Source organism: Glycine max, chromosome 17 (assembly GCF_000004515.6).
Source record: "Glycine max cultivar Williams 82 chromosome 17, Glycine_max_v4.0, whole genome shotgun sequence".
Lineage (NCBI taxonomy): Eukaryota > Viridiplantae > Streptophyta > Magnoliopsida > Fabales > Fabaceae > Glycine > Glycine max.
In genome coordinates this window covers 17,974,057-18,046,145 of record NC_038253.2, presented here as the reverse complement: position 1 = coordinate 18,046,145, position 72,089 = coordinate 17,974,057, and the positions used below count along the sequence as shown (strand labels likewise).

At 34.3% G+C, this 72,089-nt stretch overlaps 1 protein-coding gene and 1 pseudogene across 23 annotated transcripts; one reads left to right on the top strand and one right to left on the bottom strand.

The window, feature by feature from the left end:
• Window positions 1-14,682: 14,682 nt before the first annotated feature.
• Window positions 14,683-50,230, bottom strand: LOC100813921 (triacylglycerol lipase OBL1-like; annotated as a pseudogene).
• A 1,864-nt stretch (window positions 50,231-52,094) lies between these two features.
• LOC100812851 (uncharacterized) lies at window positions 52,095-67,813 on the top strand. 23 transcript variants are annotated; one of them, XM_041011049.1, is made up of 11 exons: window positions 52,100-52,922; window positions 53,040-53,142; window positions 53,534-53,667; window positions 54,426-54,529; window positions 54,618-54,737; window positions 55,954-56,108; window positions 62,663-62,723; window positions 64,149-64,268; window positions 65,041-65,100; window positions 65,801-65,970; window positions 67,507-67,813. In XM_041011049.1, exons 5-11 carry the CDS (start codon window positions 54,686-54,688, stop codon window positions 67,666-67,668), a joined length of 780 nt encoding a protein of 259 aa, XP_040866983.1. In that variant the 5' UTR covers window positions 52,100-52,922; window positions 53,040-53,142; window positions 53,534-53,667; window positions 54,426-54,529; window positions 54,618-54,685; the 3' UTR covers window positions 67,669-67,813. The 23 variants fall into 23 exon arrangements, with proteins under 23 accessions (XP_006600981.1, XP_040866983.1, XP_040866990.1 ...); XM_014769772.3 differs by having other exon boundaries at window positions 52,103-52,262; window positions 52,864-52,922; window positions 53,040-53,667; XM_041011048.1 differs by having other exon boundaries at window positions 52,103-52,268; window positions 52,864-52,922; window positions 53,040-53,667.
• The last annotated feature ends 4,276 nt before the right edge of the window (window positions 67,814-72,089 follow it).

Sequence of the window (72,089 nt, the reverse complement as noted above, 5' to 3'; positions counted from 1 at the left end):
GTAGCTTCTGGCGATGCTTAGACATTCTTCAGCAACAGTATAGGCTTCTGTTCCTTCGGTCAAGATCCTCAGGTTCAATGGCCTCTCTAATTAATCACCAATTGCTACATAACCATCCAAGTAAGTGAAAAAAAACAAACATAAAAGTTTTAGTAATAAAATAAAAAACAAAACACCAAACACAAAATACGAAAAAAAATATTACCACTGCATGTCAAGGATGATGCACATCAACGTCTAGTTCATCAGGTGTCGCTGCCACCACTGGTTGTTGAGTCACATCTAGTTCAACAAATGTGTCATATTGCTGAATCGACGAAACTCTAGGAGGATCCTCTGGTTGTGCCGGAGTCATAAATGGATGTGAAATCATGTAGAACCACTCCATGTAATCTGGCGAACACTAGCTAGACACTACACAAATTTGCCCCACAGGTGCAACATAGTCACTGAACTGCATCCATCTATCATCCATTTCTTTAACGGAGGCCAAAGGTGCAATAGGATGTGGCGTAATGGTCTAGATGTACCCAAACCATCGTACAACCCTCTCCGGTCGGTGAATGACTGTCAAGGGGCCCCATCTGAGATGGACGAAAAACAAGGAGATAACCTCAAATTTTCTAAATGAACGGTGGTCATGATGGAATCCAACACACAACATCAAGGGTCAGTCTATCTAGACGCCTACCATACGTTGACACGGGTAATGCCTTGCCAGAGGTCCATCGACATGCATGTGGTCTCCGCTCGTCATAATCATCGGCATCTATGGTGGAACCAATAGACGAGAAATGCTCGTAGATCCAACACTACAGATATTTTGCAAACATATTCATTAAAATAAGCGACAACATATAATAGCCAATGCCAATGAAAAAATGTTTTATTAACATGTCAGCTAACCTGTAACAGACTGATATATCCTGCAAACAACCTCGTCCTGCTCTTTGACGCCTCATTTAAATTATCATGCTTATGCACAAGTGTAGTAGTGCCCCAAGCGTAAGTCCTACTCTGTGTCAAGTCACGTAGTGCATCCAAGAGCACTCTTGTTAGCAAAGAGTGTTCATCAAAGCAGATGCAACAAATACACTAGGGCTGCTACGATCCAGTGACATGCGATGATTTTCGTCTAATACACGTCTTGTAACCAGGATAGTTGAACATAAGAGCCATGACATTGAATCGTCTCAGCTCTTGCCTCTGCAGTGCTGACCTCAAGTAATTCCACCAACATATTAGACAGCGTCATCGACATGAAGCAGATTGAAGCTATGGAACGCCCCTATGATTGGCAAATGCAGCAACGACGCCACGTTATCCAAAGTGATAGTCACCTCTCCTACGGGCAAATAGAAATGACTAGTCTCCTTATGCTAGTGTTCCATGAAAGTAGCCACAAGTCCTCAATCGCTCGTATCTAGGGAACATGCGATCAAAGGACTTAGTTCACTGGCAACCACAAGGCCTTCAATCTATGGAGCAAACCTGCCAAACTTAGTCATCTTCCTTCCATAGGAAGATAGCTTAAGCTTAGGACGTTTCTGGAAACAATAATATCGATCATGTAGCAAAAAAATAATAAGTTCTAAGCCACGTGCTTTATGTTTTTTAAGATTTACATACATCTCCATTGCAAACTCTCAAAGCAACGTGATTTTCAAAATCTCTCAAAACTAATGTGTCATGGGGTCCGCCTGGAAAACCTTCAACATCAATAACACCTTCTTCAATAGGTGGTTGTTGCTGCTCTTCATTTAATTCCTCTGTGGCTATAGGACGATCCTCAACAACATGCGCCTCTTATCGTTGCCTACAGGCAGATGTGGTAGGCCTTCATCGCTGGGGGGCATCATTATCGTCGTCACTAGCCTATCTCTTCCTTAGGGCTTTTCCTATTGCTCGACCTAAAGCCCGTCTGAGACCTCTAGTTCTAACCATTATCTGCATAATATTTTTTAAAACTAACAAATTTAATATCTTTTAAATATTGGTTTCAATATTTTTTTAAACCAACAATTTTAATATATTTTAAATTTTGATCTCAACAATTTTTTAAAACTAACAATTTTAAAATATTTTAAATTTTGGTTTCAACAATTTCTTAAAACTAACAATTTTAAAATATTTTAAATTTTGGTTTCAATCATTTTTTAAAACTAACAAATTTAATATCTTTAAAATATTGGTTTCAATATTTTTTTAAACTAACAATTTTAATATATTTTAAATTTTGATTTCAACAATTTTTTAAAACTAACAATTTTAAATTATTTTAATTTTCGGTTTCAACAATTTTTAAAACTAACAATTTTAAAATATTTTAAATTTTGGTTTCAATCATTTTTTAAAACTAACAAATTTAATATCTTTTAAATATTGGTTTCAATATTTTTTATAAAACTAACAATTTTAATATATTTTAAATTTTGGTTTCAACAATTTTTTAAAACTAAAACTTTTAATATATTTTAAATTTTGGTTTCAACAATTTTTTAAAACTAACAATTTTAATATATTTTAAATTTTGGTTTTAACAATTTTTTAAAACTAACAATATTTAAATTATTTTAACTTTTGGTTTCAATATTTTTTTAAACTAAAAAATTTAATATCTTTTTAATATTGGCTTGAATATTTTTTTAAAACTAACAAATTTAATATATTTTATAATTTGGTTTCAATCATTTTTTAAAACTAACAAATTTAATATCACTTTTAAATATTTGTTTCAATATTTTTAAACACTAACAAATTTAAATTATTTTAAATTTTGGTTTCAATATTTTTTAAAACTAACAAATTTAATGTCTTTTAAATATTGGTTTTAATATTTTTTTACCAATCTAATTTCTAAACTAATTTTTTTGTATTGTTTTTATACCAGTATAAAATAATATCACCAAATTAATCCTTATAAAATTGCTAAAACTATTGCTAATATACAAAAAAAATTACATTATAAAACAAATTCAAAAATAAATCAGAAATATAAATATAGAATTTTAAAAAAATGTCATATGAATTACTGATCCGTATAATTCATACGTATTGCCAATCTGTATGAACCATACGAATCAGTAATCCATATGGGTCATATGGATTGCTAATTTGTATGCCCAAGAGTTAAAAAAAAATGTCATTTTAACGCAGGGTCACCGGAAAAGTGCAAAAATAGCTACCATCATCAACAACCAACAACCAAAACACAATGATTCAAACAAAACAATGCACAAACAAATAAAAAATGATAAAGAGAACAACTTACCTCGAAGGAGAATAGAAATGCCTCAAGCCAATGAACAAAGGAGAAGATGAGAAACTACAACGAAGAAGAAGAAGCTTGTTGTGCGAATGGACCAAGGAACGAAGAAGAAGCAAACAAGAAGAAGAACCATGGAAGAAGTAGCAGCAACCAAGGAAGAAGAAGCACCAACGAAGAAGAAGCAAGGAATAGTAACTCGTATGGACAAGTCACTTGCTTTTATTTATAGAGAAAAGGTAAAGGACATTTTAGCCCTTTCACCTTAGTTGCTGGGTGTCCCAACAAAAATGTTGGGTGCCCAAAGCAATACCCTTATGATTCTAAGCCAAAAAAGCTCTTGGGCCAGCCTAAGAAAAAGGAAACGTCTATAGGGAAAAATGAGGGATTTTGCTTCAGGCACCAATAATTTTTGGGCCAAGTGGCTAAGCTCAAATATCACCATTGCAATTCTAAGCCAAAAAAGCTCTTGGGCCAACCTAAGAAAAAGGAAACGTCTATATGGAAAAATGAGGGATTTTGCTCTGGGCACTAGCAGATTTGTTGGTACACCCAGCAAAATTTTTAAAAATGCCCATTATACCCATGTGTTATAAGTAGCGCTTTCCATCTTCATTTTTCGTCCGAGCTTGTTTTCATTTTTCCTTCACCATTATTCGTTCCGTGAGAGTTTTTCATTCGTTCTTGTGTCCTCTTTGGTCAAACTACATTGTTTACGGTGGTTTGTCGGCAAGTGATGGTTGTGGCTGGTTTGGTCATTAAAGGCGGAGGTAAGGTGGTCCATTTTTTGTGTAATACTTATGGATTGGTAATCTGTAAGTTAAATTAAATTTATGGATTCATAATTCATAAATTTAATTTAACTTACGAATTGAGAATTTGTATGATTTTTACAGATTAGTAATCCGTAAGAAGCATACGGATTGACAATCCGTATGCTTCTTACGGATTGATAATCCATAATTTTGTTTTTAATTTATATGTTATTTTTTAAAATTTATTTAATTGTTTAATTAGAAAAAATTAGAATTGATAATTATAAAACTTTTAACTAGATATAATCAAAATATTCATTTGGATTAGTAATCCATAAGAAGCATACAGATTGGCAATCCATCAATCCGTATGCTTCTTACAAATTACTAATCCGTATGAAACATGGATTCTCAATTCGTATGCTTCATACGGATTACCAATCCGTAATTTGGTTTTTAATTTATATGTTTTTTTTACATTTATTTAATTGTTTAATTAGAAAAAATTAGAATTGATAATTATAAAAGTTTTAAATAGATATAGTCAAAATATTCATTTGATAGTTATAGTTTGTATAGTAAGAAAGTGATATTTAGGGTTAAAAAATTATACAAAAATTTATTTCTTTTTCATTTTTTTTAATTTAATGTATTATATTAATAAATGTAGTAAAAAATGTGAAAATTATATGATAGAATAATTATGGTGCGGTCAGGGGTTTTTTGTTTATCATTAAAAATTTTAAATGTTTTGTTAAGATGGACGAAGATCAGTGGATGTATGATAGTGTTATGTCTATAGAAGGTTATATGAATGACCAAAATGAAGACGAAGGTGGTGTGAATGAAGAACATGTTGATTGTTCTGATGCGTTCAATACTTCTCAGATATTAATATGATTTATTGTTGTTAAAGTAATTAAATGAATGAGCGTTAAAGACTAAACTTGTATGGATTGCATTTCGTAGGTGTTTGCTACCCGTGATGATGTTCTACAATGGGCTCGATTCGTTGCTTATGAAATTGGTTTTGTGGCGATGATTATGGGGTCAAACACAAATAATGGTATTAGAGGAAGGATCTCATTTGTTTTAATTGGTTGTGAAAGGAGTGGTCAGTATAGGGCCAAGAAGAAGGATTTGGTAAGAACATGTACTGGCAGTAGAAAACGTGGGTGTCCCTTTAAGCTGCGTGCAAAACTAGTTGTGAGAGGCAAAGGATGGAAGGTGAATTTAATTTGTGGGAGTCACAACATGAATTGGTGAAGTCTTTAGTAGGACATCCATATGTTGGTCGACTGACTAAGGATGAGAAAATCATTGTTGCTGATATGACAAAGTCAATGGTGAAACCAAGAAATATTCTTCTAACGTTGAAGGAGCACAATGTCAATACTTATACAACAATCAAGCAAATATACAATGCAAGAAATACTTACTGTTCTTCCATAAGAGGTAGTAATACTGAAATGTAACAACTAATGAAGCTTCTTGAATGGGATCAATATATTCATTGGCATAGATTAAAGGATGAAGATGTTGTGCATGACATATTTTGGAGTCATCCTGATGCAGTCAAATTAACCAATGCCTGTAATTTGGTATTTTAGATAGACAGTACCTACAAAACAAATAGGTACAGGTTGTCGTTACTTGATATTGTTGGTGTGACACCAACATGGATTGTGAATGTATGTATACATGATGTCAAAGAAGAATCTAACAAGGCTGCTTCAAATGATAAGCATTTGCATCAAGAATAATTCAAGATTGCTTCAACAAATAAAGCCTTGTTTCAAGATTCACTAAAGACCAAGCCTTGCCTTAAAACAAAGTGCTTTCAAGACATGCAAGGCTCTGGTAATAGATTACCAAGAAGTGTAATCTGTTACCAGAAGACAGGGTTGAGAAATAGCTGTTGAAAAGGGTTATGAATTTGAATTTTCAACATGTAATCGATTACCATATGTTTGTAATCGATTACCAGCAACGGAACTTTGGAAATTCAAATTCAAAAGTCATAACCCTTCAAATTATAACTGTGTAATCGATTACACAAACATTGTAATCGATTACCAATGGAAAGTTTTCAGAAAAACTGCCAACAGTCACATCTTTTCATTGGATTTATGAATGGCCATCAAAGGCCTATAAATAGGTGACTTGGGCACAAATTTGAAGAGAGAGTTTTGCTTGGCAAAAATGTCTTATCCTCTCAAAAGACAATGAGAGAGATTCCAAAAGAACTTCATTGTCAAATGCTCTCTCAAAAGAAATCCTTGACCAAACACTTGCAAAATCTATAAGGATTCTTACATGATCTTCATTGTAATATTCTTCTCTTGAAGAGAGAATTCTTCTTCCATTCTTCTTATTCAATGAGATTGGTTAAGAGACTGTGAGTCTCTTGTTGTAAAGGATTCCTGAACACAAGGGATGGGTTGTCCCTGTGTGGTTCAGACTTTGTAATGGATTTTACAAAGATAGTGGAAATCTCAAGTGGGTTGCTTGAGTACTGGATGTAGGCACAAGGGTGTGGCTGAACCAGTATAAAACTATGTTTGCATTATCTCTTCCCTTATCTTATTTATTTTGTTGCAATCAATTTTTCCTTTCATGTTTAAAGAACTTTATTAAATTGATTGTTGTTGCTTCTTCTGCATTCTAAGCCTATCCCTCTTAAGTTATTGAGGCCACAAGGTCCAACAATAGAAAGATAAAAGATAAAATAATAAGAAAAAATTATCTATTTTTTATGAGACAACTTTTTATATATGAAAAATATGAAATCTTCAATTGTCTCATATAAGCAATCATTGTAAAACCAAGGGGGAGTAAACTATATGCAAATAGATATTTTCTTTGTTGTTGCTCCTAACCTACAGGTGGTTGTCATCATCAAAAAGGGGGAGAATGTAAATCATGAAGATTTTGATGATATCAAGAAGAATTTGCTTGAGAAAGGGGGAGATGTAAATCATGCAAGCTTTGATGGTGTCGAGAAGAAATCACATGTTTGTCATCATCAAAAAGGGGGAGAATGTGAATGTATGTATACATGATGTCAAAGAAGAATCTAACAAGGCTGCTTCAAATGATAAGCATTTGCTTCAAGAATAATTCAAGATTGCTTCAACAAACAAAGCCTTGTTTCAAGATTCACTAAAGACCAAGCCTTGCCTTAAAACAAAGTGCTTTCAAGACATGCAAGGCTCTGGTAATCGATTACCAGGAAGTGTAATCGATTACCAGAAGACAGGGTTGAGAAATAGCTGTTGAAAAGGGTTTTGAATTTGAATTTTCAACATGTAATCGATTAAATGTGAATGTATGTATACATGATTTTGATGATGTCAAAGAAGAATCTAACAAGGCTGCTTCAAATGATAAGCATTTGCTTCAAGAATAATTCAAGATTGCTTCAACAAACAAAGCCTTATTTCAAGATTCACTAAAGACCAAGCCTTGCCTTAAAACAAAGTGCTTTCAAGACATGCAAGGCTCTGGTAATCGATTACCAGGAAGTGTAATCGATTACCAGAAGACAGGGTTGAGAAATAGCTATTGAAAAGGGTTTTGAATTTGAATTTTGAACATGTAATCGATTACCATATGTTTGTAATCGATTACCAGCAACGGAACTTTGGAAATTCAAATTCAAAAGTCATAACCCTTCAAATTATAATTGTGTAATCGATTACACAAACATTGTAATCGATTACCAATGGAAAGTTTTCAGAAAAACTGCCAACAGTCACATCTTTTCATTGGATTTATGAATGGCCATCAAAGGCCTATAAATAGGTGACTTGGGCACAAATTTGAAGAGAGAGTTTTGCTTGGCAAAAATGTCTTATCCTCTCAAAAGACAATGAGAGAGATTCCAAAAGAACTTCATTGTCAAATGCTCTCTCAAAAGAAATCCTTGACCAATCACTTGCAAAATCTATAAGGATTCTTACATGATCTTCATTGTAATATTCTTCTCTTGAAGAGAGAATTCTTCTTCCATTCTTCTTATTCAATGAGATTGGTTAAGAGACTGTGAGTCTCTTGTTGTAAAGGATTCCTGAACACAAGGGATGGGTTGTCCCTGTGTGGTTCAGACTTTGTAATGGATTTTACAAAGATAGTGGAAATCTCAAGTGTGTTACTTGAGTACTGGACGTAGGCACAGGTTGTGGCCGAACCAGTATAAAACTGTGTTTGCATTCTCTCTTCCCTTATTTCATTTATGTTATTGCAATCAATTTTTCCTTTCATGTTTAAAGAACATTATTAAATTGATTGTTGTTGCTTCTTCTGCATTCTAAGCCTATCCCTCTTAAGTTATTGAGGCCACAAGGTCCAACATGGATGACCTTCTCTGTTACCTTTACCTATTTGGAGGGAGAATGTGAGAATAATGTTGTTTGGGCTCTAAAAAGGTTTCAAGGTCTTTTCCTCAGTCGTGATGCACTCCCTGCAATTATTGTTACCGACAGAGATCTAGCATTGATGAATGTAGTGAAAATTGTATTCCCTGAGGCTACGAATTTGTTGTGTCGATTTCACATTGATAAGAATGTGAAGGCAAAATGTAAAACCCTTGTTGGTCAAAAAAATTCCTGGGATTAGGTAATGGAAGCCTGGGGGAGTTTGGTGAATTGTCTTTCTAAGCAACAATTCGATGAGTGCCTTAAGAAGTTTGAAATTTCTTGCTCACCATGGCCAATGTTTGTTGACTATGTCAACCAAACATAGGTGATTCCTTGCAAGGAAAGATTTGTTAAAGCCTAGACGAATAAGGTAATGCACTTCCGAAACACAACAACTAACAAGTATGGAATTTTTAAATTATTGTAGTTGTCAAGTGTTACGATTTAATGGATTAAAATATAATGTGTTTCTTCTCTTGGTTGTGTATTTCATATGCAAGATTGAGTCTGTTCACTAGGCCTTAAAGAGACTACTACAAAATAGCCTTGGAGACCTATGTTTTGTTTGGGAAGCCTTGAACAATGATAACTACTAAATATGAGCTATTTTTTATACTAAAAATATAATGGAAATATCCTTAAAAATGATTATTTAGCAGTTATTCATGCTTAATTGTTAAGAATTGATATTTTTCCTATTCATGGCTTGCAGATATGAAAATGAGGGATTAAAATCATAAAAGATGAAGAAAATAGCAAAAATTTGAAAAAAAAAAGGCCTAGCAAAAGACGCGCTCAGCGCGCAGCACCTGCTCAACGTGAATACAGGCACCTTCCCTAAGCACGATGAGGCATGCTAAGCACGAAAACATGTACTAGCGCTAAGCGCGAATACAGGCAGCTGCACTCAGCGAGTAGTGCAAGCTTAGCGCGAGTATGTAGGCCCAAGTCCACTCCAGCAACTGTAAAAAAAAAAAAGAGTCGAGCCAAGGAGAAAAGACATACCGAGTTTCAGAGCACTCTAACACACACCTAAAGCTTGAGAACTCTTCCTTAGGGAATTCTTTCTTCTCTCCCATCATTTTCTATTCCCTTTTTCCATCCCTTCTCTTTCATCAGTTTCTAAACCCCTTTTCAAGTGTAAGGCCCCTTATAGCTATGAGAGGCTAAACCCTTAGTTAGGGCCTGATAGGCCTAAAAAGCCAAAAGATGTATTGTATACTTCATATCTATCAATGCAAACATGTGTTTTCTTTCCTATTATCATTTCTTACTTTTAATTTCATGTATCATTCATCATTGCATCATCTTTGGGGGTTAGGTGCTCGACAGAGGGTAATCCTTAATAAAAATACAAGGAAGGTTTTACATACATCGGTTTTAGGAATTAGTTGCTCGACAGAGGGTAATTTCTAATAGAACTAAAAGGAAGGGGTATCTTAATAAAATCATTGCTAGACATAGAATGATTGCATTATGCCCATGCATCAAAGCAAACATCTAGAATTAGAACTTCATGCATTTTATCTATTGAATCTTTGCAAAGACATTTGGGAGATAGATAGGTAAAATAGGTTTGTCATTGTGAGACATCAGGGACAAGTATTCTAATAGATGTGGGTAGGAAAAATTCACCTAATTGATAGAGAAAAATCTCAATTAATACATCTTAGGCAAATAAGGCATGCTAGGTCCTAACGTTCCCATCTCATTGAATTTCCTATTATTTCCTTTCGTTTTATATTAATATCTATTATTTAGTTATTGTTCTTTTAGACTCATATCTTATACCTCATCTTATATTTTCCTCTTATAAATCAGAAATTATCTAACACAAGTACAAAACAAAGTCCTTGTGGAAATTGACATTCAAACTTCCTAGTCTTTACTACTTGGACATTTGGTACACTTGCCAAACGGTTAACAAACAACACGATCATGTTGCAACACACTAAAACTAAGACATCTTTTGAGACAAGTACACATGTGGTGGGACATGTTTTTAAAGTTACCTTATACAAGAGACTAATTGGCATGGTATCAAGGTATGCTTTGAATCAGATTGCTGCTGAGTTTGAGCGTGTACATTATGTTGGCAAAAATCCTTCTCGTTGTGGATGTGTGATGAGAACTACTCATGGTCTTCCATGTGCATGTGAGCTATCCAAATATGTTGTTGGTACCATACCATTGTTGGTACCATACCACTTGAGACTATCCATATGTTTTGGCAGAGGCTAAGTTTTTTAGACCAAGGATTATCTGAGCCCCAAGTGAGCATAACCGAAGAGATGAAAACCATATCCAAGCAATTTGAAGAGCTTGATGTTTGTGGCAAAGTTACTTTGAAGAGTAAACTTCGGGAAATTGCTAACCCTAATCTAAACTCTATGTGTGCTCCTCCAGAAAATGTGAAAACAAAAGATGCTTAGAAGAGACTGATGACCAAGCAATAAAGATCAGTAAAGCATGATTCGTTCTACTGGGAGTATGTTAAAGCATTACATTTTGTGCAGAATAGTAATTCTTCAGTTAAACATAGTGTATCATCATCTGAGCAACCAATTCAAAAAAGGATCATGCCGATGTTGGATTAATTTCATGCATGCATTCATGATTCTATTGTAAACATTGTTGATGTCAAATCTGATGGTAACTGTGGATATCATGCAATTGCTGCCCTATTAGGTATGGGTGAAGATTCATGGTTATTGGTGCGCAACCATTTGCTTAAAGAACTTACAAAATGGTTTGATGAGTATATGAACTTGGTTGGTGGCATAGACCGATTTGAGGAATTAAAACGGTCCTTACTTGTTGATGGATTATCCATGGTATATAACTTTATTGTTACATTTTGTTCGATTAAATTTGCTTTAAATAAATTCAATTTGTTGACTGTTACATGCAGGTTATTATGGACAAGTGGATGAATATAACTGACATGAGACATGTCATTGTATCAAGGTATAATGTGATCCTTGTTTCTCTTGCACTCCGACAAAACATGACATTTTTCCCTTTAAGAAGTCAACCACCAACAGATTCTTCTGTGCATCGAGTCATGTGTATGACAATCATTTTGTTCAGGTAAATTCATGATCATCCTCTTTGTGTAATTATTGTAAAAAAAAATATGACCCATGGTATTTTTAATGTGTGTGTGCTTATGTAACAGGTATTTCTAAGAGACCGTTGTCTGTTACCGCCAGTAGCATTGTTAAGGTCTATACATTGTCATCATCAGGCAAAGTAGTAGCCCACACCATATATTAGTCGAATGCAGTAGTATACAAATTTGTCGAGGTTGAAAATAGAATTTGTTGATTTAGGTGAAGATTGAACATTTAGTTACTTGTGTGGTTGTCATGTAATACGATAATATACGTGTGTTTTTTTCAACGTTGATATAATTATGTATTTCACTAAATTTTCACATTTAGTTACTTAGTGTGTTTATGTCACATTTAATCCACTAATCAGGATATAGTGTTACCTGAATAATTAACTTGGTTTCACTAATTAGGGTCATTAAAGGATTAACATAATAATGTAAATTGGTCATTAATTTGAAATTCAAATAGAACTAAAACAAATAATATTAAATAATAAACATTGTTCAATCATATTGCATACATAAATCATATAAAATCAGGTAAATAAAAAAAAACTCTAACAAAAACTTAAAGTAATGACCAAAATAAAACTACAATTTTAGTCTTTATTTCTAACAAATAACTATTTCATTTTTCAACAAATTACTATTACAATAACTTACAAGTTTTTTTACTAATGAAAATATTTTGTTTTTATACTTCCATATAAATATTTAATACTAAATTTTCAAATATATACTAATAAACATTTGAAATTTATTATATCTAACAAATCTATAAAACATTTTTTAAAATATCAAATATAACAAAAATACTTAAGTTCTTCATTAAAAATTACAATCACTGTGTAATTAAAATAAAAAATATAAAAAATTGTAATTTACTAATACTTTTTAAAAATAATTAAATCACAATAATATATATACATTTGTTTTAAAATAAACAAATTACTTAAGCTCTTAATAAAAATCATCTTCAAAAAATAAATATAATTAATTAAATAAAATTACACAAAAAATTTACAACAATATTTATTTATTACAAAAAATATTAAACAAAAATATTAATTTATTTAAAATTTTAAAATAATTATAAAACAATTTTTTATCTCAAATTGAAAAAATAAATTAAAATAAATATACGGATCCCCAATCCCACACTGTGAATGCGCAAAAAACCCGACAAAGAAGAATAAGGGCACTTATGACGACGATGGACAACGACAAGACAATTACGGTGGCGGTCATTAGTGGCGCGACGACAGCACAAACGGCGAAGGCGACGGCTCGACGAAGAATGGACTTAAACAGAGGGAGAAGAGGAGTACTGTAGCGTGGAAAATGAAAAAGGAAAATGCTCTTAAAAAATAGGTGAAGGGCATTTTTGCCACTTCACCTAATTTGTTGGGTGTACTAGCAGTTGGGTCAGTGCCCAAAGCAAAACCCAAAAATGAGTCTCACCATGAAGGAACATTGGTTGGGCCTAGACATGTGTAAATAAGAGTGCTGTTAGGTGCACCCAACATTATTATTGGTGTACCCAGCACTAACCACGAAAAGACAAAAATACCCCTTACGGATCAAGTTGATCCGTAAGTTAATTTTTAAGATTTACGGATCAACTTGATCCGTAAGTCTTTTACGGATCAAGTTGATCCGTAAATTGATTTTTAAGACTTACGGATGAAGGGGAGAAATTAGCAGGGACAGTTTTGCCATTTTTAAAGAATGTTGGGTGCACCTAGCAACACTCTCTAAATAATGACGGTCTGGAAGAAACTAGAGTTAAAGATCCAGGTAAGAAGATAAGCACAGAAGGGGGACGACCCGGTAAAAACTCAACAAGCAGAGAAGCCTGGGTCGCAGGGGCTCGAAAGTGGCACTATAGACAGGGTCAAATGTTTGATAAACGTGAAAATACCCAAATCGGATACTATGTTAGATGCCAGAGGTATAGGCGAGGCACAGACAGCAACAGAGAGCGCAAAGAATGGAAGCGGTAAGCCCTCTGGAAAGGGCACGGTGAATAACTTGGACCCCAGCTATTTGAAGAAGAAAAGTAAGCTCCAGGTAGGTTGCATGTTAGGCAACTCTATATCTAGGAATCATACCAAGGAAGGTAGTGAATTGTTGGTGATTAAGTATAACACTCATAAGGAGGTGGAAAGGATATGGGAATCGTACCAACGAAGGTAGCGAATTCTATCCTAGCACCTTCCAATATTCTCCCAAGCCCTTCCTTCACTTTTTTTTTTCAACTACCGTAATGATGACCATTAGTTTTCCGATGAAATCCAAAATTTGATTGTTTAATTAATCACACTTAAATTTTTTCATTCTTGTTTAAGAGTGTCCTTCCTTCACTTCTGCCAATGCCATAGCCTTTTTCTGGCTCATTATTTGTGTGCATGCAAAATATATATGAAAACGAAATCGTAAAATCAAAACCTATAAATCAAGGATCTGACTTCTCTGTCTCTTTCTAAATTGTACCTGTACTGTCCATTCAAAACAACATTGCATAACACTTGTGTTAATATTTAACTGTGGACCCACTCCATGAAAATCATAAAAACTGTGTAGTTTTGAAAAGGCAATATAGGGATAGCTTGAAAGGAGAAAGCAGAAAAATCAAGTTCATAAATCAAACCAATCTAAAATATAGAAAACAACTTATATGAAACAAAAATCTTTTTTTTTTCAGTAATATTTATTTACAAAAATTTTTGTACTGTCCATTCAAAAAAATTTCAGTAATATTTAGTTTGATTCTAATTTAACAACAGGCAATTGAATCAATGTGTGTTTGATTTCAAATTTAAAATTTTTTCAAATTTCATGTCCGATAAAAGTTTACAATTGATTTTTTATCTAAAATTGATTCCGAGTTAGAACAACTTTAAATAATTTATATGATAGATAAAAAAATTTAAAACAAAATTTTACTTATAACTTACTTTTATAAAAAAAAACATCCAAAAATAAATTACATCACTTCAAAATTAGTTTTACAAAATTAGTTTTACTAGCATTTATCTAAACATGCACTCAATTAAACCGTGACGTATATAGTCTTTTTATTTCGATATCATATTCGACTTTTGAATCACTAATGCATCTTCATGCCCATCAGTCTGCCTTGAAGTGTTTTTCAATCTTTCCTAAAAGAGTGGAATTGAAGTAATCTTGGGGACCATGAGCAGGTACTCCGAGAATTATTAAGCCTATTGTCCTGAAAGCAAAGAGAAACCATCCTTCTCTGTAGTAAACTCCACTTTGGCGGACAATAATGAAGCTCCTTATTATTTCTAAAATTGCATTGTATGTCATGGTTATCACGCAACAGAGTGAGAAGTAGTTCTTATTCCATTGCTCTTCAAGAACCTGCATAAAATAAAATATAAAAAATAACTATAAATTAATATTAGGTTTTTATGCAATCAGTTTTTTATTCTGCTAAAAAACAAAGAAAAAACAAAACAAAAACCTTTTTATAATTCACAAAAATAGAATGTAACATCCCATTCATATAGTTGCAATCACAGCGCTGCACACAGCTTAACACCTGAGACTTTATTTAAGTTTTAACTATATATGGCTGTGTTTAGAGTTTGTATTGTTAACTTTAAAAAGGAAATCATGCTTTGCAATTAAGCATAAAATTATGAAGATAGTTCATGTATGTAGTATTATTCCAGTAAAATATTCATGATATCCTTCTTGTCTAATGGCTATATAGTTTTGATGAGTATCTAATGACTATATATAGATACACAATATAGTTTTTCTAAGGTAACTTTAGCTGAACACACAAGGATATAATTTATATTAAAAGTCAACGCTCATTTAGGAGCTGGGTCAAGCAAAGCATCATAGAATTCTTTTTGATATATCATCTTTAGACCCATGTTGTAAAAAAAATCATATGGACCCCTAAAACTAAGAAAATTTCAAAAAAAATCTTTAAACTTGTGAGTTGTTTGATCTACATTTTTAAACTTAATTTTTACTATCATTTTAAACCCTTAATATATGTTAGTTTTAAAGCTTAAGTCACACACATTGTGTACATCACAACTTTAGACTAACATATATGATTAAGGGGTGTGTTGGATTAAGATTTTAAAAAATTATTTTAGCATAAAAAAGTTTTATGAATTTTAAAGATTATGTAAGAATATTATGACTTATCAAATTTCTTTATAAAATTTTTATGATAATTTGTATTTTAATATATTTATATCATAAAAATGTAAAGGATTTGAAAAGATTTTTTAGATTTAAAAGGATTCTGTGAATTTTTAAAAATACATTCAAAATGAGGTTTGGATAAAAAAAAGTTAAAGCCAATGTAGTTTTTGTAATCTTTTAATAATTAAATTGATTCTAACTTTATATTCTCTTATACGAACCCTTCTTTCAATAACATTTTCTCATTCTAACTTTTGGAATTGAACAATATGGATTTAAAATTATATATTGGTTTTCTGATTTTTTTAAATACTTCAATTAATTCATGATAAATCCAATGACATGTTTAAATGGGTAGAAGGGAGTGATGAGGGTGAAAATTTTGTTGGAGGGTTAGTGAGTTATGTGAATGACGAAATTAAAGGTGACAATCACAAAAACATTGTGTCGAGTAGGTGATAAACATATTCAATATAAGAAAAACATGATTAGTCTTAGCACATAAGACAAACATTAATTTAGAAAACAAATGGAAATTAAAAGTGCATATGGGAGGAATGTATTTAATATATTTTTATTCCAAAAGAATACAATAAACATATATGACACACACATCTTGAAAAATATTAAAGAGAGAAGAGAGTATGTGTGATGAAATAAAAGAAAATCTGGTAATCAATAGAAAAAAAAGAGTCAAACAAGATCTCAAGGATTTGGGTGAGATTGTTTGATAGATGTTTTCTATTAAAAAGTTTGATGAAATTCATCAAAATCCTTCTTAAAAAACAATCCATCGAAATTTGTATATTTTTAATACGAAAATACTTTTTATGTTATAAAAAATCCTAATTGAATATCATCAAATTTTGTTGCCTTCACTAAAAAAATCTTAAAAGTCTTAATTAAATATCACAAAACTTATTTATATCATTTAAAAATCTTGATTGAATATCATAATATTTTTTTTATATAAAAAACATCTTTTAAAATCATTTTTGAAATCCTAATCCAATACACCCCTTAACATATTACAATTCTAAAGAATTATGTTTTTAATTTTCTTACTCTAAGGAACTAAGATGATATGCCAAACCCTTCTAGGAATTAAAAAGATAATTTACCCTATTCTCTTTTATAGGTTATTGGAAAACTACTTTCTTTTGTATCAAATGAAATATTACTACTAATCATGATGTTTGTCTTATTTTTGCAATTAACTGTGATTATATATCATTATATGGCTTACCTCGAGTTCATAGGGCATGTCCCAAAGAAAAGACATGTCCCAAAGTGCTTGAACATCATTTCCTTGTCATCATAGGGCAACCTCGGAACAAGTTCATTGCAATAAACAAACCTACAATACCTAACATGATGTTCCTTAAATTTTTGTCTCATATAATTTGCATATGCTCCATCCCCAACTCTTGGTTGCCTAAAGGTGTAGATTCCTTCCAACCTCTCCAACAACAATGTCTCATTGTGCAAACACAAGATTGTCCCAAAGAGAATTGCAAGTGCTCCTCCCAAACTATGTCCTGTCACTATAAACTTTGCTTTGTCATTTTCACTCAAACCTTTCCTTAGAATGTCCCTAATAACATAGTAGGCTAAGGGGGGAAGATTCTCATCTCGTTCAATTTCCTTTGGCCATCCAACATTCTTCTGAAGCCCTAAGGCTTTCATAAAGCCACCATGCATTCTTCCAACGCCAGGAATACCATACCATGATATGTCAAGATCAGTGCACCATGCATCAGCTTCAAAGGGTTCTGTTCCTCTGAAGGCTACAACATATGTATGGCGATCCTCATGCTTATCCAAGGCAATCAAGACTTGAGTTGTTGGCTTTCCTTGATACTCTGATTAGTGAAGTCAAATATCAGTGTATAAGAACATAATCTTTATTATTAAATTAAGGTTAAGTTATATATTGTCTTGATCCCTCGTTTTACTTAATAATTCAATTTGATCCCTTAAATTTTAAAATTGTGTCAACCATGTCCTTTTTGTCTAATTAATAGTGACATCGTTAAAGAAAACGTAAAATATTAAAGTGACATGTGTCTAATTTGCTAAGGTTAATTTTTTAAGAGATGGAAAAGGTAAAATGGAGACGAGTTTGAAAATTAAGATAACAAGTTATATCTTTTTATTAATAAAGAAATTAAATTGAACCAAATAAATATAAAAAAGGAACTAAAAAGTAATTTAACCTTAAATTATTTACCAGACTTATTGAATAAAAAATAAGACCACCAGATAATTTCAAAAGTCAACATCAATTGCAATTGTTTAATAATAAATAGTATAACAAAAAAGCATGCTAGTGCGTTTTTTTTTATAAAAAAAGTGCCAATGTTTTTTTTAACCTAATGGTAATTTTGTTAATCTTTAAAAGCATTTAATTTGCAAGTCTAGAATTCATTAGGATTGGGCTAGTAGTGGGAGATTGTAGCAATATACATGAATTTATATGTTTGAACTTCAATGCGATCATTTTTAATAAATAAAAAATTGCAAGTTTAGAAAATATCTAGGGCATATGTTTTTCGGTTCTAACCATTGAAAACTTCACAAATTCCATCTGTAAAATTCACATAAAAAACAAATATAATTAGAGGTACATCAAAATGAACTTGAAGATAAAAGGATCAAAACACAACAATTTTATTTTTACTATTATATTAAAGTAAATGATTTTTTGTAGTTGAGTTATGCAATTAAAGTAAAGGAATTTTTTATCCAAAAAATATTTATTATATCAGAAATTTTGAACTTTAATTAATAAATATTTAAAAAATCATTTCACTTTTACTTATTTAAAATTAAAATTGGGACTGATATTAACAGAATCATCATTACCATACCTTCCAGTAATTTTCCACTGTAGTTTTAAGGTAAGCCTCGTTATTGTAGGATGCTTTGGAAGCCATCATAGAAAGTGCTGGATAGTACTTGGAATCTTCACGCCGAACGACGTCGTCCATGTTTACTCGCACATCCAAACTTCCAATAAAGGACAAATATTTATCTGATTTAGGATCCGCCTTTACCAATTTGCCTATTTATATAAATACATTGGATAAAAAATAAAATACATAAGAAGTGAATCCCCTTCAAATGAATAATCATACATTTCATATGTGTGTTATATGACATAATAATATTATCACACTTCGAATCCAATATATATATATATATATATATATATATATATATATATATATATATATATATATATATATATATAAATCGTGAATATTAGGGTTCTCTCATAAATTTAACCTTCGTTTTCTGCTTCGCCTTCAGTAGTTAAATTTATTTTCTGACATCCACATAAAATCTTAAATTACAAAAGAAATATTGACTAGAATATAAGTGAATACGGAAAAAAAGTATAAAACGAATATTTATGTTTATCAAAATAAAAGGCTAATTTTTATTTTATTTCTCACACATGTATCCATGTTGAAGGCATGGTTAGACACACTAATAATATTAATTGTGGTATAAATGAAAATAGAAGGAATGGGAGAGATAAGAGAGGAAAGAGGAGAAAGAAGACCCCTTCACTTATATTTCTTTCCAATTTGGGGTGAAAAGGCTGAGAGAATAACTTTTTAAGTTAAAGACAAAAGTACCCTTAATAATACTTTTTTTTGAAAGATTTTTACATGTATCCTTAATAATACTGTAAATGCATATTTTACTTAAGGATATTTAAGTCTGACAAATATTTCTTTTCTTTTTTCTAATTTACTATCCAATAGAAAACGGAAGAAGATATCTTGTCAATTTTTTTATGCCAAATAATTAAAAGTTTATCTCATTTTCTATCATTTTTTTCTCTGTCTTTCTTTCCATCTACTTTCTTCTCTTTCATTTTTCTTTCTTAACTAAACATTTTCCTTTCTTTTAGTCAATATATAAATCCTAATTTATCAATGAAAGATTAATCTCTTCTATTAGCCTTAAACTTATTGATAAATTTATGAGTCTATTAATTTTTTTGTTACAAATTATTATAACCAATGGTCACTACTAAAAAATATGGTTTTTACGACACACTAACCACATCGGTCCTCCTAAACCGATGTTGTATAATAAGTGGTGACAATTTCATAATAACAATGTTAAAAAACAAAGACGGTGATGTACAAATCCATCTTTGAATTGCGGAAACATTACTTTGACGACGTTGATTTGGAGAACACCATCGTGGTTGGCACGACATTATAGTAACGTGACTCGAACAACACTCTCGTGACCTCAGAAGACTGAGTTGTGCGCCCTAGCTGAAGACTCAAACAAGAGTCAATTGACCCCTTTGTCACTCAGTTGACATCGTCACTCAGCTCTCCCTTCCTCAGTCATCGTCACTCCTTCGTCATCTTCTATCAGCTCACCCCGACTTACGGTGGTCATCGTGACTCAGGTCACCCCTTTTGCGGCGGTGCACCCCTAGCCTCTTCTGACTCAGGTCACCCCTTCCCATGTTTGGCCAAACTGAACCCTTGTTTTGTTGTAAGCTTTCTTTTTTGTCCCACTTTGACATTTGTAGCTATTTTTCCTTTTCATTCTTTTATTGAAAACAGACAAACAAGCAAGCAAACTACTTTTTGTGATTTTAAAGAAATTATTAAAATTTGATTTTCATGAAGCTGATTTTTTTTATTCGAACTGTTTTGGAGTCAAATTCGGGTGTGTTTTCCGCTCAACCCTCCGACAATTTTGCATTCTTTGTTCTTTTTAGGCAAGCAGGACAAATGAAGTGATGCAGAGGCAATGTATGGAACTGCTTTTATGATGAAGATAGACCTTGACAAGCAAATAGTATCTCGGTATTACACTCCCCTGTGTATTTGGAATAATCTAGATTCTTCTAATTGTTTTTTATTTTCGAAACTATCTTAGACTCTTGGTCATAGTGGCATTGGTGCATGCTATCTCCTTGAATGATGTATGGGCTTGTATTTAGTAGTATTTCTGTACAATGCTGAACCTGTGTGAAATTGTAGGAAGAACACTTTATCTTTTTTATCAAAGTATTTAGTAGTATTTTCTACCCATGATGAACCTCTTGGTCATATTTTTTTTTTTTTATCAAAGTATGAACATTATAGTTAAGTGTTTAGTAGTATTTAGTAGTATTTCTGAACCTAGTTACAGTTGTGTGATAAAAATTTGAGGAACAAGCAATTGATATATACATAAACGATAAGTATAAGTGTATAGGACAATTTCACACAGGGATATGTGCTAAAATGTGGAATTTGACATAATTATAAGTAAATAAAAAATATGAAAACATCTATATGGTTTGGTAGGCGGAACTTACTCTTGGTAGAGATCTTCTGGTGTTGTGGCGTTCATTTAAATTCTTCTAACTTCTTTAGTAATTGAAAAAATATATATAATTATTATCAGGATTTTTATCAAAGTATGGACAAGAATTCACCAAAAACAATAAAAAAAATACATCATTAAAAACTGTTATTTCTAGGAGAATAATGTTTATTTGGTTCTTAATTGTTGTAATTTGATTTAACTTGTTTGAGCTTTGAAGAGGAACATTGAGCTGTAAAAGTAATGTGTTGTGTATGGTATTTAAATTTAATTCATATTTAATATTTTTCAAAGATAAGAGCTAAGGTAAAATTGTTCCCAAATTATGAAGATCTTTATGAAAATTCTCAAGGAGAGGTTCAGCATTGTGCATTAGTGAAGGTAGAAATCGAAATTAGACTATTGAATGAATATAATTTGCAACCGAAGTTGTGTCCTATTCTAAAGTGAAAACGGGAGCATTCTATTTCTAGTTTTTCATTCTATTATTTAAAGCATGTTTTAAATTTATTTTTGTTTATTTATAGCAAACATTTTCAGTTCATTATGCATGCTACCCACCAAGTTTGAGGAGGTTATGAAAGTTTTGGTTCCCATCCATTTGCAGATGATACGAAATTGTCTGATTTTTCTGCAGTTTCAAATGTTAGGCAGGACCTAACCGAGTGGCAGGAAAAACATGCCAGTCTTGTTCTTTCTACAGTCAAGGTAGCATCTTTTTTTAATGTGTTTTTGTGAATCAGAAAGAATGTTATCAAAGCTATGCAGGGAATGGGTACTTTTATCAGTGTCAATTAATGCACCGCATGGTTTCTCAATGCTTTCATTAAATTTAAGAGAGGCACCTGCTATTCATTGTTTTACTAACATGTAAATAGTGATGCCTAAGAAGTACAATTTTATTTTTATTCAAGAATTTAGTCTTAGACTCTTAAACATGTTTTTTCTTTTCCTTTCTTTTTTACTTTTCAGTATTCATATTAACATGAAAACGTTGCATGTCTTGGATATGATTGCATCTGGTTTTATCTAGGTATTCTTGTCGTAGTGATTTATTTTCTGCAGAGAAATTAGAAAGGTTGAGTATGATTAAGTTACAGGCAGTGTTTGATGCTGATCTGAGGATTAGAATTGGGCTGGGAAAAGGATTTGTGCCTTTGGTTGTTTGTTATTGAGGGCCAAGGCCTAGACATTGATTAGTGGTAAAGGTCCAGATAGATATTGGACAAGTAATGTTTTGTATCTAAATCATTCCGATTAATTGTGAAAAATGTTCTCTTTGTTTGCTTACCTACAAGTAGTCATAGACGACAGATGAAAAATTTATGTATCCTTAACCATTGGAATGGGAAGTGTCTAATATTTGTCAACTTGTTCAGAAAATTACTCAACCAGGATACTTCATAAATTGAACTCATGTTTGGGGTAAAATAGTATCATGGAGTAATGGCTGAGTCTGAAACATATGAATACAAAAGTTGTAGACGGAGTATAAGATTAAGATACTGTGAAAGGATTTGTGTCTTCATTAGTGTTGACCTTTGTGTTCTGGGAGGTTTTGTCTGTGTATGCGAGAAAGAAAGAGGGAGGGGGGGGGGGATAGAAGTTAGAAGAATGGTGTAAGAGTTAACAACTCTGAATTGCAGCAAGGTGAGTTATGTCTGTCTCTTTTCAAGCTCCTGTAATTGCCACCTTGTCAGATCCACCCGTGAAGATTGGTGACATGCTTCCATGGTAGAATTGAGTGTTCACACTAGCTGTCACTCACAAGCAACCCCACCAATCCATTCAATCCCTTTGCCTCAACCAAGATGTCCTAACTATTAATGATTAATAGCCTTATAGGATATAAGCTGCTAGCTACGAAGATAAAAATAATGGGTTTGGTATATATATAGTGGTGTAAATCTTAAACACCTACAAACTAGTGTACATAAATAAGTCATCATGTGTCTATATATCTACATGTATATGTAAAATAAGTTCAATGCAATTAATTTCCATAGTGGTTCGTGAACCTTCATAAGCCACTCCTGTAGTTCGTCACACTTTCAATCTGTTTCTGCCAATCTTGTTCCTTCTTAGCTGCTATTTTGCTTTGTTTATGTCTTGTTCAGCAACATGCAATGGATTCTGTACCAATTTACCCTTTGCAGCTGTGGGGAGTTGTTTATGACAAAATCAAGGAATATGTACCCTTAAATTATAGTGCAGATACCTTTAAAAGAAAATCACTATGCATTTTTTGCCTTGTTTTTTTTTCCACACAAGTTTAATTAAACTTCATGCACTGCCAATGTCTTTCAATCAATGAGAATGTATTTTTTGTTTCCAGGTACTACCTTGTGAGAAAAACGTTGGAAGTACTAAATTGTCCCACCTACTGAGGAGTTCATTCTACACTGCTGTGTTTGGTTTGTCATTACTCTAATCCTAATCGTACTTGTTGTTATTTACTGTCATTTTTTAGGTATGTATTTGTTTGACTCACAACAATGACAATTACATGCTTATTTATATATGATGTGATGTATTATGTAATCAATTATGATCATTGCGCGTGAACCTTAGTTTCCTGTTTGAGATTTGAGATTCTATACAACGATTAGTACGAAAAGTTTGCATTAATCGATGTATTGAATCTTGAATTGTTCGTTTGGACAATTTGGGAAGACTAATTTTTTATAGTAGATTATTACGTATAGGTTAATTTTATTTTCTTAAAATTGTCAACATTTCAGTATAGTTCATTCCCATTGGTTCTCCGAGTGCATACTTGAATGTGGTGGATAATGATATGTCACCGCTTTTATCTCGTGTACTTGGGGACTTAGGCAAAATGTTGCCAAAATTTTGACAAATTTAGAAAAGACAAATAACTTGTAGTATTCAATTTACTATAAAAAAATTCTTCCTAAATGGGTTAGGGCCACACCTTTAATAAAAAAAAAGTGAGGTTTACATGCATGGTAGATAACTACATAAAGTCATGCAGCAAACGAAACACATGGATCGAAGTTGGATGAGAGCATCACGCATTAGTGATGAGTATGGGAATGGGGTGGAACAGTTCCTCCAATTTACTGAAATGCATGCCCCTAGCTTGCACGGGAAATATTTCTGTCCTTGTGCCAAATGTGCAAATGGTAGACACTAGTCGCTAAATGAAATAAGGTCACATCTAATATGTCACGGGATCATTCCAACTTACAAAAATGGATATGGCATGGTGAATTGTCAGACAATCCATCAGTCTCTCACACTGAGTCAGTCGAGGCAGGCAATGGTTGTCGTATAGAAGACATGATTCGTGACCTAGGCTAGGATGGTTTGCAACAAGCGCATGCACCTTTGTATAAGAAAATAAAGAATGACTCAAAGATTCCTTTGTATTCTGGGTGCACAACTTTCACAAGGTTATTTGTGGTGTTAGCTTTGGTCAGTTTGAAGGCACGATTTCACTACTACAATTTTTAGATTTAACATCGCACGGTTAACATCGGTTATTCACAAAACCAATGTTAACAAAAGCGCGGTGGCATTTTTTAAAATAAGTAGACATAGTTAACATCAGTTTCGGAAAAACCGATGTTAACTACTCGATATTAACATCGGTTATTTAAATAACCGATGTTACTATGGAGTAGTTAACATCGGTTTTGGAAAAACCGATGTTGGTATCTCGTTGTTAACATCGGTTTGGGAAAAACCGATGTTATCGAGTTGATGTTAACATCGGTTTTAAGAAAACCGATGTTACCTAGTTGATGTTAACATCGATTATTTTTAAAAAACCGATGTTGTTATCATTATATATTAAAAATCTGAAATTGCACAACCCGCGCGCTCGAACCCTATCTTTCTTCTTCTTTCTCCTTCTGCCTGAGTTCGTCTTTGTCGCAAACTGGCCTGCGCTTCCGTGACTGCAACCACATTGTGGAGTTCGTGTTTGTGGAGTTCGTCTCTGCCACTTATCGATTGAGGTACGTCCTTTCGTTTTAACATTAGGCGTTCCTCGTTTTAACATTTGCTCACTTTCGCAGGTCGAAGAAATCTAGGAAAGGAAAGAGTCCCAGAAAGGGTGGGAATCGATTTTGGAAGTGCATTGTGGTTCGCCTTAAGACTCCTAGGGCGTTCTTCTTCTTTCACCTTCTGCCTAAGTTCGTCTTTGTCGCAAACTGGGCTGCGCTTCCGTGACTGCAACCACATTGTGGAGTTCGTCTTTGTGGAGTTCGTGTCTGCCACTTATCGATTAAGGTATGTCCTTTCGTTTTAACATTAGGCGTTCCTCGTTTTAACATTTTCTCACTTTCGCAGCTCGAAGAAAACTAGGAAAGGAAAGAGTCCCGGAAAGGGTGGGAAGCGATTTTGGAAGTCCATTGTGGTTGGCTTTAAGACTCCCAGGGAAGCCATCGAAGGTATGTCTCTGTTGTCATGTTTTGAAAGCAATTGCTTAACTTTGTATATATGATGTCTACTTTGCTGCTCAGGTGATTTGTTCGTCTTCTTTAGTCGTTGTCAAGGTTCGTTGTTGCTTGTGTTCTGTGTGCTGCTAAGTGATTAGTGCTGATTAGGAATATCTCCGCTAGTGACGACAATTGACAATCAGTGAGTATATGCATTTGTATTTGTGCTTCTTATCAAGATGAGAATATGGTTGTTGCTAATAATTAAAATATGTTGTGTTGTAGTTCCTTTGGGTATTTGCATTTTGAAGTAATGGATTTGAGTCATTTGATGTTGCGTGATGTATTCTTAAAGTCCAATAAGCTGGTTTAAAATAAAGTCCAATATTGGCCTAGAACCTAAGCCAAGTTATGTCTAAATATGAAAAAAAATTATAATGCTTGAAATGGAGTATGGGTGTGAGATGCTAAAGTATATTGATTGCTTGCTCTTGTACTATTTGCGTTGTTGGGATATAGTGCTAGATTTGTTATGGGAAATTCTTTGATAAACCTAAAACTCTATATGTCATCTTAAAACCTAAAACTTAATGGTGTGATTCTGCTGTGAGGATATGATAAACAGCCTGGGGTACCTTTCTGCTAGTGATTCCTGTTGATTAATCCACTTGTCTTTCTAGAATCTAATTTTCTCTCCATCTCCCACCTTCCACCTCATGTTGTTTTGAATAACCATTCCCTGTTGTGATTGATTAAAAGCGTGTTTTAGATCCCTCCATGAAACAGATTGCTTTGCTGAGTTTCCTGTTTCTTCAAGGTTCCTCCATCCACCATATTTCGATTTCAGAACTCTGGTCCATAGCTCACCATTTTCTTGCATTAATTGCCACTTCCATTTTCCAAGTAGTGTTAGGTTGAATGTTTCCATATCCTTGATGCCCAAGCCACCCTTTTCTTTTGGTAAGTATACTGATTTCCATTTAATACATGCAATCCTTTTGTGAATTGCCTTCCTTCATAAAAAACTTCGCTGCAGCTTTAAAAATTGCCTTCTGAATTTCTTCGTCCGTGAAAGGTGCCACAAGCTCGTTATTCTGCTGTTGATTAACAGTTTGAAACCTGATTCCATCAATCTTGGGCCGCTGACCAATTGGTTCTTGGAACCTATGGAAGAAAAAGGATTTCACCTCTTCCTTCACCTTTTGTGGGTCGTCAATCCATGAACCATCAATGAATACCCCCTGATAGAATTTCTATTTCGGCTAGCATTTATCAATAGGTGGAAAAAGCGTGTGTTACAATCGCCTTCTTTTAACCATCTTCATCTGGATTTCTGCCTAAGTAAGGATTCATGGGCTTGGGCAGCAACCCAAAGAGATTCCTGTAACTGCTTCCTCTCCAATTTTTCTTGCTCCGTTAACTGTCTATGCATTGAGTTCTCCTCCAGTTTATTTAAATCTGATTCCAGCTTTGTGACCTTTTTGAATGTATCTCCAAACTGCTCTTGGTTCCATGTCTTTAGCCTTATCTTTAACCCTGACTAATATTGCTTGCCCATTGGTTTAGATGAGTTGAGAAATGTTTCTCAAAATGTCTAAGCCAAGTCCAGGTCAAGAAAATAGCTTCATCAAACAATCTGTTAGCATCAAATTCTGCATTTGAAAACAGAATTATGTTTCTGAATTTCCAAATGGCCCAAGTTACTGCCATCCACCAGTATCTCCATCTCTTAATCCTTAAACCTTCTGCTTGGATGAAAATATGCTGTAGAAAATTTTGTTTAGGCCCAAGAGGAAAGGCACTTTGTAAATTCAACCAAGACATCGATTCCCACCAAATTGGTTGGATGAAGACGCAATGGAAGAACAAATGAGATGACTCCTCTTCAGCTTCTCTGAAAAAAGGACAGCGTAGATCCTGCAGTTGCACTTGTCTCCTATGCAGATGCATCCTTGTTGGTAGTCTGTCCTTTATTAGCCACCAAGCAAAAACTGTTATTTTGCTAGGAATTTTAATCTTCCATAATTCCTTACACTATTCCTCTTGCTGACCACCTGTAGAAGCTTCCAAAACCAGATTGTAGGCGCTGCGTGTGGAATAATTCCTTGTTTGATCACCTAACCATTCCCATTCATCTGATCCTTGCTGCTGAATGTGTATACCTTCGATATCCTTTAGGAAATTGATTGCTGACTCGATTTCATTTTCAAATAGCGGTCTTCTCCACAGAAGCTGCCACTCCCAACCTGATTGTAGGTGCTGCCCCATCTGTCTAATGGTTTGGTTTTGCTGTGTAGATATTTGGTACAGTCTAGGATACCTCTCTACTAAAGGTTGTTGTTGATGATTCCATTTATCTTCCCAAAGCCTGACCTTATCTCCTCTTACAATTTTCCATCTCATTTTGCTGTGAACTATGTCTCCAAGTTGTGCAGAATTAACAGTTTGTTTTAAATCTTTCCACCACATAGATTGATGCCCTACCCTTCCTACTTCATATAGGCTCCTCCATCCCTCATATTTTGACTCCAACACTTTGGACCAAATTTCTCCCTTCTCTTGCATCAAATTCCATTCCCATTTGCCTAGTAAGGCAAGATTAAAGGTATCAATATCTTTAATCCCCAACCCACCTTTTTCCTTTGGCATACATACTTGATCCCATTTAATCCATGCAATTCTATTCTGCTCTAGTCCTCCACCCCACAAAAATCTACATTGTATCCTTTTGAGCCTTTCCACCACTGTTTTTGGAAATCTGAAAAAAGACAAGAAATAAATTGGAATTGATGTTAGTGCACCCTTAATTAATGTCACTCTCCCTCCCCATGAGATGTATCTTTGTTTCCATTTTGCCAATTTCCTCTCATATTTGTGGATAATGTTGTTTCACATTTGTGTTCGCCTTAGATTAGTCCCTATAGGTATGCCAAGATATGTAAAAGGAATAGATAACAGGGTGCAGTTTAAATACTTAGCAACATCACTCCTCCACTGATCTGAAACCCCGAAAGCTCCAAAGCAACTCTTAGCGTAATTAATCTTTAGGCCTGAGATTAACTCAAAAGCCCTCAAAGTAGCCTTTAATGCTCTCACATTTTCCATAGTTGCTTCTCCAAAAAATATAGTGTCATCTGCGTATTGTAAAATACTTATGTCAACCTTTTTTGATCCCACTGGATAGCCTTTGTACATGTTTTCAGCTATTGCCTTTCTTAGCAGTCCAGATAAAGCTTCCACGACCATATTAAACAGGAAGGGTGTTAGCGGATCCCCTTGTCTAATTCCTTTTTGAGGTATGAACTCATTTGAATATGATGCCATCAATTTTAGGTCTCTGAAAATCTGCTTCTTGAAATCTGTTGGAGAAGAAGGTTCTGATTTCTTCCTTCACCTTATTAGGTTCATCTGTCCATACACCTTCAATGAGAAGTTTTTTGATGCAATTTCTATTTCTATTTGCATTTACCCTGATATAGAAAAATGTAGTGTTGCAGTCTCCTTCCTTTAACCATCTTGATCTAGATTTCTGCCTTAGCAATGCTTCATGGGCCTGGGCAGCCACCCACAAATCTTCCTGCAGCTTCTTTCTTCTTGAAATTTCCAAATCAGTCATCTGTCTATGCAATGTGTCCTCCTCTAATTTATTAAGCTCCACTTCCAATTGCTGGACTTTTTTAAAGCTATCCCCATATTCTTCCTTGTTCCATATCTTTAATTTGCATTTCAGCCTTTTGATTTTTTCTTTTAATACATATGGTCCCCATCTTGAAACTTGGACAAAATTCCAGCATTGATTGACTACTTCTCTGAAAGACTTATCTGTTAGCCAGCAATTTAATATCCTAAAAGGTTTAGGACCCCAATCCATATTGTTAGCTTTAAGTAGAATAGGACAATGATCTGAAAAATTTCTTGATAAGGTAAACTGCACACTTTCTGGCCAAGTGTCCCTCCATTCAGGGGATATTAATGCCCTGTCTAATCTGCTTTTAGATTCACCATTTGGCCTAAACCAAGTGTATTGTCTGCCCACAGTAGGAACCTCCAATAACTCCATATCTTCGATCCATTCATTGAATTCCTACGTACTATTGTCTCCCAGTAGCCTGTCAGTTTTTCCAATTCTTTCATTTGGGTTCCTTATGCAATTAAAGTCCCCAAGCACACACCATAATCTTACTTGGGATGCTTGTTTCAGCTGTCTAACTGAATTCCACAATATTCTCTTGTTATGTATATCACAAGGAGAATATATTGTCACAATGCATATTTTCAGGGCCTCTCTGGTGCATACTCCTTCCAAGAAAATGAATCCATTTTCAATGACCTTATTTTGTAGCTTGAAAGCTTATTCAGTCCACATGCATAAAATGCCACCAGCTGAATTGTTTGCAGGTTGCATCTCCCACATAACTTCATCACTACCCCATATAGCCTGACATAATGTCTTATCAATGTTGTCTTTCTTAGTCTCCTACAGACATATCATTTGAATATTTTCTTTGTTGATTAATCTCCTTATGGCAGCCCATTTTACTCCATTCCCCAGACCTCTAACATTATATGAGGCTATATTCATGGGTCCATAACATTAGCTCCCAACCTCTCAGCTTCCAATCTGTCTCTGGTTTCCATACTGCTTAATTTTTGTAGAATTTCCCTGTGTTGGACATCTTTTTTTCCCGTGGTCACCCCCAATTGCTGGATCATTTTCCATATTTTAAAAGCTTCCTGGGTCTGAATAGAATCTTCATTTGCCTCTTGTTCTAAGTCTGTGTTGATATCTCTTGTTTCACTTCTAGAATTATTTCTGCTGCTGCTCTGTTGTATGGTATTTGGTTGCATATGGCTTCCTTCCAAACTTCCATGCCTTTGATGTCTCCTATGGGACCAACTTCCACGGGAGTATACCTGCCAATTACATCCCATTGCATTTTTATTATTGGAGGGGGAATGGCCCAAGTAACTTGGAGGTTCATTAAGTAATTCTGCAGGATGACCCAATGTCAAGCACCTTCTCCCTTGGATCAATCATCCAATGAGACATAAACCTAAAAAAAAATATAAAAACAACAATCACGTGATGTCATTAAGCTATTTTAATAACAATAAATGAAAAAGAAAACAAATCTACAATGACTGAGTGACGGAAATGGAAAAAAAATAAAATTGCAAGGAATAAACACGGCATAAATTTGATCCCTCTGGTTTTAGCTTGAAGAAGAAAAAAAAAGGAAGAGGAAGAATGACCTTGAAGTTGAAGAAATGCGGTTGATGAATGGAGAAAGGGTGAACCCGCTTTCTTGGGAGGAAAGAATGCGGGTGTTTGGTTTGGAGGGAAGAATGATTTGGAAACCCTAGATTGAATTTGTTTTTTTTTTAACCTCTCTTTTTATTATTGATTTCTTTTTTACCCTAGAATGATTTGGAGGGAAGAATGAGGGAAAATATGTTACAGAATGCGGGCCAGATTGTTTTGTTCAAATTCAAGTTTTTTTGTTTACAGATTTGGGTTTTATTGGCCAGAATTTGTTCATTGTTGCAGTGAAATTTTCTTTTTCTGTTGGTTTAAGTTGATTATGGATGTTGTATTTTAATTTAAATGTAGATAATAGGCTTTAAAAGGCTTTAAATACACTGTGGCCAATTTATGTATTGGTTTTTTTAGGGTTATCATTTACTACTGCCAATTGGTGTTGCTATGGAAGCTCTTTGATTATAGCAACTCTAGGTACGTATGCACGGTCTACTATCTTTATATGTATTATGATAGACTACTATTTTGACATTTGTCCTAGCATTTATATACACATATACTGCTGTATTTGTTTGGTAGATAAATTGTTGTATTTGTTTGACTAACTTATCTAAGATCAAATGACTATCTGTCAATAGTCCTCCCCTAAAGCTATCTTTGAAATCCAGCTTGTGCTGTTGACACACACACACACACACACAGCCTCACACAGCCACACACACACACACACACACACCCACATACACACACACACACACACACAAACACACAGACACAGACATCCACCCACCCACACACACCAACATAGACACACACAACCACACACACACACACACACAGCGACACACAGCCACACACACACACACACACATAGCCACACACACACACCCACACCCACATACACACATACACACACACACACAACCACACACACAAAAACACACACACAACCACACCCACATATACACACACACAGACACACACAGACAGCCACACACACACACACACACAACCAATTACTTCTCATATACCTGAAGGGACAGAACTGATGGCGTCCAACTCCCCTGAACCTGAGAGGGCCTTCTGGATACTTCTCACACTCCTCCATGCGGTTGAAACAGTTTGCAAGATAGACTCCTTGTTGTGCAGCTACCTATAATGATTCAAAGTTGAAAGGACCAAAGCATACGTAACATAACCCTAGTTTATAAGTAGGAAAAGTTTCAACTTATAAGTAAGAGCACTGGATAAAGAAGTAAAAGGGAAATGTATTTTATTCGAATGCACAAAAATGCATTTTCCTATAATTTTCAATAAATTTCCATCTTTCAATTTCTTAACCAGTACCCTTAAGTGGTATATGTTATACATGTACCTGAGCTGTTGCAGGAAGATTTTTCATCTGAGAGTCTACTTTGGAAAGGGCTTCTTTAAAGTATTCAATCTCCACTATAATATTGCTTTCTTGAGATTTCTTTAGCAAGCTGGCCATGTCTTTCATTTGGTTCTTCTTTAAATAAATCCACTTGTGGATACCTCTCAATAATGTCACCAACAACTTCTTTTAATTCTTTAAGATCTAATTTTCCAGAATTGTTCTTGTCAGCCTTGCTAAATATCACGGCTATATCTTCCTGTTAAAACCATGACACGCAAAGAGAAAAAAGTTACATTAGAACTTAAAGAAATAGCAGATCAGTGCATCACCATGATGTGTTGTTAAAATGTCAACGATTCCTAGCAAAAGCAACATTTGATGTCAATGGTTAATCAATAGTCAACAATTGTTAGGAAATAGCCTGATACTCATTATGTTCATATCTATCAAATGTAGAAATTTTTACTTACACTTACATAATGTGGTAGCTACTAGTTGATAATAGTCTGATACTATTTTCCTTCCTCTGCCTTCATCTTCAACTCCACGATCTTTTGTCTCATTTTCTTTCCTTTCTCTCCCGCCATCAAGTCATTCACCAGCTTCTCCACCTCTTCTCTCTTCACATTGGAATCAATTTCAATCCCAATTTCCCATTCATTGCAGATATATCTGTAGTTTGTTGGCTGATCTACAAACAATGGCCAACACAGCATTGGTACTCCAGCACAAACACTTTCAGTGGTTGTGTTCCATCCACAATGAGTGAAGAATCCACCAAGAATGGTTCAGCACTTGCTCCTGTGGACACCAACTTCCTATTAGGCTTCTATCTTTAGTTTCATTCACAAACTCAGATGACAAAATCACTGAACCTCCAATGACAAGGTCAGGCCTAATGATCCACAAAAAGGGTTTCTTGCTGTCGGCCAAACCCCAACCAAGAACTAACATGCTTTCCATCAGCAACCTTCTAAAATCTAGAGCCCATCAAAACCTTTCCTTTGACAGAATTATTAACCTTATGAAGATCTAGTGAGCCCACAAGATTATCTAACATAGAACTACATTCCTCAATTGTAGGGTTCCTAGAACTAACATGCTTTCCATCAGCTTCCCTCACTCCAAATTTAACGGTGCTATGTATGTCATGCAAGGACTCAACTTCCTGCTTCTTCTTTTTCTTCTTCTTATGCATTTCACCCCCATCCACATTTTCTTCTTCTTGTTGTTGACTAAAATTTTCACCATTAGCATTCCCACTGCCACTTTGTTGCCTTTTGAACTGATCAAATTTCACATGCCGAAGGCTCAACTCCTTGTTAATATCAACACTTTGAACAGAATTTCCCACTACCTTCCCACTGTCATTGCCATTCTCTGTTCTGTGCGTTTTGTGCTTGTTATGAGAGTCACATGATCCAAGCTCCTTGTGGAGGTGGTTGAGCTCGTTGAAAGATGCAGAAGCTCGGTGGAGATATGCATTGATGACATCATAAGTACCATTGTCAGCAGAGACAAACTTTGTGAGAATTTGAGCTGCTTTCGAAACTGATATGTCTTTTACCGGAACACAATGTCCAGAGATTGTCTTCATCTTCCTGCCCTTAATTTGGCTCTCGCACATATATTATCTATTTTCGCTGAGCAAAAAAAAAATAGTCTAAATTATGCAGTGCACAGTATATATTTTCCCTGGTTCAGACGTGAAAGCTCAGAGCTAAATGCATTGCAAATGCCTAGCAACTTTGAACTTATGTTGAAGTACACATCAATCCATTTGTCCTCCCAATCACTCAGAGGAAGCTCAAGGGCAGTCATAAGGTGAGGATTTCATACCCACAGACCCTCATGATACACACTCACACACATATACCCAACTACAATAATAAAGCATAAGCACCCTTGAAACCCAGCATTTGAAATTAGTTACATAAACAACTGCTGATGTCTATATTTGTCTGTAATTGAATTTTACCTTTTGCATGTTGTTGTATGTGATCAGTGTAATTTGCTATATAAACAATTGTTGTTCATGGTGAGTGAACCTTAGATTCCCGTTTGAGACTGAATGCAATGACTCTTGCAGACAGTTTGCATTAGTCATTGTATTGAGTCTTAAATTGTCCGTTTGGACAGTTTGGGGAGACTGGTATTTTTATGTTAGATTCATTCGTGAAGGTTATTATTATTTTCATTAATTTGATTAAATTTTGGTTCAATGAATTTCAAGTTGTTCTCTGAGTGCATACTTGATTATTGGGAAATTCATTTCACCGATGTCATGTCGTGTACTTGGAGACCAATGCGAAATGCTGCCGAAATTTAGTCAAATTTTTGTAAATAATGGCAACCCTGACATTTGAAGCTAACATAAAAGACAATTTTCCTAAATGGGATAGGGCCATACCTATAAATAAAAAAGTGAGATTTCCAAGCATGGAATTGCTTAGATGGATCGAAGTTGGATGAATGAAAGTCGCATGAGCCCAGAATATAAGGATGGCGTTGAACAGTTCTTGCAATTTGCTTCAGAAAGAGGTCGACCGAATGAAGAAGGAAAATATTTTTGTCCTTGCATCAACTGTTTGAATGGAAGACGACAATTACTCGATGACATACGGGACCATCTATTGTGTGATGGGATTAAGAAGAATTACACGACGTGGATATGGCATCGTGAAGTCACAGACATGCAGAGTGGGTCCCAATCTGAACCGTTTGATGTAGAAATGGGAGATCGGTTAGAGGACATGATTCGTGACCTTGGACAAGAGTATTTCTAGCAAGCACACACCCCTGTGTATGAAGGATTGCAGAGTGATTCTAAGAAGCCTTTGTATGCAGGGTGCAAGAATTCCTTAACCCTGTTGTCTGCTGTGTTAAGTCTGGTTAATGTTAAGGCCAGGTATGGGTGGAGTGACAAAAGTTTCACCTCACTGCTTGAGGTAGTGCACAATCTGCTTCCAGAGGACAACACATTACCTAAAAGTTACTATAAGGCGAAAAAGATATTGTGTCCGATGGGTATGGAGTATTAGAAGATTCACGCTTGCCCCAATGATTGCATACTGTACAGGCATGAATTCCAAGAAATGTCCAAATGCCCTATCTATGGGACTTCACGGTACAAAGTGAAGGATGAAGAAAAAAGTAGTTCTGATGAAAACTCCAACAAGGGCCCCACAGCGAAGGTTTTGTGGTATCTTCCAATCATTCCAAGGTTTAAGCGTCTTTTTTCTAATGAGGATGACGCAAAAGACCTTACATGGCATGCAAATGGAAGGATTTCTGATGGAATGGTCCGTCATCCGACTGATTGCTCCCAGGGGAAGAAGATTGATGGTTTGTATCTAGATTTCGGGAATGAGCCAAGAAATCTTAGACTTGGACTAGCCAGTGATGGAATGAATCCATATGGCACCTTAAGCACTCAACACAGTTCATGGCCAGTTTTGCTAGTAATTTACAATTTGCCTCCTTGGTTGTGCATGAAGCAAAAATACATGATGTTGTCTATGATGATATCGGGCCCAAGACAGCCAGGAAATGACATTGATGTTTATCTAAGTCCGTTGGTTGAAGATCTGAGAAAGTTGTGGGACGAGGGGGTTGTAGTGTTTGATGTGTTTCGCAAGGAGACCTTTGAAATGCGTGCAATGCTTTTTTGTACCATTAATGACTTTCCAGCATATGGGAATCTCAGCGGTTACAGTGTTAAGGGTCATCATGCATGCCCCATCTGTGAAGAAAACACAAGTTACATACAACTTAAACATGGGAGAAAAACAGTCTACAGTAGGCATCGTCGCTTTCTAACACCCAATCATCCTTACAGACGACTGAAAAAAGCTTTTAATGGAAGTCAAGAGCATGATATTGCGCTGATACCGTTGACTGGTGAGCAGGTATATCAACAGGTTCAACACCTGAATACTGTATTTGGGAAGACCCAAAAGAAGGATAAAAGTCAGAGTTGCAAATGGAAGAAGAGGTCCATTTTTTTTTGTCTTCCGTACTGGTGTGATCTTGACGTTAGACATTGTATTGATGTTATGCATGTGGAGAAAAATGTTTGTGACAGTGTGATTGGGACGCTCCTTAACATTCAAGGCAAGACGAAGGATGACTTGAATACCCGTCAAGATCTAGCTAATATGGGTATATGATCACAGTTGCATCCAAGGTTTGATGGGAAGAAAATTTACTTGCCCCCAGCCTGCCATACTTTGTCCAAGAAGGAGAAGATAAGTTTTTGTCAGTGTCTTCGTCGGGTGAAGGTTCCATAAGGATACTCTTCAAATATTAAGAGCCTTGTGCAGTTGAAGAAGCTTAAGCTTGTAGGGTTAAAGTCTCACGATTGTCACGTGCTCATGCAATAATTGTTAGCCGTGGCTATACGAGACATCTTGCCAAACAAAGTCAGGTTAGCGATAACTCGCCTGTGCTTTTTCTTCCATGCTATATGTAGCAAAGTCATTGATCCAGTCAAGTTTGATGAGTTGGAAAATAAGGCCGCAATTATATTGTGCCAGTTGGAGATGTATTTTCCCCCTGCTTTCTTTGACATCATGATTCACTTGATTGTGCATCTGGTCAGAGAAATCAAATGTTGTGGTCCTGTTTATCTACGGTGGATGTACCCGGTTGAGCGATACATGAAGATCTTAAAAGGGTATACAAAGAATCTATATCGTCCAAAAGCATCTATTGTTGAGAGGTACATTGCAGAAGAAGCCATTGAATTTTGTTCAGAATACTTAGAGAAGGCTAAACCTGTTGGGCTTCCTGAGTCTCGGCATGATGACAGAGTGGGTGGTAAGGGTTCAAGAGGACTGCATGTGATCACTCCAAGTGTAGAAGATTTGTTACAAGCTCACTTGTATGTCTTGAACAACAGTAATGAAGTTTTGCCATACATAGTTACGCATGAAGCTTTAGTCAAACAGAATAATCCGAAAATGTCAAAGAATTGGGTGTTGAAAAAGCATAACAAGACTTTCTGTGATTGGTTTAAAGATACAATCTTTGCAGATGAGAATGCTTCAGAAACATTAAGAAATCTAGCAGATGGGCCTAAAAGAAATGTTATAACCTGGCAAGGATACGACATAAACAGGTATTCATTTTACACAAAAGCACAAGATGACAAAAGTACAATGTAGAACAGCGGGGTCACCCTAAGCGCTGAATCTCAACCCTTTTCAAGTGTCAATGACACCAATCCCTATGTAGCTTACATCCCTTACTTTGGGTTCATTGATGAAATTTGGGAGCTTAACCATGTGAAATTTACGGTATGTGTTTTCAAATGTAAATGGGTTGACAGCAACACCGGTGTGCGCACCAATGATATAGGATTTACGTTGGTAGACCTAAAGAAACTTGGTTACCACAATGACCCTTTCATCATGGCAGAACAAGCTAGACAAGTATTTTACATGCAAGAACCTTGTGACGAAAGGTGGTGCGTGGTTCTGCAGGGCAAAACAGTTGGTGTTAATGTAGAAGATGATGATTCATACATGGACACCTATGTTAGTCCTTTGACTGCTCAGATCACTCCTAACGTTGTCGAAGAAGAAGAAGCTGACGACGTTCATACTAATCGAAATGATCATGATGAAGGAGAATTGATTAACATCGTCTAATGTAATTTTCTGCAGATAGAGGTCACCAAAGCATGTAAGTGACAGCTACATTTTTCTCTGATTGAGGCATCGGTATTTTCTTTTAGATGGTATCCTTAGGACTCCATACAGCTCATGTTTGTCACCAGTTTCATCATCCACCACCTTTTTCTTCTCTGTCTTCTCATGTTTATTGTTGTTAAACCCATATTTATGCTTTCTTCCCTTCATGTCTTGTTTTATCACAACTTTAGCCGAATTTCCTATCTTCAGCACAGTTGAATCTCCTGTCTTTTTCTCCAATGACACACTTTGATGGCCTGTATCTCTTTTCTTCGTATGTTCTAGTGCTTCAGCTTCAGAATGCATAAAGCAATCTGAATTTTCCAGTGATCACCAAAGGCTTCTGCATCAGTATTGACACTCTCCACCCTCTTTGGTTTATGCTTTTGTGCTGCATTCTGTGCTTCCTCCTTATAAATCTCAGATTTATTAGAGGTTGCACTAGAACGATCAGCACCAATCTGTGCTTCTTCCTCGTCTACCAGCTCAATATCTTTCCTTTCAACTTCTGTTTTATAAATTACAATGTAGTTTACAAAAGCAAAGGTGAAACGAAAGATATTGAGCTGGTAGAGGAGGAATATGCACGGATTAGTGCTGATTCTTCTAGTAAGACCTCCACTAAATCTGAGAATTATAAGGAGGAAGCACGGAATGCAACACAGAAGCATAACCAAAGAGGGTGGAGAGTGTCAATACTGATGCAGAAGCCTTTGGTGATCACTAGAAAATTCAGATTGCTCTATGCATTCTGAAGCTGAACCACTAGAACATACAAAGAAAAGAGATACAGGCCATCAAAGTGTGTATTTGGAGAATAAGACAGGAGATTCAACTGTGCTAAAGATAGGAAATTCGGCTAAAGTTGTGATAAAACAAGACATGAAGGGAAGAAGGCATAAATATGGGTTTAACAGAAACAAACGTGAGAAGGCAGAGAAGAAAAGGGTGGTGGATGATGAAACTGGCGACAAACATGAGCTGTATGGGTTCTCCACCTGCCTCCACTACTACTCCTCCTCCTCCTCCTCCTCATTCTCCTCCTCCTCCTCCTCCTCCTTCTTCGGACGCATCGGCTTCGCCGTCTACCGTGAAGCGGACACGCAAAGCCTCACGTCTACGATCATTGTCCACTAGACCACCTGGTGCTGAGAGACCAGTGGTGCATGTTGATCCTGCTATCGGGAAGGCCGACGGTCCCCACAGGAAGAAATTATGAACATATTTGGGGATTGTGGTGCGTGATAAGGTGGACGTCACCTACGAGAATTGGAAGGAGGTCCCTACTGCTCAGAAGGACCTAATTTGGGAGGATATTCATGTATTTTTCTTTTCTTATTTGATTTTGTTTAATTAATAGCCAAAAAATACATTATTGTAACAAATAAACTTTATTTGATGTTGTCAGGCGGCATTTGATATCCTAGAGGCTTCTGACAGTAGGACGAAAAGGAAGTTACTGTAGACCGTGGGGGAGAGATGGAGGCAGTTTAAATCAGACCTCACGAGGAAATGGGCCCTTACAGCCGATCAGGACGGTGTCGAGGACACTGTCTGTGAGAAATACGGCATCAGCAAGGAAAAGTGGGCCCAGTTTTGCCAGACTTGCAGAGACCCTTCTTGGGAGGTATGTTCCTTGCCATTTAAGTTGTTTTTGAAAAAACATGATGTTGTTATACTTCATTCTACCAATTTCAAACATTATTGTTTAATTTTTTCAGGATGTGCGCAAGAAGGCACAGGCCATCCAGAAGCAGAATACTACCCCCCCACGTTTTGTCTCGTGGGGGTTATGATTATTTGGAGTAGAAGCTCTTTGCTGAGAAGACGAAGAAGAAGTTGGAGGAAGCTGCACAATCAGGAAGCGTTGATGGCGTCATTGACCCTCCATCCCCGGTAAAATGCCACGTGAAGTGGAAGATGGCCCGCACGAAGAAAACAGGGGAGACGACGACTGAGGCTGCAAAGGAAATCGCTAAGAAGATTGTAAGTCATTTTCAACTAACCATTACAATTATATTTCAATATTTTTTGAATGCCATGTACCACTGTGTGTTTTCTGTGCAGGATTCCTTTGAGGAGCAGGCCACACAGGGATCCTTCATCCCCCATGAACGTCAGGATGTTCTGGCCGCTGCTATTGGACGTCCAGAGCACCCTAGACGTGTCCGTGCTGCTGGAGCCGGTGTCACCATCAAGAAATACTTTGGATCGGCTCCACGGACGTCCCGCAGCGCTTCCTCCCTGCCTCCTGACGAATTGCAGCAGCTAACCCAGCAAATCAGGGACCAGCTAGAGGAGTCCATCACAGAGAAAGTGACGAGGCAGGTCATGGCATCCTTCAGCCACATGCAGTCCCAGCTTCAGTCGCAGATGCAATCTTAGGGACTTGCAGTGCCTCCTGAGCCTCTGGTTGGTCCCTCTGGTCCTCGAGTGAGCACAAAGGGGAGTTGTGTTGATCCCTCAGGAAACGATCCTAAGACGGGTGACTCTGACAGGTGTGGCTTGTACATAGAAGCAGATCTTGCCCGCCTGGTTGCCATGGAAGAGTTTATGAGGGATCAACTGTTGTTCATAACACTCCTTTGTTGTCTGGCCAAGTAAAGGTGAGTGTGGAGGAGGTTACAAATGCAGATGCTCCAGTTCCTGTACCCACTGATGAGGTTTCCTTAGTGGGACAGACACTTTACACCTTCCTTGCTTGGCCGAAATATCTGGTCAAGTCTTTATCACAGCAGGTACTTATTGTCCTTACTATATGTTTCTTCTTTTTAAATTAATTCATTAAGCGTGCCTCAAATTAGGCTATTTAACTTTGTTTCAAGAACAGGTAGTTGTGTCTCCGGCAAAACCACCTTCGAAGCCCGATCCGGAGGTCGATGATCCGCTTTATCTGATGACATTGACCATCCCAGAGCTTTTCTTGAGGCCTTATTAGGTTAGATGGGATGCCACCGTGTTCAGGGTCTTTAATCCAAATTTCCCCCTCTACATAAAGCACGAAGACCTCTCCGAAATCGCACACGGTGGTCAATGTCTCAGCATATCAGTGTTACAATTGTGGATTTTGTAAGTCATTTTATATTACTTTTAATTACCTAAGTTATTGCTTTCAATTCATAAATATTTAACTTTGACTTAACATAAACAGACATCTCACTGAAATATGTATGCGAGTGGGGAATTCTGATATCTATGGATTCCTCGAGCCACAGTCCATTCAGAGGTCTGGGCAATCGCAGTTTGAGTCTGAAAGTTACATAAAGAGTTGGATGCATAGTTCACAACGCGATGTCTATCTTGGAGCCTACCTGAATGGGTAAGTCACAAAATAAATAAATTTAATTAATGTTTACTAATGTACTAACCCATTTTAGGTTCCACTGCAGCGGACACTGGCAGATGGTGGTCATCCTTCCTGCCCAAGGAACACCTAGTTGTCTAGTTTTGTTCATAGCATAACAGACCAGACAACTACCTTAAGGGGATTATTAAAAGGTTAGTGTTCTTTTCAATACATTTGCATTGTAATACCTCGACGTACAACACCAGTTTTTAATTGTTACTCATCTAGAACAGTGCTTTAAAAGGTCTTGATGATGCTCCACAGCCTAAATCAAAGGCTTCTGCTAGGTGGATTGTCGTCAAGGTACATCATTTACATAAAACTTCCACTTATATATATTTCTTTGTGTCTGTACACTAGTTGTTTAATTAATATCCAAATTTCATTATGTATTTAGTGTAATAGACAAAAAGGAAGCACTGAGTGTGGCTACTATGTGATGCACTGGATGTCCACCATCATTTTAGGAACTTTTAGGAATAATTGGGAAGCAGTAAGTTTATTTCAAACAAAATCGATTTATTTATAATTTGTATTACATTATTAACTTATTATGATTTATTTCATCATGCAGTATTTTAACAATCCTAGACCATTGGAGCCAGAGAGATTAAAGGCATTGCGGATCCAGTGGGCACAGTTTTATCTCCGAGTTAGAGATCAGGCTTAGGATTTAGGGATATTATCTTTAGCTTTAGTTTACTTTGGTTTAACATTTTTGACATTTTCTATGTAATATGAACATTGAATTCATTTGATGATCGTTCTTTATGATAAATCAATTATTTGATGTTTATTATCATTAAAACTGCTTGAAAGCATAATAAAATGTTTATTTGCTGTGAATTGGGCTTGAAATTGCATTTGACATGTACAATTTTGGGTTTACTGTAAAAATAGAAAGTATATATAAAAAAAATACTTGAAAACAACATCGGTTATTAACAAAAACCGATGTTAATAAGATAAACAACATCGGTTTTTTACAAAAACCGATGTCGACATGAACCTTAACATCGGTTCTAATAGAAAACCGATGTTAACGTTTGTATATTAACATCGGTTATTTGTGTATAACCGATGTCAGCGTTTGTATTTTAACATCGGTCAGCTATAGATAACCGATGTCAACGCCTGTATACTAACATCGGTTATTTATAAATAACCGATGTGAACATTTGTATATTAACATCGGTTATCTACACATAACCGATGTTATACACAAAGAACTACACCGGATAAGTGTATGCATCATCAACGTTGACATCGGTTTTCTAGAAAAACTAATGTTAGTGGAATATATTAACATCGGTTATCGTAAGAAACCGATGTTAATATATTACATTAACATCGGTTTTTCTAGGAAACCGATGTTAATATAACATATTAACATCGGTTTTACAGCAAAATCGATGTCAACGTTCATCATGCGTACACTTTTTTTGGTGTTGTTCATTATGTTTAACATCGAGTATTTAGAGAACCGATGATGTCATATATATGTTAACATCGATTTTACAAAACCGATGTTAACATTGATACATTCAACATCGGCACTTTCAACATCAGTTTTAGAACCGATGTAGAATAATCTAAATAACCGATGTTGAAAGTGTATTTTCTAATAGTGTTTGGATGGAGTGACAAGAGGTTTACTGAATTGCTTCTGCTATTGAAGAAATTGCTTCCTGAAAATAACACATTGCCCAAGAGTCAATACGAGGCCAAGAAGATCTTGTGTCTAGTGGGAATGAAGTACCAAAAAACCCATGCATGTCCAAATGATTGCATATTGAATAGAAATGAGTTTGTAGAAATGCGCACATGCCCAACATGTGGTTTATCCCGCTACAAGGTCAACAACCATGAAACAAGTGATGTTGTAACTGTAGAGAATAGTCTTCCAGCAAAGGTTTGTTGGTATCTTCTAATAATACCACATTTCAAGCGATTTTTTTATAATGGACATGATGCAAAATAGTTTATGTGGCATGCTGAAGGTCGAAAAACTGATAGATTGCTACAACATCCCGCTAATAGCCCGCAATGGAAGGCATTCGATTCTTTGTATCCTGATTTTGGGAATGAGCCAGGAAATCTAAGGCTTGCTCTTGTCTCGGATGGAATGAATCCATTTGGTAACTTAACCAACAATCACAGTTCATGGCCTATTTTGCTAATGATTTACAACATTCCTCCTTGGTTGTGCATGAAGCAAAAGTACATAATGGTTTGCATGATGATAGCGGGACCAAGACAACTAGGTAATCATATTGACGTCTATCTAACTCCATTGATTGAAGACCTCAGAACACTGTGGGATCCAAGCCATATGGGTGAGAGAGAAAATTAATTAGGAAGTTGATGTGTCATGTTTTTGTTACATAGGGAGGAGGCTACATGTATATAGGGAGGAGGCTTATTAGTAAGGGGAGGCAGTTTTAGAGAAAGAAAATTTTAAGAGATCTCTTAGAGGAGCCGTAGGTTCTGGTTGTTATCTTCTTGTTTTTACAATCTCTTTGTTCATTTTACAATATTAATATATATTTGTTTTCCTTTTAGTTTTCAGTGTTCTATCAATTATTTTCATATGTTTATCTATTGACTTACATTTAATTTGATTATCTGCATGTTGGACTTGAAACAAGAATTGCACAATTGCAGAGTGAGAATAATTCCTTACTTCAAAAAGAGGTGAACATGCTAATATGTTTTTTACCCTTTTAAAAGATGTAGGAGCATTGAGTTTGAGAAATGATTTATCAAGATATTTAATATTTTCAAATACATCATGTGATATGCAGGCTACATTGGTGGAAAGAACCAATTAGTTGCTGAATGAAAAGGCAGTTTTGAGCCTGAAAGGGGTAAAACTTGCTTCATTTTATTATGTACTACATTCTCTCTTTGTATTTAACCTTAGTTGTCCCCCCCTCCCCTCCCTCTCATGTTTTGATTTTTTTTATTGGTAACTAAATCTTAATATACATTGTTCCGCAGAAGAGTTTAGAACAAAAAATATATCTTCTGGAAAGCGATTTGAGTTCTTTAGTCAAGGAGGTAATAACTTGTCCAAGTACTATGTTCTCTCATATGTTATTGTATTGTGTTTTCTTAATAAATGACATTAAATTTCATATAGTATATTAGTTATTCTTAGCGCCTAATTTTGACTCCAAAAAATAAAAAAAATGTAGAGTATAATATATATATATATATATATATATATATATAGAAAAATAGTTAAAAATAAAGTTCTTGCCCATCTTTTAAAATAAAAATCCCCAAGTTCCAACAAATTTGTTTTTGGTGTCCAAAACTCCCCTATAGTGTCTAGGTTTAAGGTACCTTTCTGTTTGATGGTGATTAGGGATTTCATTGGAAAATAAAAAAGATTGATTGATTGATTGGATGAAATAAATGTGGTTTTTAAATGAGGTCAAGGGGAGTTTGGTAGCAATATCAATGAGCCTCTCCTCTACCGCCATAAATCTTTATGGATTTAGAATAGAAATTGTTTCCCCTCTAACCTTTACATAAGGGCATATTAGTTCTGTGAGGTAAGTAAAATTTTTCTCATTTTTGCTTATTTACCAGTTCATGCCTTCTGATAAGATAAAATGTAAACATCTCAAGCTATATATTAGACATTTACATCACAAACTTCATTTGTAATGTACGAAAGACCTAGAGAAAACTATGAAATCATCTAGTTTTAGTGAATCATACCTCCATTGTCTTCAACATGGCATAGATTAAGGTCTTCATTTAGTTTCTTCTTTTCATCAATATATTTATTATCAGGTATATGTACACCAGAGAGAGATATCTTGGGAAAGTGGGAGGAGGGACAGTGAAATATGTTGTCTAATTTGACTTTCTGTCCTTCCACTATGTTTGCAACATTTTCAGGAAAAACTGTTAAAATATGTTTTTTTTTCTTGCTAAAGATTGGATATTGTTTCCTGACTAGGTGAATTTCATTTTCCAAACCATGCATATGAATGAACATCACCTGCCCCGGCTTTGAATATCATGGGCAAACTTTGTGGTCAAGGCCACACTGCCAGGTGCTTCAGTGGGGATTATTGCCACACTTTTAGGGGTGCCAACAACTTGTTAGAGATTAATAAAAGTTGTTTCTTTAAGTTCAATTACTTTTGTAGATTTAGGTAAGAGAAGTCAACTGTAGCTTCTGTTGTATGGGGCCTTGCTGCTTATGATGAGAAATGCTTCCATGTTCTTATGGTCAATTACTACAGCGATTAGTATAATTCATGTATTCTTTGATAAAGGCTTCCAAGTACACAAAGTCAAAAAGATCGAACATATGATTTATTTAAATGAATGTCATGTCAATTTTCTATAATTTAGCAGTTTTTATGGACACCTTAAATGTAGATATTAAGATGTGGACATTTATGGTAGTCTGGTTTGTAATGGATTTGTTTGAGATGTTGTATTATTCCTTTGAATTTTATAATGGAAGAAGTAATGATGAATGATCCCATTTAATCGAAACCTTTTGGCAAAATCGTAAGTTTATAGCAAGTGATAATATTAGTGAGTGTGTTGCAGGTGATCTCCCAATTGTCATATCATGTGCTAGCCTTGCCCTTGCAGATGCGGGAATAATGATGTATGATCTTGTTGCCTCAGTTTCTGTGGTATGAATCTTGCTCACATTTGCACTCTAATGTCACTAAATATGTACTTGCTTTGTAGGATGCATAATTTGTTTCTACCATTTTAAGTTTATTATGAAATTTTGATTTACTATAAAATCATCTAATTTCCTTTTCTCTAAAGATTTCTGACCTGGTACCCACATCACACATTTCATGCACTATTATTAAATTATATTTTCATATATGTGTGTTTTGTCTTCTTTAACCTAGAAATATGTTTTTAAACAAATTTTTATTTTTCCAACTACTTTTCAGTGGATACCAAATTCTTTGGCATAATTGCATGAGTTTGTGTGCTATTTTTATTGGATGATCTTCTGGGCTTGTTAATGCCAGGTTCCTCTTCATAAAACTCATTATGATAAAATGAGATCATCATGATGAAGACTAATGACCTTTTACCTATTATGACTATCCCATAAATTGTTCCTTCATGATGTGATTGCTGCTGAGAATCTCATTATTATTTTCTAATGATTGTAGTCATGTTTTAATAATAACCTTGTCATTGATCCTGTTTTGGAGGAGGAAAATGGCCAAGATGGAAGCTTAATGATTACTTGCATGGCTTCTCGCTATGAAATCACCCAACTCACCGTTACCGGGGAATGCTCCACCCCAAAGATTATCGAGGTTTACCTATTTTAAATTTTTTTAATCTTTTATTTATTAAATGCCGATTTTGAAGTTGTGAAATTATGTCTAGATCTATGAAAGCCAAATACTCAAATTGGCAAAGTATAGTGTCAAATGCATGTCTAACAACGATATGCATATAATATGCCAATTTAGTTAATTTTGAATTTTTTTTACCAACTTTTGGGATACATACTCAAGTACGGTCTGAGATATGATGGCACTTTGATATTTTCAATTGAAATGATTGTGTTGTAGTGTTAAACCAAAGTTTATGTTACCATTTTTCCCATAGCACTGTCACAGTAAGGAGTATTAGGACAAATTTGATGAAACCTCCAGCAATATAACTATAACATACTCAATATTTACCTCCATTGCCCTCCAATAATAGGGTAGAAATGATTGCATAAGGTACATGTCTATAGTGCTTTGTCCTGATACAATTTTAAAATTTTTATTAATTATTCCCCATAGAGAGAAGCCAGTGACAAGGGAGAAGCTAGTGAGGTTATGTCCACAACACTAAATGTTTGTGCAATTATTAATTTTGTTCATTAAATTTATATTCAAGTTTTTGCCCATTTAGTGGTACTGTGTTTTGTGGCTGATGACAAGATGGGAGAACTTGTATAAAACATACCTCAATACTATTTCATTTCATTGATTTAGGGTTGCTTGAAGAAACAAAAGGACAACTTCACACCAGAACAGCAAGAAAAAATCCCTCAAGTTGAAGTCATTGGTTGGACTTTTGGTGTTATCTTTCGGAAATGAGAGGTAAGATAGAAGTTTGGTTTTTCTGTGAATTTTTTAATGTATTTATTAAAATTTGAATTGTGATCATTGCTCCATATTCGATTTCACAGACATTAAGTAGGATAACAGTTTACAACAAATTAGTGGCATGATTTAATGTTCTTGGTCAGATTGGTTACAAATGCATATTCGTCCTGAAACAAAGTTGTCAAATGCTGTCAAATTGTGTCCGTAAAATAAATGCAGTTGTGTACTATTTCTATAATGATTTGTTTATTTTCCACTTCATCAATTTCTAGTAAGGAGTATTATATTTTTTACTCATTCTTCTGTTTTAGTTAATTTAATATTATTTTGTTATATTTATTGATTGTTAGTAATATAGATAATTTTATAATTTTTGTAATATACATAATTTTGTCATTATAAATAATTTTTATTAATTAAAAAATGACTTAGAAAGCGCATGTTACTACATCGGTGCCTACCTCACCAACGATGTAGAAAATCCAGGTTACTACATCAGTGCCTACCTTGCCAACGATGTAGAAAATCCAAGTTACAACATCAGTGCCCCAGCCACCACCGATGTAGAAAATAATCCAGGTTACTACATCGGTGCCTACCTCGCCAACGATGTAGAAAATCCAGCTTACAACATCGGTGCCTCAACTACCGCCGTTGTAGAAACTAAGGTTTCTACATCGAACAAATGGGTAGCACCGTATTCAAAAACAATGTAATTCTACATCGGTGAATTACTAACCGTTGTTGAAAATTTTTAGTTTCAACAACGTTACAATCAAAAACGGTTAACCACCGTCTTTGAATCCCCATCTTGACCGATGTTGAAAGCGTGTCTTCTAGTAGTGGGTGAAGCTTCATAGGAGCAAGAGAAGTAATGAACTTCCAATTTTTTTTCTTCTCCTTTTAAAAGTATAGAATTTGTTTTGGTAAAAGAAATATTTGTTTAATTATCCCCCCCACCCCCCAAAAAAAAATGGTGACATCCACAACTGATTATAATGTTACTTCATTTTTATTTTTTATAGATAAAAAGGGTGAAAATAAAACAAAATGTTTAATTTTATTTTTTCTTTAATAAAGCAAAAATTTTAAAGGCTCAATTGTAAATTTTACCACCAACTTACATTATTTTATAAATTTTATCATTCAATTTTTATTTTCACAAATTTTACGACTCAACTTTCATATTTTATGAATTTTACGACTCAAGTTTTTTTATGAATATTATCATCCAACTTAATTTCAACATTTGACAAATTTTACCATTTAAAATTTTAATTTTTGTGCACTTTACCATCATGGTAACAAAATAATGTAAAAAGTTATTTTTCTAAATTTTTATACATCAGTAATAGTTATAATTCGTGTTAAAAAAATAACTTTTTACATTGATTATAGTTATAACCAATGTAAAAAGTTATTTTTCTACATCGGTTATAAATATATTGATGTCAGAAGTCAAAATAATCAATTGTTCGTCAATAGTGATAAAATTTGTGAAAATTAAAAATTTGGGTGATAAAATTTATAAAAATAAAATTTAAACGATAAAATTTATATAATAATAAAATTTGAGTGGTAAAATTTGTACTTAAGCCAATTTTAAATACAAAGCCAGATTAGTTAAAAAAATAGTCTATTTTTGTATGCCTGGTATCTTCAAATGGATGTTTCTCACAAATCGAGGTCAAATTAGGAATTGGAAAATTTTGTTTCCAAACACAAAGCAAACTATATACATACACAAAACAAGTTGAATTTCCTCTCCACCTTTACGAGAGAGAAAGACACAAACATTTTGTATCTTGGATCTCACAAAATATTCTTGTCTTTTTTTCTCTCGTTGCAAGTGAGATTTCTTGTAACCGAAGAAGAATTGAACCCATTATTGACACATAAAGAATAAGAATTAACCTCTGAAAAAGTTAAGGACGATCCCAGAAACACCTCCATTGAGGGCACCAAGGTTGAGAAAATTCTCAACGAAACTCCCAAAGCCTACCAGTGGCTTAGCCACAAGCTGCAAGAACTTCTGGGTCAAAATAGAAATAAATATAAGCCATCGATGGCCAAAACTTTCATCCAAAACACCCTTTTCATGGCATTCCACCAACTTCCTATGTGATAAGTTTTTACTAAACAAGGCACGAGGGAGATCAAAGAAACCAGCATCTTCGGGCTTCAACAACATCTAACTGTCGGCGAAACCCTTATTGCAATTGGTTGCAGCTATGGCTTACAAAGAAATTAAAGAAAGGATGGTGTTTTTCAGTGAGCTATTTATCTTTCTTTGTCACACTCTTTTAGATTTATATAGAAGTTGTAACACTACTAGAAAAGTTGCATTTTACGACGCACGTTTTACGACGGTTGTATAGAAATCGATGTCGTAAGTAAAGCGGTGACATTTTTGTAAATAACTGAAAAATTTTAAAGACGATCTTGAGAAGACCATATTTGAAAATGCATTACGACATCGGTTCTCGTAGAACCGATGTAGAATGCGAGATTGAGGAATACGGACGGACTCTTTCTGTCAGTCCTTATTTTCTTCTTTTTAATCACTCTCCCGTAGTTTTAAAAAACCCTAGCTCTCTCTGCCTGCGCCTCCATCGTCGTGGAGATCTAAATGAGTGAAGTGAAAAGAGTTGGTGGCATGTGTGACTCATCCACTTCTTGACCTCTCCCTCTTCTACTTTTTATCTTTATTCTCATTCTCATTCTATTTCTATTTCTATTATCTACACACACTCTCATCTTCTCTCTCTCGATGATGGCGTTGCACTCCATGTGTTCCATTTCTCATGTGCTGCACTTCGCTGAGACATTCCCTTCCCTCCACAATGCTCACGTGCTTCTCGACCTCATGCCTCTTCGTCGCAAACCTAAGCGCCGCACTCGCAGACTCATGGTGTTTCCCTTGTCGTCGTCTTTGCCGCTCCATCATTCCACTGCACTCGCAAACCTAAGCGCTGCACTTGCAGACTCACAATGTTAAAATGAGGTGAATATCAAGAATTTGATAGTTCTATTGATTATAGTTAGGTGCTTCCAAACTTTACTATGTAAAGCATACTTTCATCAAAGGAGTCATTTATCAATGCTAATAATAAGTGAACACTTTTTCCGCCTTATGCAATTTGTTTTAATAATATGTTGGCACTTTTTGTCTCGCTTTGTACTTGTAGTTGATCTCTTTAACAATGTTATTAATTTGCAGATAAAAAAAGATGTTAGTAATTTATCCTTGATGATGTGAATTGTAACCTTGTGCATCTATCTGAACTGTAGGTGAGTACAAGCTGTAGCCTTGGAGGTTTCAAATTTCTTGAGAATGCAAAGGACTTGCCTACCATTAGTAAGCACAGAGCCAAGCATGGCATTGGAAATATGAGGAAAAAAGGTTACTTTAAGGGTGTTTTACTTTGCTATAAATTTTCTAACCAATGATGCTTACAATTCTTCATGTAGTGACTTCAAAGGACCAGTGTCTGAACACCATGATGAAGTGCATTGCAGTAAGCTTTTGGTTTAGTCATCCCAAGCTAACGCATAAATGAGTAGTAAAAACTGAAAAGGAGCATTGCTATGAGGTACCACAGTTTCTTCTGCTGTAATACCTCATATTATTCAATATATATAGTTTCTTTCTTATTTTTTATTCTGGTTTCTGACAGTTTGAAAGCTAAATTTATGTTGCCAATGTGCTAATTTACATGGTTGGGATAACAACAACCATAGTTAACAAAATATTTGTCAAGACTTAACACTTAATTGTTTTACATAAACATCCTTGGATGAAGATTCCAAATCTTCCCTTAGTCTCTCAATCTTTTCCTTTAGTGTTGAGACATCCAATGCAGCAAGAATACTCTCTTTAACACCTTTATCTTTTCCATATCCTCAGAATTTGAGCCTTGAGCTATCTTACTCTCCAACTCCTTGATTTTGCCCTTAAGATCTTCCTCATTTACCACTCTATCAATTTCATTCATGGTCTAATTTTAAAAATAGGTTATTTTCTGTTTTATGTTTGGTGGTGCACTCACCACACTTCTCTCCATTACTCCAACAATCTTCAACTTAGTTGATTTCAACACCTCTTCCACCTCTTTCTTGACTTCAACTGCTTTCTCTACCAATTCCTTGTTTGGTGACTCCCCTTTTGGTATTTGTTCTTGCTCAAGCTTAAATTTTTTTTTTTTATTTATGCTTTGGTGTCATTTGCAAGTTTCTGATTGAGCTCTTGTTTCAATGAACCTGTTGACAGTGCCCAGCTTCTGAAGCTTCTGTTTCAATCCAAGATAAGAACCTGTTGTTTGAGTTTAAACATTAACAGATGAAATTATTAAGTACCTCCATGTCCTGAGTTTTTGCAAGCTAGAGCCTAGATTTGTTGAGAAGTCCATGTAGGATCAGCATGTGCCCAACCTAGTGGCTCTTACATGTACTCCATATCAATATATCATAAATAGTTGCATCAAGTTGATTTAAAAGGGGAAAAGTTAACCACATTTAATAAATTCTTTTAATAATAGACATTATACTTTCTCTGAACACTACTAGAAAAAAGGCTTTTTATGACACTGATTCTACGACGATCATACAAAGACCGATGTAGTAAATTAAGCGGTGACATTTTTGTAAATAGTTGTAACTTTTTAAATGTGGTTTCCTCAAAAATGACTTTAAAAATATTTTACAACATTGTTTTTTCAAGACCGTCTTTGAAACCCACTTTTTGTTGCTGACGTGGCACATTTTAATTGGGCTAACTGACAACCCTAAATCAATACAATATTTTGCTAGCTGTTCACTCTTCCATTCTCTCGTGACTTTCCACAATTTTCAGCACCTTCTCCACCGCCGTTGCGCCCAAATGCGCCTTCATCAATAGCCTCTTCATCGCCTTCACCGCTTTGAGGTTCACCAGCTTTAGTTTGTTGATTGAAGACAACAACTTCCAACGAAGCTACGTAAGTGTTAGTAAAATATTTTATTTCTCTCTCTCTCTCTTCCTTCTAAACGCCGCTTCCGCATCTCTCTTCCTTTTCTAACTATAGATTTTATTTTTCTCTCTGTTTCTTCCTTTTTATTTTATGCTTTTTTCTTCGATGTGACTGGCGTTTGTTTTGTGTGTTTTTCATGTGCGTTGAACCCTCTGCGTTCATTAATTTTGTTTTGTGTATTCGGATCGAGTTGTTTCACGTTCGGTTGCGGGGATCTTCGGTTTAGGTTTGTTTAGGGATTTTTTGTTTTTTTGTTTATGTTGTTGATAGGTTTTTCGTTGGATTTGTTGTGTTATGTGAGATTGATGGATTTTTTTTTAATTTATATTCCTTCAATGTTTTTTCTTTTTTGGAAAAATGAATATTTATTTATGGACGAAATAGATTTGCGATTTTTGTCTCTTAAATTCATGTTTGAATGGTGGTGTGACTTTCCTATTTGGTTCTATTTTTATGAAGCCTGACTGCAATTTTGCTTCTGAAAAATTAATCAGGAAATATGTTATTGTTACTTTTTATACGCATATCTAATATATCTTCTTTTTTTTTTTAATCATGGTGGAATAAGCTTCAAGGATCTCTTCCTGGTGGTGGAAGTTCAAATTTTTCTTCAAATATGCATGGGATGTGAGTAAAATTTTCTTAAATGAATTAGTGTAATTTGTTTACTAATTCATCATCATCATCATTGATGTAGTCTTTTCTCATCTGATTGATAAAACTCTTCTTTCTCTATGACTACAGTACATGCTATAAAGTGTAGGCCTGTAGGATTCTTATATCTATGGTAGATTACCATGGTGAGATGGGTTAGTTTATAGGCTTCATTTTGGTCTACATACAATTGGTAGGATTCAAATTTCTGTTTTCTTCCAATGTCATTTACCAGTTTCATTTGTGTCTACTAAAGCAAACAAGACATACTTTCTTGCATTATCTTCTATGTTTAATATAAGGGAATACAGTAATTTTTGCATGTGAGACATGTGATATGATAATTTATCATTGCTACAATTGTCAAATTTTCATTGAGCTCATGAAGCAAGTCATTGGGTATAAGGATATACATAGTTAACAAGACTTAAATCACCTTTGACATTAAAATTGTTTTATCTGGAAAGCATTGTCAAGCTCACCCATTAAAATAGTAGTGAATATCTGTTCTAGGATGTTATTATAATCGTAACTTTTTATTGGAGGTTGTCCAATTTAATAACAAATTTGGTAATTTTGGAGAGGTGGAAAGAAATGGCTTCTGCTTTGGTTCATTATGTATGAACCCAGAATTGTCAGCATTGAAGAGAAGAAAACTCAAGAAGAATTCATTAGCCAACTATTTGATCCAACATCTGGACTATTAACTCAGGACACGGTAAGACTCGCTTCATTAGTTAAATTGTATGTATATAGTTTTTAAATTCAAATAACTTCATCATTTTACATTCCCCCTCTCCCAAACAAAGGAAAGAAATTAACACAACATAGAAACATGAAGATTTAAAGGTGATAACTTTCAAACTAAAATAGTAGTTTTGTGTCTATTCCTTAAGAGTATATTACAAATAGTCAAGTGATGCAGTGTGTTTAAGAGTATATTACTAGCATTCGGGCTTTTTATCCGTTGTCTTAAAGATAACCAAAGGTCATACTATTGCGAAGTTTTTATTATAAGACATTATTGTATGTGTTTCTATATGAACTCTGAGATTATTGTTGAATATGTACTTATATGGAAGTGATGGGCTGGGCAATAATAATAATAATAATAAAATGGCAGCCTCACTAGCTATCTAGAGATCAGCTCAGAGCCATTAGGCTGGCTACTCATATTTTGTGGTTTCTATACAGTATCCTGTTAATTATTTTAGGACTGAGAAATTAGCTAGATCATGAGTAAAGTCAGAAATTATAGCAGAAATCTGTTTTAAGAGTATTTTTTTTACCCAAATATTGAGATCAAACACAAGACTACTGTTGGAGAATTATGATGTTATTTGCATGTGTGTGTATATATATATATATATTATTTATTTCCTTTCTTCTATTAATTAATTTTTGAACTAGTATATATAATTCATGATTGATCGAGTTTTCCTACATCGATCGAAGACAAATTTTGGGTTTTGTTAGATGTACAGAAACAGGAAAGGACATGCCATTATTGCACCAGTGGGTCAGTTGCTAGAACGAAAGGCAAACGATTTCAAAATATGATCCATTTCTCCAACCGAAAGGTAACCCATTACTGATTTTTCAAAGGATTTTCTGTTTAGATGTCTTTCATTAGCTATGGATATAGTCAAAATATTTTTTTTTTTGTAGGATTTGGACAATTTTCTGGTTCTGAACTAGCTTTTCAATTTTTTTGTCTAATATGGTATTCAAGTCTCATGGTTGGATCACTATCTATTTCAACGAGCTTCGTTAATGATTATGTATATGGTCTGGTACTATTCAAATTTTATTAATTCCTTTTCTTTTGTTATATATATTCCGGTTACGTTATAATAATTGTTTTAGGCATGAGGGAACTATAGTTAGATATCTCATAGTAACTAAAAAAGTGGTTAATGTACTTCACATAAAACTTAAGCAAATGATCCTTCCTTGAATTAGCAAAGTGGTTAATATACTTCTCATTAAGAAAATATTTTTTTTTCAATAACACGAGTAATATAATGCAGGAGATATAAAGTTCCTTAATGATTAAGAAAAAGACTTAAGGATTGATTTGGTTGGAGAGAAGAGTAACGAATGAAAGAAAAAAAAAAGGAAAGAAATATTTAAATTAAAATTAAAAAAAATGTAGAATCTATATGAAAATTTGAAAATTTCTTCATTTTTTTGTGTATTTCATCTTATCCAAATCAAAATTATTTGTCCATTTGGTAGGAGAGGAAATAAAAAAAATACGACTTATGAAATATTTTTTTTAATTGAGAAGAAAATAAAAGGAAAAATTAACTTCTATAAATAAAAATTTAAATGTTGATGGTTCTATAAATAAAATTGACATGAAAAATTAACATTTTGTAGGAAGGCGTGAATAAAATTGAAAATAAAAGGAAAAAGTAACTTCTATAAATAAAATTGAAAATATACACATTTGGTAGGTTCTTTGTTTGGGGTAAAATGAAGCAAAATGAATTAGTAAAGTAGGAAGGCGTGATTGAAATATTAATTTTTCACCATTTATATGAAAGGAAAAAATAAGAAGAAAACTTACTTTCATAGGACCTAAAAAAATACTTTTCTTTCAAATTGACATGAAATATAGAAAAATAATCTCTTTTTATTTTAATTTCTTAAAAAATCAAATATTTTTATCTAATTGCTTTTCATTAAGAGAGGAATAACTATTTGGATGGGCATACTAGAGATTAGTAAACACTTTTTCAATCACGTTTTCTCGTGCTTTCTAGTTTGTAGGGGGGATTTCCCATTTTATCAAAAAAAAGAAAAGGAAAGAGAAATGACTATTTTTCTTATTATTACCCATCTAAACAATATAATTTTTCTATTTTATTAATTTTGTTTTTTCTTAAAATTTCTTTTCTCTTTATTTCACCTTCTATATATATCACACAAGTACACAACCTTGTCAGTTGCCACTCCTATAGTAAGCTGGCTAAAATTCTCAGCTTGTTTTCTTCGACAGGCTTAGCCGGGACTTCACCGGAAACAGAAACTTTGTCAGAATGTGGAAGCCACGTGTCGTTCCCAGTGTTCTCTCTTTGCTTCTTCTTCTTCACTCGTTGCTCGCTATGGTCTCTGCACAAGGCATTAACAGAACCACTTGGAACACTCTCACTGGTTCGTGTCTCGTTTCATTCTTCTTTCTCTTCCTTCTGTTTCACACTTCTTCATATGTTGCCGACAAAATGCACCAAAAAATAAATAATAAGAGGAATTGTTCGAAGCTTGACTTAGCTTGTTTAGTGTTCCTTTGTTCATCTTTGTCGAGCTGGTGCTTTGAAAATTATGTATTTATTTATATTTGATGTTTTTAGAATTTGAGTGAGTAGGAAAGTGAGAATTTTAGAGTTGGAGCAGGTAATCAACTCGTTGAAGTTGGTGTGGTGTAGCTGAGTTGTTATCAGAATTTTGAAAATATGTTTTTGTATGCTCTAGCCTATAGATGGAAACTAAGAACCAAAGCGTCTAGTTCAGTTGGTTGAGCAAAGTGCATGAGTCGTTATAAATCCCCTGGTCCTATATTTCATTCCCAAGGATAAAAAAATGGAAACTAAGAAAGCATGTAGCAAGTGGAAATACAAGATATTCAATACTTTTAGTATAGCCAAGCTTTTTTGGTACAAGACCGTTGGTATCTTCTAGAGCATACTTTTTTGTGAAATGGAATGTTTGGAGTGAATAGGCAATTTAGTCCCTGAGATTGTAACCACTTTGCATATTAGTCCCTGACTTAAATTTTAATTCATAATAGTCCCTAACTTTACATAAGTTTTGCAAAATAGTCTCTGTCGTTAAATTCTCAGGTGACGGCGTTAGTGAGGTGTATAGGTGGCAATTCAGTGCCACGTAGATTGTCCAACGTGGCACTGAGGTCTGCATCAATAAATTCTCTCTCACACGCAAGGTTGCTTCTTCTTCCCCAAAAAAATTAGGGTTTACAAAGCTGCTGGTTGCTTCTTCTTCTTCTTCTTCTTCTTCTTCTTCCCACGTTGAGTTGCTTCTTCTTCTTCTACTCTGAGGCTCAGTCGCTGCTGCTTGTTCACTTGATTTGTCCATGTCTGCAAGTGGCAGTTATTGTGCATTTTCTGGTAGTTTCATTCGGCAATGCCACCATGGAAGACGTGCAACTATTCAAACTGCAAGAACAAGGAGGCACCCAGGAAGGTTATTCTATACTTGTGCATTACCCCAAACAGACCCAGATAACTGTCAATTTTTTCAATGGGTTGAAGAAGAAAACCAACTTTCTAATTCGTCTTCTGTCTCAAGAGAAACAATGGTAGTGGCTGATTTGAGGCTACAAATTGAAGCTTTGTAGAAGAAAATGAGAAATTTAACAAACATTGTGTTGTTAGGTTTTTCATTTTTAATTGTAATGTTAGTTTTAGGGGGAATGTATTTTAGGTAAAATGTGTAATAGCAGCTTTTGAAATTGTAATTGTTGTTTTGCTGAAGAATTTGTAGTAGGAAGTAGCTTTTGTAGTGTAATAGCAGCTTTTGTTGCTACTGTCAATTACCCATTTCAATTAAATATAATTTGTTGGTGAAATTTGTTGCTGAAATTTGCAGTTTATTAAATATAATTTAATAAAAGAAAGAGAATTAGGTAATAAGAAGCAGCTCATAATGTATGTTGGGATGGATTGTACTACTCCAACTCCAAATCCAACACAGTGTATAATTTATAAAAGAAAGAGAAGAAACATGATATCATTTCGAAGGGACAGCTTGAAATAAAAGAAAGAGAATTAGGTGATGGCACAAGAAAGAGAAGTTTATTAAATATAATTTGTTGTTATATAACTTTTTGAAGTTATTGAAGTAGCACTAAACTAGGTGGTCCTACTCCAATTCCAAATCCAACACAGTGTATAATTTATAAAAGAAAGAGAAGAAACATGACATTAAATCAATATTTCACATAATATTTGACATCCCAAAACATGGTAGTTAGAAGCAATTGTTCAGTAAGCCATAATGTTTACATCATTTCACATGCCAGTGAAGCTTTCAAAATATACAACTACACATCCTAATATCAAAATGCAATAAAAAATGCTTCTTCAGTTTTCTTCATCAGCAACCTTCAAACTCAGCAACCTTCAAAATGCAACAAAAAATGGGTCTTCAGCAACCAACCTTCAGCAAGCTTCAAAATGCAACAAAAAATGCTTCTTCAGTTTTCTGCATCATCTTTATCAGCAACCTTCCTTTGTTTGGCTCTTGTTATGGTTAGCTTATTCCTTGCTATTGGTGGAACAATAGTTGCAGGGACCTACATGCAAATGCCAAACATGAATAATTGTAATATATAAAAATGGAGTGCTGCAACAAATTAGGTTGAGATAAAACTACTTTGTTGTGACAAATATTTACCATCAACTCCATGTCACTATCTTGTGACAAATGAGGCTGAGATAAATTAATCTCCACCGGATCTTGTTGAACATGAGCAGCAGCTTCTTCAGCCTCATTCAAAGCTTGTTCATCTTGAGATAATAGGTGGTCATCCTCATTTGAAGTTGATGGTGCAACATATTTCTTTGGCCTAACAGGAACTCCAATATTTTTACAGCTTCTAATGTTATGATTGGTTTGGCCACACCTTCCACATGTAAACTCAGCCAATTTCCTCTTTAGCTTATGTCCTGTGACATTGTCCTCATCTACAGATCTCCTTCTATTTTTCTTTGGCCTTTCTCTTTGGACCCTTCTATGTGGTGGAACAGGGTGTGTATACTGTGTCTGGGCCCAATATTGTGGTCCTTGGACTGGTTCAATAAAATGTTGGTATGTCTTATTATAAACTTCTATTGACAGCCACTCATGACACATGTCCTCAGGCTTCCCTCCTTTGTGAGTTATTGTTGCAATGGCATGTCGGCATGGCATCCCTACATCAAAGTTGTAAAATCAGCACACATGTAGGTTAGGAATGAAAAAAAAAACTATAAAGAACACAACCTGTTAGTTGCCATACTCCACAAGTGCATGTTCATTAACCTAAATTGACCTCAACCTTATTCCCCCACATGTGGACCTCATATCTCAGGCCCATGTTATCACCACACCAAATGGGAGTCCATTGATTAGCAAAATGAAATTATTTTTCTAGTCTTTTATACTGCACTGGACATAATGATCCAGGCTTTCCAGAAAGTTTAACCTTGCGGGCAGCCATGGTTCTCATGATATAACTTCTAATTTCTTCAAGCATTGTGATAATAGGCTTGCATCTATACTGCAGAATTCTAGAATTCAATACCTCACAAGTGTTGTTGCATATATTGTCCACCTTGGGTATTGTACTAAAGTGGGCTTTTGTCCATGCTTGTTTGGGCCATTTATTCAAATACTCCCAAGCCTGGCAATTGATTGTCTTCAAATGGGCCATATGGCCTTCAAACTCAGCAACAGTAGTGGATTTTGCACATTGCCACACAATTCCTTTAAGTTCCTTGCTTTTCCATTGCTTTGTAAAATTTTTCCAAAGATGCAAGACACAAAATCTATGAGGTGCACCAGGCATGACTTCCTGTAAAGCTGGAATAAGTCCCTGAAAAATTGCAGCAAAGTAGTAAATACTTCTGGACTAGTCCCTAACTTATGTCATTAACTTCAATTAAATACCTAACTTATGATAACAATTTCAAATCACACCATGTCATACCTTTTGCATGTCTGACATGAAATTCCACCCATTCTGTATGTAATCCCCAAGATCTTCATGCAGCAAAGTTAAAAACCATTTCCAATTGTCTTTGTTCTCAATGTCCACAACAGCATAAGCAATAACATAGATGTGGTTATTGCCATCAAGCCCAACAGTAGAGAGCAAGTTTCCTCCAAATGCACTCTTTAGGAAACATCCATCTAGACCTATGAATGGTCTACATCCAGCAACAAACCCCTTCTTACAGCCAGCAAGACAAATATATAGCCTCTGAAATTGTGGTGGACCTTCTGGACTTGGCACTGTGTTGATCTTAACTGTTGATCCAGGATTACTCCTCAACAATTCATGTGCATAATCAAATACTTTGGCATATTGTTTCCTCTCATTCCCTTCCACTAATTGCTTTGCTTCTTTCATGGCTCTCCACATCTTTGTAACTTCAATGTGCACTCCAAACTCTTGCTTGAAATATTCCAAAGCTTCAACACATTTAAGGGTTGGCTGCATTCTGAGTTTGCCCTCAAGTTTACTGACCACCCACTGTCTATTTGCTTGTTTGTTGTTCACTTCTCTGCAGCAATTATGGTTATGCTTAAATGTCTTTATCTGAAAAGAGTTTCTAACTTCATTCTTTGCACAGTAGATTTCCCAATCACAAAATGCCTTCTTGCATTTTGCTATAGCCCTTTGTTTATCATTCTTCTTCCACTTGAACTCCCTGCCCATCAATATGCTATACTCCCTCAAGGCGGATTTAAATTCATCTAGAGTACCAAACTCCATCCCTAATTCCAACTTCTGTTCACCAACTCCACTACTTTGACTATATTGAGGATAAACTTCAACATCCTCATCTTCATCATCACTACTAATGGGGATATTAAGCTCCTTTAAATGATAACCATCTGTCTCAACTTCAGCTTCTTCAACTTCATTCAACATACAAGAGAAATTTATAAACCACTCAGCATCTGTCTCATCACTGTCAACTTCCTTTTCCTCCTCACTATCAGCAACATCTCTCTCTTCACCACCAGCATCTCTCTCCTCACCAGCTTCAGCATCCCTCTGCTCACTACCATCTCTTTGCTCACCAGCATCAGTATCCCTCTGCTCACCCCCATCCCTCTGCTCACCAGCATCCATCTGCTCACCAGCATCTCTCTGCTCTCCAGCACCAACATCTGCATCAATGGTGATCAAGTAAAAATTAATCATATTAATTAATTATGGTAACCATGTCGGACCAAGTACAGATGAATTAAAACTTACCTTCCTCATGGCCAGCAACAGGTACATCATCTAAATCATCCTCATTCTCAACAGCTTTTCGAATTGGATCACATTCCAAGTACAACATCTGTGGGACTTCTTCTAAAATTGGATCTACTTCATGATGAAAATAAACATTTATCTCATTCTCATTTTCAAAAGCATCCCTAACTAAGTGTAATATATCTCCATCAGTTGTACAACTCCTTAACCCATGATTAAAATCTAAGTCCTTATCAATCAACCAAAAACATTCTCTTATATTGCTATACTTCTTACAAGCTTTCACCAGATCATATAAGATAAATGCATTCAGGCAATCTGGAGATATATCCTCCCAAACGTCAAATTCTCCGCCTATATATTCAACCTTTCCATCACTGGCACGTGGAGTGAATCTTCCTCCATGGTGCAATACTAAAGTTATATTGTCATTCATTCTACACAATCAGAAACCGTAAACATTGTCATATATTAGGAAATAAAAAAACCTACCTCAAAAAGCGCGAAGACATTGACATTGTCAAAAAGCGCGAAGACACAATCAGAAACCAAAAACATTGTCATCTATAAAAACAGAGCATCATAAACGAAAATAATAAAGGATCATAAACCTCCCTACGAAGCGCGAAGACAATGCAAATGAAACCCCTCGAACATATAAAACCCCAAATCAAACCACCAAAACAATGCAAACGAAATGAATGAAACCACCAACCTAACAAAAAGCGTGAACCCTCAATCACGAGAATGCAGGGGAGGGAAGAGCAAACCGCAAACAGTTAAAAAACCCTACAAGCAGTAAGATAGTGAAAGGGAAAATGGGTTTACTTCATTTTTGATTTCTTTTTAACCTAATTTTTCAATTCAGTCCTTGCCTTGCCACATAATATTGCTGACTTGGACTCAAACCTGCCACATTGGGATGCTTACGTTTGCCAAATAGACATTTGACTAACGGAGGAAATTAGATTTTAACAGCAGGGACTTATTTGCATAACGGAGGTAAAGTTAGGGACTATTATGAATTAAAATTTAAGTCAGGGACTAATATGCAAAGTGGTTACAATCTCAGGGACTAAATTGCCTATTCACTCGGAATGTTTGTGAATTCAAGAAATTCAAATCTTTGTATGGTAATAATGGATTGGAGAGGCCTTCTACAATGAATGCAACTCTATATATAATTAGATCTTAAAGTTTTCTTTCTTATATAGTTTAAAAAGCCACTCTGAATAGTATTTGACTTTTGACATGTACATGAATGATTTGCACTTTTGTTTTTAGGGAAAAATTCTTATGTGTACTTTGTGTCTTGGAAGTTGAAACTTACTTGGACAAGTTCTTTGGTGCATGAACTCCCCCATTGGTCATAGCAAATGGAGGTTTTTCAGGGATATTTCCTTATTCAAGCGATATTGCCTATATATTTTTGCAGTGAGAACTTGTTTAAAAAATCTCATTGCATGGTGTGATTTGCAGTAAGAACTGGTTTAAAAATCTCATTCCTAGTTAATTTTTAATCACGCCTTCCTACTGATTAATATTTTGCATAAATGTGTATATTTTGCAACCTTCGAAAGATGAGGTTGGGGAATCATTTTTTGACCCATGAATGATTACTTTGGTAAGGTAAAATCAGCAATGCTTCTCATGGTTAAACTTTGATCAAATTTCAATAGTCCATCTTGTACATCTCTAAGAATTGACTATTTTTCCACAGGATGTTTGGAGATTTGTGCATGAATTAGGCTACAGCAATGAATCATCATCTAAAACCAAAGGCATGACTCAAGTACTTAGTTTCTCTTAACTATATTTACTATTAGAATAACATGCAAATAGGTTTGGCTGAGAAAATATACCCTCTATTTTGAAAAATGTTAAAATATAATTTTGGTTCCATATATACGTGATATTCATTCTTAATTTTAGTTCTTTTGTTAAAGTTGTGAGTCATTCATGTTTGGTATAACAAGTTTTATGTTAGTATGATGAAATCTTAGAGGTGTTAAAAGTGTGAATTGTACAAGGCACTATATATATATAACCTAGAAAAGCATGATCTTATAATATAAAATTTTAAAATGATTAGTACAAAATAATCGTCTTAAAAAAAGCTTATAAGGAAAGACTTTCTAAGACGATTGTCTGTAATGCCGTCTTAGAATATATACTTTCTAAAACGATTATTACAAATAACCGTCTTAAAAAATAAGCTCTGGTAGACTTTTTAAGACGATTGTTTGTAATAAATGTCTTAGAAAATACACTTTCTAAGACGATCATTACAGACAACCGTCTTAGAATGTATATTTTCTAAGACGGTTATTACAAACAACCGTCTTAGAAAGTCCTTTCGTATAAGATTTTTGTATTAACCATCTTAGAAGATACATTTTTTAAGACGGTTAACAGTTAGTAACCGTCTTAAAAAAACTCACAATACAACAACGGTTATTTATGAACCATCATGAAATGTTTTTCACTTTCAACATCATCAGAAATAATGATGGTTAACAACCGTCATGGAATGTGCATTTCAACCGTCGTGAAATGAGTTATTTCTAGTAGTGGAAATAAAACTTATACACATCTAAAAATTAGTGTATAAAACCCAAATCAATTTTAATTTTTAAAATTCTAAAAAAAACTTAAAATTGAAAGTTACGTCTAATAGTTCCTAAGAAAAACTATCATTGACCATGAGAAAATCATGTTTTGCCCAATCGTGGTTTTAGATTGATCAGAAAAACCAAGTCAAGCATGCATTTAATATGGAATATTGACCCATGAATGTATAGCAAATAAATAAATTAGGCAACAGAATATGGCATTAAATATGGCTAATGAAAGCAAAACTACTTCTCACATGTAACTACCAGCAAATTAATTCTGCCAATCCAAAAATCAATTTATGTGCATTCACAGTATGATATATCTTTTAATTCTTTGGCTAGTGAATATTATACACTATTAATATATACAAAACTAATTCTCAAAGACCAAAATGGGGGAACTCCATGGCTGAATTGATGCCAAGCATTTAATTAGATTGAAATCAAATTCAGGATTCTAAGTAGCATAATATTCTGCAATGGCTTTGTTGGCGAACTAATATGTTTTTTTTGTTCCTTTTTCAAATTTTGAAGTCATGTACTTAGTTGGGGATGATATTTATTTTTTTGATTTCTTGAATTCTTGTTTAGGGGAGTTGTACTCAGTTGTCTGCAGCCCAATAGATGCAGCCTTGGTGGCTACTGCAGGCGGTGATGACAGAGGATTTCTCTGGAAGATTGGCCAAGCGGATTGGGCTTTTGAGCTTCAAGGTATTTTCATGACACTAGAGTTACTGATGGATTAATATTTTTCCATTTATCACCTCTAGTGTCAAAATATTTGGTAAAATCAAGATAATGGAGGCAATACATTATAGAGAGGTAGACTTAATCTATCACATTTAACACATTGCAATGTGGTATGTTTTCAACTTTTGTGTTATAAATTTTTATTTTTATTCTTGAATTAATCTAAAAATATCTCTTAGACAAATGTTAGTTTTATAATATTTTATACAAAAGCCTACAAAAATAAAAACAAAAGAAAGATAAAAACATGTGACGGGGAGAATATATATATAAACATGATGTGCTAATTAAGGTTATTTTTTAAATATAATTTTGGAGAAATTTTATAAAATTCATTTGATAATTACATTGTTTAGTTAGCAAAAACATTATAGCATACTCAAATTTAACAAATTGCAAATGATTGTTGTCTATTCATCTTTGAGTCTCACATATGAAGTCACTGCAAATTTAGCTAAAGTTATTCATAAGTAAAAGTGAGAAAGGTCAAGTGTTTGTGTTATATTCTCCATTCAACAAGAAAAAACCTTCAATATCCCCTTAACATGATTTATATATTGTATAATAAATGTTTATGTTAAATGTCAAACATAGCAGATTATGGCCCCATTGTAAGCGGTAAAATAGCAGATTATGCAGGTCGTCGAGTTGTAAGTCAAAGTCAGGCTACACTTAATTCTAATTTCAATGTTTCTATTGCTCACCTTTGGTTATTTTGCATTCTGACGTGCAGGCAATGGGTTTCTGAGAGGTTTTCTGCATCTTGGGATCACTTATCATAGCATTCTCAAAGGTTTGCCATTAATTTCTTCCCAGATTTCTCTAGCTTGAATTGCAGGGACCTGATCCAAAGTTTAATGGTATCTCACTTCTTGACCTTTTTCTAGGATCATAATTAATTCAAATAGACTATTGTCCATCTCAATAATAAACTTTCACGTGTCACAGATCAATAAAGAATCAATGCAGAGAACATATTTTTCATATTATGCCTTTGTCTGGCTACTAATCATATGTCAACAAAGGAAAATCTAAGAAGCAGCTTTACTTAGAAACACTTGTTATCAATCCATTTTATCATGTGCTGCATTTGATCATTTTCTGATCCTAAAAAAAATTACTTGCATTTTTGGAAAAATTATTAGAAACTCATACTGTCAAACTTTATCTAACCCTTTACAAATCTTTCTAATTTTGAATCCTGAACAGTGCATTACATTGCTTATAATGAAGTTTTGGTCACAATTTTGAATAGTTGTCTTGGATTTCTTAATTTTTTCACAAATGATTTAAAATATGTCCCGATAAAGAAGCATCTCGTGCGGAGAAGTTGATATCTTGATGCTAAATTGTAATTAGAATATATATAAATAAATACTAACACTTTTATTTATTACATTATTATTATTATTATTATTATTATTATTATTATTATTATTATTATTATTATTATTATTATTATTATTATTATTATTATTATATGCATGCTTCAGCTAACATGAAGAAGGTGAAGCATTTGGTGGAGCCGCCAGATTCCAAGACCAAATTGTCTCTGTGGAAGGCTGATCTTGCTCAAGAGGGAAGCTTTGATGAAGCCATTAAAGGTTGCACTGGTGTTTTCCATGTGGCAACCCCCATGGATTTTGACTCCAAGGACACTGAGGTATGTTGATCATTTTCACACTTTTTTTTTCCTTGCCATTTAATTGGAAGTATGCCCTCAATTATTATGATCACCAATGATGATTGATATGATTTTATAAATTTTTGAATCAAAAATTGTCAACTGAAGTTTCATTGTCTAAGAAAATATACAGCCCTTGAAGCTACTAATACTATGTATTACGTCAATCAAGTATCAAAATTGATAAGATACATGATACTCCATGTTAAAAATGCAAATATTTTTTGTAAAGAAAATACAAATAATTTATACAACATAAACAAATTAATAACCAACGTAATTTACTACACTGTTAAAAAATAATTTTTATAATTTTTAATAAAACACATATGTTAATATAATTTATCTATAAAAAAAATTGAAAATCAATTGTATGCACAATACTCCACACTTCAACAATAGGTTAGTATTCATTCCAATTTTTAGAATCTTGTCGGTCACGAAGTGTGGCTCTTCACCATACCCAAATAGGCCATCCATTCTAATTTCATTGGATATCCACACTTCTACTATTTTTTAATATTTTTTCCGAATATAAGAAAATGATTTTTTATTTTATTTTTTTGAATTTGAACACTTTCCTTCTCGGAAAGAAAAAAGAAAGGAATATCCGCATATATCACCAATTAGTATTAGTAGCCATTAAACTTTTTTGTTTGTTTGACACAATTATATCATTGGGCATGCAATATGATAAAGTAGCTTATAAAGTTGACCAAAATATTATATAAATGCAGTTCTAAGAATGTGGAGGAACACGTATTCTGGTTACTGAATAACCTACGTAGGTACCAAGTCAATTCCCAGATCGTGAACACTTCATTTGATTCCATATTTGTGTTGTTCTTCTATGTAATTATTAATTTAAGTGACTTGATTTCTTGTCGCAAATATGGTTGTACTTGTACTTGTCGTCTGTGAATACAATATATATATCCACATATAATGGGTGAGCTACATGTAAAAATTATTAGAAAAGCTAGGGTTTAATTGATTAATCATATTCACTTTGGTTAGCCAACATCCTAAGAGTGGCATTTTGGCAATGCATCTGCTGAGTGCAGACCCGCCTAAACCCAAAATAAAAGGTGAACACTTTTCTTGTCAAAACGGAATCTTTTGTATATGAATTTCTTGGCATAACAAGTGAAGTAGATTTCTTGTAAATGAATTTCTTCACGAGCATCACTATAGTGTTACTCATCAATTTGATGTCTCTCATGACATTCAGAACAGTGTTGAGGTTAGTACCTATCGTATAAATGTTAGCATTGACTTAATGGCTAATCTTGGATATACCTTTGGTTTCATGTTGTTTCTCTGGCCTTTGATGTTGACCTACACATGTATATTATCCCTCCAAGTATGAAATGTATGCCTAATCTAGAATCTTTTCCAGTTATTTCCAATATTAAGTATTACTATAGAAAGCAGTAACATGCATTAAATTTACTAACAGCTGATGACATGCTAATTTTAGTTCTGACTTCTGATTCCCATGTTTTTGCGTTGCAGGGGAAAATAAAGCAGACAATGGACAAGGCCTTTTGGGATGGTATCATGGAAAATGAAGCAGGTGAAAAAAGGCCTTGCATCACATTCTTCCAAAGACATGGGTGGTCAATTATGAAATTTATCCCTTATGGTACGGTATATGTAGGAATATGTGTTGTATAACTTGATTTGTAATATTGGAGTAGGGAATTAAGTATATATAAATGCGGACAAAGGTAATAAAATCATTGAATGTAGCTATTAGATCATAACTACATATATGTATATATACCTTGTATGTGTGAAATGACAAATTATTATTTAATTATAAGTTTTTTTTTGTATTGTACTGCTAGCTACTAGAACATATATATATATATATATATATATATATATATATATATATAAGCAAGCTAGCTTCTTGTACTTATTCATTAACTATTTTGATAGCTAAAATTTTACCTTGGTTTATAAATTAAGTCTCATATGAGACATTAGCTAGGTACATCATATTTGCATTATGTTCCTGACTAAATTTCGTGAAAATAATAATAAAAAAAGCACCATTCTACATCGGTTGACCGAAAACTGATGTAAAACGCCACAAAAACTACGACGATCATCCAGGAGAACCGATGTAGAAGTCATTCATTTAATTAAAAAAAGGCACCATTCTACATCGGTTGACTGAAAACCGATGTAGAACCCCACAAATACTACGACGGTCCTCCAAAAGAACCGATGTAGAATGACCACCATTCTACATCGATTGTGCCTTTAGAATCGATGTAGAATCCTCATGATTCTAAGACGGGTCTGACACCATGCCCGTCTTCGTACCCATGCCCTTCTAAGACGGTCATTCAATCGATGTTGTAAGACCTCAAGTTTTCAATGACTCCAACTACAACCACGCATCATAACCAATGTAGAAAGACCCTCAAAACCGATGTAGAAGGCTTATTTTCTAGTAATGACTACAATAGCGAAGGGAAGGTTTGAAGAATATAACAATATATAGTAAAACGTGAATAATATTGGTTGTTTAAAATAAAACGTGAATAAACCACGTGACGTTTTGCCATATACCATTCTAATGTTTTAGATTGTGATTACCATTAATATTATGAAATGTTAAAAGGTTCTAAGATTGTAAAAATTGTACACAAATAGATTATAATTATGATTACCACCATGGGATTTTAGAAATCCTCAAAATTAATGCTATAACCTTGAATTTGGTCTTGAGAAAAAGTAATACCAACAAACAAACATACATGATATGCAACTAGGTATGAAACTTTCCCGGTTTCTCACCCTTATCCTTTTTCCTGCCCCACAAGGAATGGTAGACTCGTGGAATGGAATAATGGGCCAATGGCTACAGAAGATAAATTATTGTATGGTAGGTGACTACGATTTTTCAACGTTCTTTTTTTTTTGGATACTATGATTTTCCAACGTTAGTTTATTTATTTGGTATTATTATTATTATTGTTAAGAATGGTAATGTTTTGACATCTCAATATTTCAAACATACATCAACAATTTTTATTTTTCTCTATTTTCTTTCTATCATACCAATATTTTTCTCTCTAATTAGGTGTCTACTAGCATTTGGATGTCGAATATATTTTTCCTATCTTTACAATGTGAAGGTTTAATCCATGATCAATCAGGCGGAGGCCCGAAAGAAAAGATAAAACTTATGACTATCTTGTAAATCTCATTCTCATTTATTTATTCTCTACCAAGGGGGTCTAGTCCAGTAAATTAAGTAAGAGGTGTGTGAGTGTTATAAACTCTTTGGTATCATGTCTAATTTCTATGGATAAAAAAAATTATTCTCTACAAGTAGAAATAATTAACTCTAATCATATTGGGTAAAAAAATTAAAACTCTAATCTTGTATGTTATTAGTGGTTAGATTTATTCAAATTATTTTATCTCTATTTCTTCAATATCTATTTAAGGTGGCACTAACAAAAATATTTCCTTCAAAGAAGGTTCTGAGGACCTTTTAAAAATGGTATAGACCCGTCTTTGAAGCTAATGTTGTGAAAAGTCTATACTTTCCACGATTGTTATGTGATCGTCTTGGAGGGATAATGTGTCTACGACGGTTTTAAAGACAAATCATCTTAGAAGAGGTATATTTTTTAAAACAAATTAAAAAAACATTGTTTCTAAGACGATTTTTGGTCAGAAACCTTCTTAGAAAGTGGTCCTTCTAAGACAGTTTTTTTTCCAAAAATCGTCTTAGAATAACCAAATTTTAAGACAGTTTTAACATGAAACCATCTTAGAAATTATATTTTTTATAGAAAAATAAAAAACACTCATTTCTAAGACGGTTTCCATTGAAAATTGTCTTAGAAAGGGTTGTTCTTTTTTCTAACATTTCTAAGACGATTCCTGCACATAACTGTCTTAGAAAGGGTTGGTGTTTCTTTTTTCATTTTGATCCAACAACCACATGAAAGGGTTGGTGTTTTATCATTAGTATGCAAATGCCAACATTGACTTTTTAGTTTTTACATGTATATAAACATCTCAAATAACAAACATTCCCAAAAGATTTAAAAACAAATACTCTCTTAATTAAGAAAAATAAAATAAAAATAACTCTTTAAAATAAAAAAAAGTCAAATATTAATTCATACACAAAGTAAAGCCTTAACATATTTAAAATAGATTTACCATCATTAAATTCTTCACTCTGACTTCCATCATCGTCACTGTTATCCTCTTCATTATCATTGTTTTCATTATTATTATGACTACCTTCAACCCGATTGGAACTAGTTTCAACTAAAACCTTCGTCTTTGTAGGTGGAGAAGATGTATAACTACTTGTTGATCTTTTACGTGAACTTGACACAATATTTCTTAGATCAATACCCTCAAGTTCTTTGGCTCTCGCCTTCTTCCTTTTTACTTCCTTGATTTATGAGTAAATGAGAAAAACAAATAGAATGAAATCATATCAAAGGCTGCCGCATCTGCAGCTCAATGTAGACATTACATTTAAGATTACCCAATAATCAGGAAAACTTACATTAGGCCAACCCTCCTTAGAGGTCGACTAAAATTACATTACCCAATATCTAGTTTTAGATATTAGAGTAACCTACCAAACTTAATTTTTTTACAGGACAAATACTCATTTTAGTTTTACATACAAGTGTGCCCCCTCCATATAGGTACCATTATCTTTGACTAATTAAACTACTTAAAACAATGATATCCAAATACAATGGTGTAGAATGATACTTGTACAAGGAAAACAAGATATATCAATAAAAATGTCCACTTTTTTTTTTACAATTTTTGATGTTAAGTTTCACTCCAAAATAAACATACTGAATGAAGGCAAGGCCTTAAGAACATGACATAGATCAATTCATTTTAAAGTATGAAAAAATTATGGGACAATTTAATAATTCTTATATTGTACTCACTACACAAGTAATTAAGTTTAGTTTCTCGCATCACAAATTTAATCAGAACTAAACAATTATTATGAAGGTTTTGCATGCAAAGGTTTCAATCGTTTGGGTTGTATGAAAGAAAATTGGTATAGTTGATAACAACAACTCCAAACCTAGACAAAGGGATACATATTTTATTCAATCAGGATGAAATATTGAAGCTAATATACAAGGATGAGGGAGTACTAATAAACATGAGGTCACCCTTTTCAGATTTGAAGACAGTCATTCTTTGGACAGTATTTCCTTCAACAACTTAATTAGCTGCACTTCTCGTTTGAATTCAGGCACTTGCTTGACTTTTTTATTATTATGGGAGGAACACTGATTATAATATCAAACTATCATCCTAGACAAAGATCCCGGTTCATAAAAAGGAATCCATGGAAGAAAATTACCTCATTACACAAGCTTTACTAAAAGACTTTAAGTTCTCCACACATTTACCATACACAGGAGTTGAGACTTGTTTCTTCTGTAGTTCAGGGAAAAAAGAAAGATATATATATAAGTATTAACCAATGAAATATACTCATACATCTAACTTGTAGAAATTGACAAAAAAAATTGAAAAAAGAATTGTTAATCAACCAAAACATTGTGATATGATTGTTCAATAATTATAGCTATGGCCCTAAGTCTTCAAATTATACCAATCATTTTTATTTGCAATCAGCATAAGATCAATAAATTAGTATGACCTTCGAAGGTTTGTCTAGTGATGAAGGGGATTGATCATCTTCAGAGTTGTTCCTATTATCTTCTTCAATCTCTCTCATCTTCTAAGGTTGTTTTAGCATATTTGACCTTTTTCTTATTAGATAGATAAATCTCCTCTCCTTTACGGTTCTTGGGTTGGACAAAAGTCTTCATGTTGCCTTTTGGAACAATATTTTTCATAGGTTTAATTTCATCTTCCTAATCACTCTCTTCCTCATCAGTCTGCTTATCTGAAAAATCAGAGTTGTATTCACTGTTGTCCTTTTTAGTTACTTTGGTATCAGGTTTTTTCTTAACAATTGTCTTAGCATTATTTGAAGGTTCAGGAACTTCAGGAAATGCTATTAGCTTTGCATTTAAAAGATGCATGGTAAGCATCAGATAGTGTGTGTT

Bases quoted from the DNA above. Each gene is read 5' to 3' on its own strand.
- LOC100812851 (XM_041011047.1), top strand. The intron at 65,101-65,800 runs GTTTGCCATTAA...TGCATGCTTCAG, and splicing joins TTATCATAGCATTCTCAAAG to CTAACATGAAGAAGGTGAAG. The intron at 65,971-67,506 runs GTATGTTGATCA...TTTGCGTTGCAG, and splicing joins TTGACTCCAAGGACACTGAG to GGGAAAATAAAGCAGACAAT.